At 34.3% G+C, this 72089-nt stretch overlaps 2 protein-coding genes across 2 annotated transcripts; both read left to right on the forward strand.

Annotated features, from left to right (window-relative positions):
- Positions 1-31260: 31260 nt before the first annotated feature.
- LOC131641946 (protein MAIN-LIKE 1-like) lies at positions 31261-31839 on the forward strand. Its single transcript, XM_058912239.1, has 2 exons — positions 31261-31757; positions 31836-31839. The coding sequence occupies exons 1-2, from the start codon at positions 31261-31263 to the stop codon at positions 31837-31839; spliced, it is 501 nt and encodes a 166-aa protein (XP_058768222.1).
- A 339-nt stretch (positions 31840-32178) lies between these two features.
- On the forward strand, positions 32179-33006 carry LOC131641947 (uncharacterized). Its single transcript, XM_058912240.1, has one exon. It carries the CDS (start codon positions 32179-32181, stop codon positions 33004-33006), a length of 828 nt encoding a protein of 275 aa, XP_058768223.1.
- The last annotated feature ends 39083 nt before the right edge of the window (positions 33007-72089 follow it).

A 72089-nucleotide genomic window follows, 5' to 3' on the forward strand; every position in this document is an offset into this window, starting at 1 on the left:
GTTCCGTACAGCATTGCATTTAATGTTTCACGCTTTTGTCAACTACCTCGAGCCTTGTTCACGCTGTGTCTACTGACGTTGCCTTTAATAGCTTCCAACGTTCCTTTTGTCAGTCGGCGTAGCCTGCCACCTGTACTTTCTTCTGATCTGATGTTTGTGAATAAGACGTTTGAATATCATCAGAGTCAAACAGCTTGGTGCATAGCATCTTCTTGTCTTCTGACCTTGAAGTGCTTCTGAGCGTGATACCATGAGAGCTTCAGTGCTTCTGCTTCTGATCTCAAGTTCTTCTGATGCTTCCATAGACCCATGTTCTGATTCTGCCTTGACCATCTTCTGATGTCTTGCCAGACCATGTTCTGATGTTGCATGCTGAACCTTCTGAGACAAAGCTTCTGAGCGCTGATTTGTGCATACTCTTTATATATTTCCTGAAAGGGAATTTGCAATGTATTAGAGTACCACATTATCTCACACAAAATTCATATCCTTGTTATCATCAAAACTAAGAATATTGATCGGAACAAATCTTGTTCTAACACAAGTATCCCACTAGTATTTTCTTTAAAGAATGATCCTTCTAAAAAAGTTCATCCATACTTTTAGTTTAGGGGTGTATATGGGTCAGTTTTGGTTGAATTTAGCCAAAACCATAATCCAACTCGTACATGGTACACTAGTTTGGATGAGATAAAATAACCACCCACTATATCATTGGGTTAGTTTGGATAAAACCACAAATTTGTGTGTTGGATTGGGTTGAATAGTGGGTTACCCAATATTCTGTCTTCCTTACATAATTATTAATGATGTGTCACATTTTTCTTAATAAATAGTTTCACATATTTTACCGCTATATTTTTAAATATCACATGTCTAAATGCACGATAAAATTCATCATGAACGTATTTGCAAAAACCAAAGTTACACTACACTAATACCTAGAATTACATAAAATACTTGTAACTACAAGAATTAGCGTCAAAATAATCAAAGTGTGACGTTCTAAATAAGTTAAAATCATTACTTACAAAATAAAAGATGTTCTAAAGATCAAAATTGAAGCAACCAAGATTAAAAACATCAAAGTCAACACTTATATAATTATAAAAAATAGAAGAAAAAAAATAGTACTCAATAACCCATGAGTTTTATGGGTTGGGTGTGGGTTTACCCATAACCCAATTATTTTGAATGAGTTTTCATTTTTAAAAACTGTTTTCATCCAATAACCAATCCAACCCAACCCACTTTTTTGGATGGGTTTATTGGGTTTACCCAACCCATGTACACCCCTACTTTTGGTCCCTCATGCAACTTAGCGACCATTTTTACAATTTAGTAACAATTTATTACTTAGCGGGTGAATTAGCAATAATTTTAGTGACGATCTTAGTATTAGGGACCAAAAGTGTGGATAAATTTTGTTATAAGAACTATTCTTTGAAGTAAATATTTTGAGGGACTAAACACAAAATTTGAGATATTTAGGAGGACCCCAAACATATTTAACCATAGAGAAAATAATATTATTTTCCAACTTCTAAATAATTCACACCATATATGACAAACCAAAACTAAACGGTGTTTTAGGTGAGAGTTGCCTCTAAAGGATAAAAAATTGAGAGTAAACCAAACAAGTCAAGTCACATTACAAAATCTCACCCAAGTTATTTTACTACTGAACATCACACTTTAGACATAAAAGCATTGGTTAAAAACAGATGACACAATAATCTCTTGATAGCATACAAAAACATAATAATTCAACCCTCGGTATCTTGGATAACCCAACGTCTTATGAGATTTTAGAGATTATGCACTTTATTCAAACATAAGTTGTCAGAAAAAGGAATTTTCCTTTTTCGAAAGCAGGCTCATTCCAACTTGGGAAATAGTCTTCATTTGATCTTTGAAAGGAAATATATTCTAAGAGATCTAGTTGGCAGATCCTAAAAGTCGAATTGACAAAGAGCTTGCACACGTGTCTGTGCATCTAGAACCATATATCCTCATGAATACTCATTATTATCCATCCAATAAAGAATGTATGTTCTTCTTCTAACAAGATGTCACATATAAAAATATCTCACTTTCAAGTGAACATTAAAACTCACATGTTACCAACCCATAACTCACATGTTACCAACCTATTGAGCTAATCTAGCAACATTCAAAAGTTATTGATTTGAAACTAAAAAAAAACAAAGTAGCATTGATGTACGGCTACCCCGCATACCTAAGCATCAAACTAGAGAAGTCAATAGCCTGTTACCAATCATCCTCTTCACCTCCTTCCAAAATCAGTCTAAGGTAAAGTTAGTATAATAAACTAATAGACAAAACCTATTTTCACCAGATTTGGTAAAACCAAAACAACTACCAGTCGAAGATTGGGTGAGTTAACTATAAAATCAAGCAAAAAAAAGACCATTCTCCAAAAAGTATATGGTCCTAAAATTTCCTTTCACCTCCACTTACATGATAAAGCTATCTTGACAAGTCTCAATACTCTAATCCATAGGTCTAACTCCTCTTTTGTTTTACAAATATTAGACTAACATACACAATAAATCTTATTGTTTTTTTTTATTTCCCTAATAAAATGTTTATGTAAGTGGATAATTAGCTTCCAAACCCTAATAAACATTTTTCAAAAAAGTCTTTAAAAGGGATGTTATTAATAATGAAATTAAAAAAAATAATCATTCCTTTTTTTTTATGTAAAACAATCATTCCTCATACATTTAAGTACTTATTACTCTAAAACCTAAGTCTATTGCATATGTGACTTTAAAATATAAACTTCGAATATAATATTGTTCCTTCTCTAATTTTATATCTCCTAATTTATCTTATATCTCATTCACTTATTTCAAAAATTAACAAGAAAAATAAATAAATGATACTAATTTGACATGAATTTTTTTATGGCAACATATCATTTATGAAAACATAAGTTGCCAATCCAATCCAAAACAATGGTGTATTATATAAGCAACAATTAGTTAAATTAAATAATTAGTTAAATAATTAAATGAGATTTTATTCCACTATTATGATTTGAAGCACCCGATTCCTTGTGATTAATTAAATTAGTTATCTCTTTCCTTCTCTTTCGTGATAACAAAATCACATTCCTTGACTCACTACAACCTTCAACACCACTTACAATTTTAAACCGAAAAACTCATTGAATGTCTCTTTCTCCACTTTCATACACCACCAAAACATTAAATTCTACACCCCTTTTCTACCATTATCGGGTATCTTCCTTTCAATCCAAATCTAAACCAAAAAAAAAGAAGTTTCCAGAAAAAGGAAATTTCCTTTGTCGGAACCAAGCTTTTTCCAATTTGGAAATGGTCTTCATTTGATTTTTGAAAGGAAATATACTCTAAAAGATCTAGTTGGAAGAACCTTAAAGTCGAGTTGGCAAAGAGCTTGCACATGTATTCATGTATCTAAAATTATCTATCCTCATGAATACTCATTAGTATCCGTCCAATTAAGAATGTATGTTCTTCTTTTAACAAGATTTCACATATAAAAGTATCACTTCCAAGTGAGCCCATTAAGATAATCTAGCAACATTCAAAAGTTGTTAATTTGAAATTAACAAAACCTAGAGTAACATTGATGTACAACTACATACCTAAGCATCAAACCAGAGGAGGTCAATAGTTTGTTACCAATCATGATAGATTTAATTAAATCGAATATATACAAATTATAGCATATTATTTAATCAATCTATAAACAAGAATAATAAGAACGGTGTACCTGATTAGATTGATGAGATTGCCAATGAGGGGAGAGAACATGGGAGGATTACTACCCTCATTGTCGTTTAGGGTTTTCATAATGTATTAATCGTCTAATGGGGCAACGCTTAAATAACTAAACGGATGAGGGCTGAGACCTCTCATTGGGCTTAACCGAATGGTCCAATCCATCATGGTCCATTCAGGCATAAAGCCAGAGTAAATAATTCATCAATAATTAATGTTTAATAATATTGACCATAACATAATTAATAATTAATTATTTCAATCCATATTTGATTAATTAAATAATTAATCTAACAATCTCCACTTGGATGACAATAATTAATTATTAAAAATATTGATTCTAATATTAGAATATCAATAATGATCAAAACACTAATCAATCCAAAGAGAAGTAAATTTCAACGCTCCAAAAATTGTATCTGATAGGGAATACAAATCATACAAGTTAAAATTTAGAGTAACATATTTAAGTTAAGAGTAATATGTTATAAAGAATGGCCCAAGCAAATGATATGCTAATAATAAACTCCCACTAACCCAAACAATATCATAAGACTTACTCATATGTATAAGTCTTTGGGTTGTGATTATACTAGTGAGTTTTTAAAAACGGCAACATAAAATCTATGTTTTAGTCTTAATAATGTTTATTTTCGTTTTTTCTAAATTGAAACATTACTTTTGACATTATTAAGACTAAAACATAGTCAAAATCGCACTTTTTTTTAAAAGTGGTATTTCAAAAATGATTTTTATGAAAATTTATTTGAAATAGCTTCAAAATTAAGTGATTTTTTTGAAATTTTGATATCCTAAAAAAAATTCAATAAAACGATGAAATACCTAAAATAACATTTTAAGAATAATTATTCAAACCAAATTTTCATTTGAAGCTTTTATGAAAAGTTTCTTTGTAAATTTTTTTTACACAAAATTATGTAATACTATAAAAATCATTTTTAAAAAAATGTTAAAACAAACGGGCTCAATTATCATCATTAGAATTTAACAAACTCAACCACATATTTTGCCCATAAACATAATATATCATTATAGATATAATTTTACATGAAACAATATGATGGTCATATAAAAGGTTTACCATCATTTGAGTGACATCAAATCCCTATAATTTTAAATATAGGATTATATACAATATCTTAATAATTCACTCAAAACTCAAATGCTACAAATATAACTACACACATTGGAGAAATATATTATGTTATACGCACCGGAAAAATACGAGACTTTAATTCAATTAATATTGAGGATATAACACAAGTAGTCGTAAATTTCCATCAATAACATAGGATTATACTATCCTCAACATAAGTTTCAATAAAATAATATTATATTAAATAAATAATATTTATTTCACATTTCTATACAATTGACATGTTAAATTCCCCCACTTGATAGAGGATAATAGTTGAATTATTAAATCAAAAATTTGAAAATATTTAAACAAATATTCAACTATTTTCTCTATCACACAATGATCATGTAAATTAACGTCACACCAATAGGATATGTCCATCATTTACATAATACATAGAGACTTGAAATCCATTTTAATAAAAAAATATTAAATAAATTATTTGATTTCATAAAGTATTACATGTCTTTAAAGAATAATTTCTCATTTATTATAATCTTCAATGATAATATCAACATAAATAAATAAGAAATACAATAACAATGTACAAATATTATGTTACAATTTGTTTTTAATATCAATAGAGTATTTGAATCATAATTTACAAAATTATAAATCACAAGTACATTGAACAAAAATAAATTATATTTGTAATAACATACCGATAGGATATAACTATTATCAATAAAGTATTCATTAAAATTAAAATAGATTTATTTTATTTTACTAAACAAAATTTGTACATTTGTATTCACAATAGGTGAGTTACAATCATATAAATTTTTTTAAAAATATATATATTTTATTCAAAATAGAAAATTTTGTATAATTGTATCTACGATAGGTAAGATTACAATTATTCAAATTAAGCGTTATTATCTATAATAAAAACTCTCAAACTAATAAGATTTCAAATATACTCAAAAGATTAAATTTTATTTATTTGAGTATATAACAAAAAGTCAATTTATAAAAATAAATATAGAGTTTTAATTTCAGAATATTCTAAAAAATAATAATTAATTTTATATAATCGCACCATTTTAATTTAAAAAAAGTGGATAGTAATATTGTAAAAAGATTTATCCATATGGGTAATTATATAATAAATTATAGGAGGTTCAAAAATTGTTATTCAAATTATGACTAACCTCAAAGAGTTTGACTTGCATCCTTTTGTAGAGTCTTTGAGTCTTTGATGACTTATAAAGTATTGCAATGTCATCTCAAAAAATGATTCGTGATCAAAGATTAAATTGTTATATCATACTCTCTCTGTTTCAAAATGAGTGTCGTTTAAGGTTTTTGCACACCGCCGATTAAGAAATACAATAATTTTATCATAAGACATAGCACTTTTACTAAATTAACCCTATTAATGTGTTGGAAATAGTGTACAGACTAATAATTAAAGGACACAATTGGAAAAATAATAATTATTGTTACATTAAAAAGTGAGAATGACATTCATTTTGAAACAAATTTTTCCCCTAAAATGACACTCATTTTGAAACGGATGAAGTACTATAAGACTCTAAATATAAATCGTCACATTTCAAGAAAAATACAATTTAACTTTTTTTTGCCAATTTATATAACTTGCTATAATTTAGAACGTGTAATATAGAAATGTTCTGCCACACCAACCAAAAATTTAAGTTTAGTTAATCGGCTAAAATTTGGATTTAGAAAATTTTGCACATATTTCACCTCTAAGTTCCATGCTCCCAAAAAGTAAGTGGTATTGATGTTCAGGCTTTTTTTTTCTCTCTTTCATATAGCAAAGAACAATTGTGGCTACCTTAGGTATATGAAAATTTTCTTAAAAATAACTCAAGATAATTTAACACAATATTTGATTAGAAAAATAAACCTAATTCATAGATGAGATTAATCATTATATGTTGGCGGCATGACGGCAAGAGATAAAGCATATGAAATCAAATTCATTGACAAAACATAGTACACAAGGATTTGTTTGATTGGCAAAATGGTTAGTAAAATTACAGATATAGACCACTTTTACTCGTTAGAGAGGTTAAAAGTAAATCACTGATTGCTAACTAGTGATACAACAATACAACACACCGTTGATACTAAATTTTGCATATTGAAACAAATCAATATATATATATATATATATATATATATATATATATATATATATATATATATATATATATATATATATATATATATATATGATTTTACTTTTAATATGTTGATACACATAATTAGATATCAAGAGATCGACATCACTATATTTTATTATTAGGAAAATTGACATTGAGAAATAAGTTATGAATGATTCTGTATTCAAAAAAGAATATAAGCAACGCCAAAAATTGTGCTAGTGAAATAATTTACCTTGATGCAGTGATTAACATCAAAAATTAAAATCAATTGCAGAATATTAATATTCATAGAATAGCTATAAAAAATTGATAGAATTTAATATAATATGGATTTATGAAAAACCTGTAGAATCAATGTGTACGTCAAGAAACAGAACACGATAATATTGGTTAAAAACATGAAGTATTTATATTACTTCCAGCTTAATAATGATTGTATATAATTTATATGAGAACATTAATAGTATAAAATAATTCAAATTCATTCCAAAGAGTAGAATATCATCCGAGAGTAGAGGATAGCAAACATAAACCCTTATTGATCTGTGTGATAAAATAAATATGACGGATTAACTCAAAGTTTGATCCAAATAAATTAGGGTTCATGTGATTAAAAACTGAAATCACAAATCAATTTCAAATTGTCATCTATTTGATTTGTGGCTAAAGGTTTATTCCATGAAACTAGATTCATAAATTTTAGAATAGCTATAATATGTATCTAATTAGGTTCTAATACCAATTGATAGATTCAACTAAATCGAATAGATACAAATTATATCATATTATTTAATCAATAATCAAGAATAATAAGAATAGTGTACCTGATAAGATTGATGAGATTGTTGTTGAGGGGAGAGAGTATGAGAGGATTACTACCCTCATTATCGTTTAGGGTTTTCATAATGTATTAATCGTCTAAAGGTGTTACAACCGGCATAATTCTTTGTGATTAATTAAATTAGTTATCTCTTTCCTTCTTTTTCGTGATAACAAAATCTCATTCCTTGACTCACTGCAACCTTCAACACCACTTACAATTTTAAACCGGAAAACTCGTTGAATGCCTCTTCTTCCACTCCCATCCACCATTAAAATCTTAAATTCTCCATCCCTTTTCTACCATCACCACGTATCTTCCTTTCAATCCAAATCCAAACCCAAAATAAAGAAGTTCCCAAAAAAAGGAAATTTCTTTTGTCGGAACCAAGCTTTTTCCAACTTGGAAATGGTCTTCATTTGATCTTTGAAACGAAATATACTCCAAGAGATCTAGTTGGCAGGACCTCAAAGTCGAATTGGCAAAGAGCTTGCACATGTATTCATGTATCTAAAATCATATATCCTCATTAATGCATGTTAGTATCCGTCCATCTAAGAATGTATATTCTTCTATTAACAAGATTTCACATATAAAAATATCACTTCCAAGTGAGCTTAAAACTCTCATGTCACCTGTAACACCCCGATATCCGCTGCACGCATCAACCGTGTCGGCCAACCGAGCATGTTACCCGGCTTAATCAATAATCCCCCCTAGGTCCGCTTATCGGCTGCCCAGGAAATATTGTTTTTGCCTCCCGCAGGAATCGAACCATGTACCTAGGGGTTAAGTACATATTCATAGCAATTCCTGCTACCACTTGAGCTAGTAGCTCAATTGGTAGCAGGAATTGCTATGAATATGTACTTAACCCCTAGGTACATGGTTCGATTCCTGCGGGAGGCAAAAACAATATTTCCTGGGCAGCCGATAAGCGGACCTAGGGGGGATTATTGATTAAGCCGGTAACATGCTCGGTTGGCCGACACGGTTGATGCGTGCAGCGGATATCGGGGTGTTACAAAAAAAGGCGCCTTTTAATGTAACACCTTTTAATGTAACACCCCGATATCCGCTGCACGCATCAACCGTGTCGGCCAACCGAGCATGTTACCGGCTTAATCAATAATCCCCCCTAGGTCCGCTTATCGGCTGCCCAGGAAATATTGTTTTTGCCTCCCGCAGGAATCGAACCATGTACCTAGGGGATAAGTACATATTCATAGCAATTCCTGCTACCACTTGAGCTAGTAGCTCAAGTGGTAGCAGGAATTGCTATGAATATGTACTTATCCCCTAGGTACATGGTTCGATTCCTGCGGGAGGCAAAAACAATATTTCCTGGGCAGCCGATAAGCGGACCTAGGGGGGATTATTGATTAAGCCGGGTAACATGCTCGGTTGGCCGACACGGTTGATGCGTGCAGCGGATATCGGGGTGTTACATTAAAAGGCGCCTTTTAATGTAACACCCTGGATTTCCGCTTACCCCGCAGGGCTTCCGGCCTACCAAGCATGTCACCAGCTTAATCAATAATCCCCCCTAGGTCCGCTTATCGGCTGCCCAGGAAATATTGTTTTTGCCTCCCGCAGGAATCGAACCATGTACCTAGGGGATAAGTACATATTCATAGCAATTCCTGCTACCACTTGAGCTACAGCTCAATTGGTAGCAGGAATTGCTATGAATATGTACTTATCCCCTAGGTACATGGTTCGATTCCTGCGGGAGGCAAAAACAATATTTCCTGGGCAGCCGATAAGCGGACCTAGGGGGGATTATTGATTAAGCTGGTGACATGCTTGGTAGGCCGGAAGCCCTGCGGGGTAAGCGGAAATCCAGGGTGTTACATAGGGCGTCCGATGATGCAGTTGTAGAGAGTCTTGCAGTCGATAACCAAGAATCTCGTCTTGACCTGCCTGGATGCTTCCCCTTCCCCGAAGGTGAAGATCAGTTCGACGTAACCCCACGGTTTGGTGGTAGCTCCGTTGAAGCCTTGGAGATTAGAACCCACATAAGGAGTGAGGTGTGAGTCGTCTAGCTGAAGTGTCCGGAAGAGGTGAGAATACATGATGTCGACTGAGCTGCCTTCGTCGACCAGGACTCGACGGACGTCGAAGTTAGCCATTCTGGCTCGGACGAGCAGGGGGATCGTGGCATTCGGAGCTCCACCGGGCAGCTCTTCCAAGTAGAATGTGATCGGATCTGATTTTCCTTTGAACTTCCGCAGAGTAGGGGCGAGATCCGAATTGGCGCTGATTAGCTCATCGAATTTTCTTTTTATTGAGCTGATGGTGAGAGAGCCAGGGTCACCCCGTTGGAGATGACCATTGCGGTCGGGAAGTGTTCCCAGGTGCTGCAGGCAGTCGTCACGCCGACCGAAGGGATGAAGTCTTCCGGTCGAGTTATGGACAACGCGACTTGAAGCGATCGGCTGTCTGGTGAATTGCCCTCGTCAGAGTTCCGAGGGGCTTCTCTTCGGGGAGGTTCTCCCTTCCTTGTGTACTTCGACAAGCGGCCCTCTTTAATCAGGGTCTCGATGGCATCTTTGAGATGTATGCATTCGTCGGTCAGATGCCCGTGACTCTTGTGGTACTTGCAGTATTTGGATTTGTCGGTCCCCGGTCTGGTGGGATTCGGCTTTGGGGGCCTGATGCTGGAGTTCTTGAACTCGGTGTTTTGGCAGTCGGCCAAGATTTTTTCGCGCGAGACGTTCAAGGAAGTGTATTCGTTGAACCGACCTGCCGGTCCTCGACGCTCTTTGGCGTCACGGGACCTATCGTCTCTCCTTTTATCATGTCCTCGACGCGAGCCTGAGTCGTCGAGGTTTGAGCTGCGAGCAGCATCGTTGCCCCTCGAAGCTTTGATCGCGGCCGCCTCGCCTTCCTCGAAATCGATGAATGCTTTTGCTTTGCGGAGGAGGGCGTTCATAGTGTGCACCTTCTCGACTTTAATGGCCTTCTTGAAGTCACTGCCGGGGAGAAGTCCTCGTTCTAAGAGGTATCTCTTCATGTAGTCGGCCGTCTGTACTTGGACGGCTTCCTTGTTGAACCTGTCGAGGTAATCCCGAAGGGGTTCGTTGGGTCCTTGTATCACGGCCTCGAGATTGGCTTCCGATTTTTGTTGCCGACGGGAGGCTGTGAAGTGGCTCAAGAAGAGTTCCTTAAGCTCGGTCCAGGAGTGGATGGAGTTGGGACGGAGGTTTCTGTACCAAGTCACTGCTCCTTTTCTGAGGGTGGTCGGGAAGATGCGGCATTTGATAGAGCCCTTGACGACGTGATAGTCCATGACAGCTTCGATGCTCCGAATATGGTCGTCGGGGTCAGTGGTTCCGTCGTATTGATCCAACACCGGTGGTTTCTCCATCCCCCGGGGGAGGCGGGCTCTCCGGATATTTTCGGACAGAGGGCTGCGGAAGTCCTCTTCGTCACTTGGTCCCGGGGAGGTTGAGTGTCTGCTCCTCCGGGGCTTTCTCTGGACATTGTCTGGGCTAGCGCGGTTGTCCTGGGGAGGGGGACGTTCGCGGGGTTTCAGCACAGCTTTGGAAGGGCCTCGGTGATCCCGTTCAAGGGAGAGGCTTCTTTCTTCAGCGGCTCCCGGTCTCTGATTTCTCCTGCTCTTTCGAGGTGGAGAGCGGGAGTATGATCTCCGGCGATGGTATCTCCTAGGTGGAGAGCGTGAAGAAGATGGGGAACACCGACGGTGTCTCCTCGGTGGTGAGCGTGAGGAGGAATGGGAACGCGACCGATAGCGCCTCCGCGGAGGGGAGCGGTGTCGTCGCTTCCTTTCCAGCTCGTGGATACGGTCGTCCTGGATTCGGAGGAGGCTGTTTGTCTTCTGTAGTTCTTTGAGCAGGAGGACAGTGGTGGGGTCGGTATCCTCGGGGATGGTTATTTGCTCTTCCTCTTCTTTGTGATGGACTCTTCGCCTGTCGGAGGTGTGGGTGAACGAGGAGGCAGCATGCCCGTCCCTGGCGTCGGTCTCATCCTCGTTTTAGGGATGTTCCGGCCCATTGTGGGTTCGGGCCTGCTCGTCTTCTCCGTTCTGAAGGTGTCCCTCGGGAGGAACTTGTTCGACGTTCTGAACCTGTTGGAGGCCCTGCAGCTGTTGGATACTCTGGATCTGCTGCCTCCTAGGTTGCGAGGTCTCAAGCCCGGGCCTTCTCTGCCCGGTGGGAGTATGCCGACTTCCTTCCTGCCTATGGCGATTCGCCCCCTCGCGGCTGGACTCCTCGATTAGCTATTGCAGGAGGAAGGGATCAGCGCTTGGGATGTTGTTATTGTCAGCCATGACGATCGTGAAAGGATTAGCTTTGATCTTTGTTTGTTAAAGATGAGGAAGCAAGTTTACCACAGACGGTGCCACTGATCGTACCTGATCAGAAGAATCGTCGCTGGCTGCTCGGACTGGATCTTCTAGGAAGGAGGAGGGGGGTGTACTGTAACACCCCGATATCCGCTGCACGCATCAACCGTGTCGGCCAACCGAGCATGTTACCGGCTTAATCAATAATCCCCCCTAGGTCCGCTTATCGGCTGCCCAGGAAATATTGTTTTTGCCTTCCGCAGGAATCGAACCATGTACCTAGGGGTTAAGTACATATTCATAGCAATTCCTGCTACCACTTGAGCTAGTAGCTCAATTGGTAGCAGGAATTGCTATGAATATGTACTTAACCCCTAGGTACATGGTTCGATTCCTGCGGAAGGCAAAAACAATATTTCCTGGGCAGCCGATAAGCGGACCTAGGGGGGATTATTGATTAAGCCGGTAACATGCTCGGTTGGCCGACACGGTTGATGCGTGCAGCGGATATCGGGGTGTTACATTAAAAAGGCGCCTTTTAATGTAACACCCTGGATTTCCGCTTACCCCGCAGGGCTTCCGGCCTACCAAGCATGTCACCAGCTTAATCAATAATCCCCCCTAGGTCCGCTTATCGGCTGCCCAGGAAATATTGTTTTTGCCTCCCGCAGGAATCGAACCATGTACCTAGGGGATAAGTACATATTCATAGCAATTCCTGCTACCAATTGAGCTACACTAATGTAACACACCATTTTCTTCCCGACATTTATATTAAAAATCAGAGTGCTAAAATTTTCAAACATATAACAGGATGTCACATTTCAACATAAAACAACAAAGCAACTTGTATTTCTTTTAATATGATACATAGCATTCGGCTGAACAACTCACAACATATTTATTCATAGGAACATAACAACCTTTTTAATATTAAAACCACAGAATTACAACTTCCAACTTATAGATCAGTTAGCAACTTTATTCAACTAAAACATCGTTCAATTTATAATTATTCAACAGTTAGTAATAACAGCAACTTAGAAACAACACATAAACATCCCCCGAGTGCTACGTATCAGAGCAAGACCAACTCGAACTAACAGTAACTAAAGACTTCATAAAGTTACTTCACTTCCACAGCTATTCTTGAGTACCTGCTTAATTACCCATAATAGGTAACATCATTACAGAAGGGGTGAGATATCCAACAATATAAGCAAGCGTATGATAAATAATATATTAAGATTAGATCATACAATATCACCACTTCATACTTATTCAAACAACAATTATAATAACAAATAGCAACAACGGTTATAAAAATTATTTACCAACAACAATTATGATAACAATATTCAGTAACAAGTATAACAACAATTAGTAACAACAATTAGCAACAACAACTATAACAATAGTTATAATAATTATTTCACAATTTAAATCATCATAACTTAATAACAACAACCACTTAAAACAACAACAACTTACAGCAACGACAACTTATATCAACAACAACAACGTAATAACAACAACAACGAAATAACAACAACAACTTCAAATGCGACTCAACTCTGAAAATGCATGTGGTACCATTTGGAGTAAAACTCCCAACTTAAACATATGCCAGGTTATCAAGGCATTTCAACAAGGCGTAAGCCTTCAACATGGTGCCATTAAGGCCAAGGCATAAGCCTTCAACTTTTCAACGTGGTGCCATCAAGGCCAACTTAAACAATGTAAATGTATGCATGAAACAACAACCACAACGTCACAACAACAACAACGCAACAACGAAAACAATTCAACACTGTACCAACATTAGAGGTACTCAACGTTGCTTCAACACTGACCATAGGCCTACAACTTAGTCAACATATCGACAACAACTTATATCAACAATTTGTATGAAGCAACAACTTATATCAATAACAACAACACAAAAGAAGTAACAACATGCAATTCAATCGTAAAAGTTCATACAACATACAATTCAATCACACAAGTTCATACAACATGCACACGATTAATAGCGTACACCCGGTTCGACAATTACACAACATTACACACGAAAATGTATATCGATTCAACAAAATTCATCTACTATGTTTGAAAATATTTTTATAAGATAGAACATAATTTTAGCTTTTCAACGGTCCAAACGGCACGTCAAATGGACACCCGAGTCAAAAGTTATGAATTTTCTAAGTTTCCGGAAAGCGCAAACACCGGTATCATACACCGAAACAACAAAACTTCATTACACACCAATTAATTTTTATTTCCAGAACATGTAACTATTTTTATTAGAAAATACACATTATTTGCTTTCTAGCGCTTCGAACGGGGACTCAAACGGACTTACGGATCAAAATATATGAATTTTTGAAGTTTTCTCCAAAACTAGATTTTTGCCCAGGAACAGCTACGGGTTTTATGCATTTTTCCATTAAAATCCAACCAGTTCAATTATTTTTCATAAAACAAACACATATTCATTCATACCTAACATATAGTAGTGAATTGGAATCATAAAACATGAATTTTAACACATTGATTTTGATCCCAAATCTCAAACCCCATCATACCAAATCCCTATAACTCAACCCAAAAACTCAATTTTCCTCCTTCGATTCAGTTGCAAATCAATTTCGACCAACACAGAGACATAGCACTATAGTAGTTATACTCAACCAACATTAATCCGTTTTTCTGCACTTAATTCCTCAATAATAATAATTATAAGCCCTAGGTTAATTTCCCTTAACAATTGATTGAACTTTTATAACCTTATTCACAGACATCAATCAATTTCAACATCAACAAAATTCAATCTCAAAGATACAAACAACCACACAAAACAGAGACAATCCATACAATCATAATCCCCACATATCATTCATCTTAATCTCGTTTATAGAGCTAGAACCTCACCCTTACCTTGGATTGGAGGTCGCTCTTTATTCCGGTTGCACTTCGTTGCCGCCATAGTTCCAATCTCGGTCTTTCTCTTTCTCTGCAGCTTTGCAATTTTCTACGATAAATCTCTTTTTCTTCTCTAGAGCTTCAAACCCTTATTATTTCTTTCTTATAATAAACCTAATCCTCTTATTCCATTTAATCCAATATATAATAATAATAATAATAATAATAATAATAATAATATTATTATTATTATTATAACTCTTAACCAAATAATAATAATAATAATATTCCACTATTGGGCTCAACTTCTCTACACCTCCTTATTATTACATACCACCATAAAATAAACCTAACCAACAACTCATATTCCAATATAATAATAATTATATTATTTCTACAACTCCAATATAATAATAATTATATTATTTCCACAACTCCAATATAATAATAATTACCACATAACAACTTAAACCGACATAATAATCAAATTTCTCCGATAAATCCCAACTTCGACCAATTTCCAATTATTAAATCCTTAATTAATTTAATTAAATAATTAATTAAATTTGGGGCGTTACATGTACCTGCAAGGTACTCCGATGCCAAAGTGAGTAGACGAGCAAAGGAGTGCAAGTATGAGCTAAAGGTTAGAAAGAAGTGAATACCTGACCCTCTAGTGAAAGAGGGTATTTATAGCCCCCAGCGCTGGGCCATGATCTCGCTACTGGGTTGGACCTCCAAGCCCAACTAGGAGACTGCCAGGTTTCCTGAGCGGAAATATCGGAGGTGCGTGAGTGCCCTCTGTCCTGGTTAACCGCTCCGAAGTTCCAGGGAGACGCGGTCTTTTAGGAGCCACGTTGGCTCCGTATTATTCGGAGGGTTGGATATGAAGGAGCCCTGCGAGGAGCAGGGTCCTCGGCGATGAAGGTGCTCGTGGGGGAGCGTATGTGCCGGGCGCAAGCCAGCTCGCGGGGAGCGTGATGCCGAGGGTTGACTGACTCGAGGTCCAGTCCGACCCAGAGCTCCTTGGTCCGTGAAGATGGTCTTGCCGAGCACATCTAAGATGGGTGCTTTTAGGCCCAGAGGTGAGCCACCGAGGAGCTTGGGCCTAGGAGGTCTATTAAACCGAAACTGAGTTGGGCCTGCCCTTGGCCCAGTCCAGAACATATATTTTTATTAATTTTGATGAGGATGCCCCCAACAAATTTATACAACTATTACAAGTGGATTGAGACACAAGCAACATAAGAAAAATAACAAAATTTAAAAATTCTCAGATCTATAACCGGTTACAAAAAACCTATAATTGGGTATCACTGATAAAACTAGAAAAATAACAATCTCACAATCACCATCATCATTAACTTCGTTATCTCGAAACATCTCACAATCTTGGAGTCTTGGAGGAAATCCTCTTTTCCTTGTTAATCTTCTCACATTTTCTTCAATTCGGGCTTCAACAAGAAGGTTTTTTTGCACTATCGAATTCTATAGGAACCGAATATTAACTGATGTAACCAGTTACAACTTCTACGTATCTAATTTTAGACTTTGAGTCTAGAATCTGATTAGATATTTTTACATAAGAAAGAAAAAGCTAACCCAATTCAACCCCTCCTTCTTGTGTTTTTCTCACCTTCAGCCTGCAATCTGATTCTCATACTTCCAATGTTCCAAGTTCATCATTCCATTCATTACTTATTCTCTATTTACCTGAAATTTGTAAACGACATTAGTCTCTTATTAAAGGTTACAGGCGAGACTGACTAGGGAGTCTCAGAATAATGTGCTTGAATGTTTTTCCAAATAATGTGTAAGTAGTGAGAATGTGAATTGTTTTAAACAATGACCAAAACTTTGTTATGAAAATAAAAGCAAGTGAAAATGTAACTGGAAAAAGTAAAGAGTTTGACTATGAAGAATATACAAACGTAAAGTAAACTTGACATTAAAGCTTTGCATAAATGAAAATTGGTGATCAAACGTACATTTTACTCTTGGAACTCATTTCTCTCTACACTTGGTACTCTAAGTTTTAGTGAATTTTGTAGTAAATTTGACACACCTAATTCTCTTATTGGAACTACTATTTATACTAAAATACAAATAACTTTTAGGGACATACTTTTCACCACAGAGTGCCACATTCTACCACACATGTCTCTTGCTTCGAAAGTTGCTTCCACACGTCCTTCTACTATAGATAGGCCACTAAGTGGTTATCCAGCCACATTTGTTCCCTCCAACTATTTATTTTGAATCAATACTTTTGATTTGGTTATAGGTCAATTTTTATTGTCAATCAATACTTTTGAAAATAATTAAATTCATTAATTATGATCAATATTTATTTATAGGTTTGAAAACTATTTATTTAAAACCTTTAAATAAAAATTGATCATAACTAATAAATTTAATTATTTATTTGAAAATTACACTTACTAATTAAAACTATTTATTCAACTTTTTAATATTATGGTTATCATTTATAATTAATGCACATTAAAAATACATAATAAGTGTACTCAAAAAATTGAATAATAGTATTATAGGATTTTATCAAATAATTATTACAATTTTAGAATTTTTGTAATATATTTATTATGATTTTTGATTTTTTAACGATAATAATAAATAATTATCCCAATTTTATTTATTTATTAGGTGGATAATAATGAATAACAATAATTATTTAAATTTATATTACAAGTCATAAAATTTATTTTAATATCCAAATTAGATTAATAAAACAATTATTTCAATATCTTTTTTAGTTTTTTTTTTTGCGATAACTACTATAAATTTAAAATGAAAATCTATTTAATGTTTTTAACATAAAAATAAGAAAATAATAACAGTTTGCTTTTTCAAGATAGTTATTTCGGAAAGAAAAATTTTTATTTTGAAAACTATTTATTTTTAAATGTTTCAATAAAAATTTATTATAATTAGTAAATTTAATTATTTATTTTGAACGTATAATTACTATTTAAAATTATTTATTCAAAATATTATGGTTATCATTTATAATTAATACACATTAAAAATATATATATATACTAATTATACTAAACAATGTGTATAATGTTAAATAAAATGATTTAAAACTAAAATTTTGACGGGAAGATGTTAACAATGTAAGAACTAAAATTTTAAGATACCATGGAGTGTAGATATTTATTTGAAACTGAAATTTGACGGGGAGGCTATCATATAGTGTAGGTTTGTAAAAATTTTAAATTTGATATAATAAGAATTATTTAAAATTGATATTTCACGGAAAGCTGTTATAAATTTTAGGTTTGGGAAAGTTGACTAATATCTAAAAAGTAATGTTATTTGAATTGGAAAAATGATTTCATTCAAATATGTAGTTTTACAATTAATTCATATGGATTCAACCGAGTTTTGTTAACTCATCTGGAGTTATGGATAGATGTAAACGTATATATGAGATACTAGCTGTAGACTGTTCATTTTAATGTTCATCAATGTTTAAAAGTTGATGCATATTATTAGCATATATTTGTAACTATATCAATGTTAACCAATTGAAAAAGGAATACAAACTTTATAAATATTAGTTTGGTAGACATGTGATGTGAATCCAAACGGAAGCTGTGCGATAGCACGATTTTCTTATTAGAGAAAGAAATAAGTAGACACATCATAAATAGGATTTTTTCCCCATATGCCACAACTGTGAAACACAATTCCCATATTGCCACACTTTGTGACCATGTCGCCAATCCATATGGAAACATGGTGGGCCCATTCTGATTTCAAGAGCATGTCGCCAATTCATATGGAGACATGGTGGGCCCCCTCTAATCAAGAGAGCATGTCGCCAATCCATATGGAGACACGCCCTTTTATATTTTTTTCTTTTTCGTTTTTGTGATTTATTTTTTTAAAACATATATTTATATTATATAAATCCAATAAATAATTTAAATGGTTTAAAATCAGTTTTAATAATTTTAAATAATAAAAAAATAAATTAATTTTTTTAAACTTAATTAATACTAAATAAATTTTAATACAACTTAATATGAATAATAAATAACATAATAGTAATTTTAAAACAAATATTATTAAACATAATTAATACTAATACAACAACATATCTAAAGCAGTCAACAATGCCTAACTAGTTAGAAGGGCCTGCAGCATTTGGCCGATGCGGACATGTTTTGCGCATATGTAATCCTTGACAGATTCCACATCATCTTTTTACTTTCTCAACAGTGTCCATTTCATTCCTAATGCGAGTGCTGTTCGGGAGACCTTTTTTGTTTCGTCGCAGTCTTTCATTATGTAAAACAACATCGCCTTGATATTGAGTCCATTTTGATCTTCTTTGGGAACACCGATAAAGCTTTGTTCGTATACCTTGAAGACATTTCAAACTCTAAATACAGGAGGGATAAACATCAAATAATTGAGTCGGACATGAGAACAAGCTACAATGGTATGCGAGCAGGGCACATGAAAAGTTTGAAATTGCCCACAGTTACATGTTTGATTTTGGAGGTCGACGTTAAAATAAGTAAGTGGCCAACACTCGTTATTATTAACTGTCTATTGGACGAAGAAATAGTTTCTCTCACGATCAAAACTCAGGACATTATAATTGTGATATTTTTCTACTTCTTTTGTCATCTCTTTCATGCAATTATATGTGAAATCCTTCTTTGATGACAACATTTTTGTCCAATCATGACCTCGCCTCCCAAACAATGTGCCCATCCTGTAGTATGTTGATCTTACTAGTGCTGTAATAGGTAAATTCCTTGTTTCCTTCATCACCGAGTTCAACGATTCAACAAGGTTGGTTGTCATGTGACCCCATCGTCTTCCACCGTCATAAGCTCGCGACCATTTTTCTCTTGGAAGATTCTCTATCCAGTTGAAAGCTTCCATGTCTGTTTGTCGGATTTCCGCCCGATAGTAAGCGTATGTAGACTCCGTTAGCGCATACCCTGTGTGTGTATTATTAAAAACTTTAGTATAACAAAAATATGAGTTTAAAAGTTGAAGAACATAACGCTAAAAAAATAGAGAATAAATTACCCATGTTTACAATTTTTTTGCGAAGGTTTTTGTCCTTGATCGCTCGCATAAAGTTTTGTGCGACGTGCCTGATGCAATACACATGCACCGAAGGAGGATTTTTCCAGCCATTGTCTGGGTTGTTGTATGCACTCTTTATAGACTCATGTCGATCAAATAACAAACATAGATCGGACTGAGGGGTCACGTCGAGCCTCAAATTTTTCAGGAAAAAACTCCAAGCCCCTCCTGTCTCACCTTCAACTAATGCATAGGTGATAAGTGCCAAAATGTAGTTATTTTGTGTATGTAAATAGTGGCACTTATCGATACTTTTTGTTAATACCGTTGGAATAATTCCCCGTTTTGTGTATATTTGTATCGTTTGTGTTTTATTACGTTTTCGTGTAAATATGTACCGTTTGATAGTTTTGTTGTCTTTTTGTAGGTATTTTTGCGTTTCCGGAGCCTCGAGGAATAAAGTGTCGAAGACAAGGTTGCGGACGCGTTTTGAAGTAATAACTGATGTTCAAGTGTAGCTCACGTCGCGCCTAAATAGGGCGTGTCGCGCGCTGTAGGAGCAAAAGAATAAATTTTGGCAGAAATGAGGGTGCGTCGCGCCAGATTAAGGCGCGTCGCGCGCTAGGGCGGTTTGGTAAATTTATAAAGGGCGCGTCGCGCCGAAGTAGGGTGCGCCGTGCCCACTGTGATTTTCAGGTTTTGTATAAATAGCTTAGAACATAATATTTTAGGTTTTTATCATCCATTTCCCCCTTGGAGTGGCTCTGATCCATTTTTGATAGTTTAGAGGCTTAGGAAACACCATTGGCTGCTACATCATGTGGTTTGCCATGGATTTGTCTCGATTGCCTTGACACGGTGAGAGTTTCCGATTCATTTTCTTTCTTCCCTGTGTTTCTTTCCAATGATGGGTTTTGTATGTATATTTCTACTCTTATTGTATGTACATTTGTCGATCTTAGAATCGTTTATATATTCGCTTTACAAATCATCATTGTTGTTGTTCTTGATCTTTTTGCTTAAATGCTCTGGATTTGTGTTGTTGCAGAAATGGACACCGTAGATCTTGATTAGGAATGATAACTGTTAGTTTCTAGATTTCAAAAATGGATTTAGGGCTAATAATCGTAATGGGTATCGAATTTAATGCCTCTGTGTTGTTTGTGTCGGTTGAGACATCGCTGATGTGAATAGTACGGTTGAGCTTTCGTCGGTGCTGCAGAAATAGATACTGATGTGGCGTATCGATTGATGCCTGGTGATTTTGATGCGCATTGTGAGTGTGTTGCGATAAGATCTTCTGATGTAAGTATTCGACGGGTAGAACGAAATGCAATTCCATAACTATTTCTCTTAGACTATTGAGATTGTTTATTCGATTTTATTTACTTTTCTCGCATTTACTTTTCCGCACCCAATCATGAAACTTAGAACGCGAGATATTTGAACGGAAGTTCTTCTCACCAATCTCTGTGGACTACGATACGATATAACCTATATCACCCGGTAATAAATAATACCTATTACTTTTTGCTTGCCGCTTTACCGCTCCAACAAAATAGCGCTGTTGCCGAGGATTGGTTGAGATTAATCGCATTGTGATGGTTTCTCGTTTTAAGTTTCGTAAATATGTGAATATCGTATATTTTGTGTATCGACTCATACTTGTATATTTTTGTATAGTTATACTTGTTTCGTTTTATTTGGTAAACTGACTAAACAAGTTGAACTCGGATTAGCTCTTAAATTACATATCTTCACTTTTCAACTTGTTTAGTAAATTTCACCATTCCGTTGTAAATTGTGTTTTTCTTATTGTTTGAGTATTTGCACATACGTGTTGTTTATCTTTTGTTGTAAATTATATTGTTTCGTAACTTTTGTTCAAGCGTGTGGTTAGGTCATTTCTTTAGGTTGCGTTTGAGGCGAAAGAATTGACGTACCATGGGGAAGTTACTTACTTTTCGCGAAACAATAAAGCCGTCGAGCTAACGACGTAAAACAAGCGCATTTTGGGAGGCACCCCAACGGTTTTATTTTTCTGTTTTAGTTTTCTGTAAATGAGTAGTGTAGGTGTTAAGTGGTGGCGCACTGAAAATTCTGTTTTTCTGAACTAGTTCTGTTTTTCTGGTGTAGCCCGCGTCACACGCAATATGGGCGCGTCGCGCGGCCTGGGAGCTGTAGAGCTTGGATTGGCAGAACTTTGCACGCGTCGCGCGGTCTTGAGGGCGTGTCGCGCGCTGTGTTGCTTTTGGCCAGTGAATTCTTTTTAATTGTTCGCTTGGCTCGCCTTTTTTCCATTTACCCTAAGGCTTTATAGTACAGTATTTTATAGTTTTATTTTTTTAATTCTTTTGTTTGTGTTTAGATTCAAATTTTTGGCCCGTTCGCTTGTGGTCGCATTTGGTAATTCTCCGATTTTGATTGTTTCAACATGCTGATTGTGTGGTAATGATTGATTGAATTTGTACATAGCAAGGTACTCGTTTACCGCTTTCTATAGCATAGCATGTTTATGAGACTTTTCATTTGTACAATTTTCATATTACTCATTCTTTTTGCATAACTTGCTCATGGCTTGAATCACAATTAGTTTTCCCTTTTTACCATAAATGTGAGGTGGCTTTCCATTGTATATATATATATATATATATATATATATATATATATATATATATATATATATATATGCGAGGGACCGACAATTCTTGTTTTAACTGGATATTATTATGTTTAATCTTTCGTTTGTATTGATTTTGTAAATGCATGAAAGTGATCAAGGCACTTGTTTGATTTTGAGCACAACTACCATAGCCAAATATCAATTCACCTTGTGAGTGTGTGACCATTAGTAACCCCTTTTGAGCCTTTTTTGTCAATATCCATATTGTTTTTGCTTAATGCTTGTCTATGAGCGTTTGGTTTTCATTTGTGTATAGATGTTTGATTCTTTATTTTCTTGACCTTCACCTATGATGTTTGGTTGGATTTTTACCTTGCCTTAGAAAGTAGGGAGTATGCACTTGATGTTGTGGTTGAATTCAAGTTGGAGAGAAGATGCTTGCTTTCTTATGTTGTGGTTGATATGAGGTTGTGGAAAGAAAAAGAAAAAGAAAAAAAAGGAATGTGAGAAAGAAAGAATAGAAAAAGAAAGAAAAAAAAAGAGAAAAAGTTTAAAAAAGAAAATAACAAAAAGAGTTGAATAAGATTTGTGTTAATAAGTATTGTGTTTGGTGTGAAACTTGTGATGACGAGAAAAGTTGGATTGAAATTCCTTTGTTTGAAACTTTGTGGAAGTAATTACTCCCTTAGGTTTAGGCAAGTTTTTGTTTTGATTAGCTTTATGACTTATCACTTGTTTGTTAATCGAGCCGCATTACAACCTTTAAAGCCTTGTGATTTGTGTCATTGCATTTTCGATACTGTTTGTGGATGAATGCATAATTTTGTCTTTTGTTTGCAAGTTTGTCGGGTGTGTGTCAAAGTCCTCACCTTTCGTTGTGTTTCATTTACCGATGAATTTTTGCTAGGCGTGACTCGTGATTGAGCTTGTTTTGTTTTAGAATGTTTTGTATGATTTTTGTACTTAGGATTCGTTTCGTTTTCATGTTGTCGTTGTAGGATTGTGGTAAGTATTTACTTTGTTCGTACGTTTTTGTTTGATCCGTACAATTGTTTCGTTTTTCCGAATCTTGTTGATTCTTGATTCTTTGGATTTTTACTTTTGCGATTTGAGTGTTTGCCCTTGTTTGAGGACAAACAGATTCTAGTTGGGGAGAGTTTGATAAGTGGCAAAATGTAGTTATTTTGTGTATGTAAATAGTGGCACTTATCGATACTTTTTGTTAATATCGTTTGAATAATTCCCTGTTTTGTGTATATTTGTATCGTTTGTTTTATTACGTTTTCGTGTAAATATGTACCGTTTGATAGTTTTGTTGTCTTTTTGTAGGTATTTTTGCGTTTTCGGAGCCTCGAGGAATAAAGTGTCGAAGACACAGCTGCGGACGCGTTTTTAAGTAATAACTGTTGTTCAGGTGTAGCTCGCGTTGCGCCGAAATATGGCGCGTCGCGCACTGTAGGAGCAATAGAATAAATTTTGGTAGAAATGAGGGTTCGTCGCGCCGGATTAGGGCGCGTCGCACGCTAGGGCGGTTTGATAAATTTATAAAGGGCGCGTCGCACCGAAGTAGGGCGCGCCGCGCCCACTGCAATTTTCAGGTTTTGTATAAATAGCTTAGAACATAATTTTTTAGGTTTTTATCATCCATTTCCCCCTTGGAGTGGCTCTGATCCATTTTTGATAGTTTAGAGGCTTATGAAACACCATTGGGTGCTACATCATGTGGATTGGCTATGGATTTGTCTCGATTGCCTTGACATGGTGAGAGTTTCCGGTTCATTTTCTTTCTTCCCTATGTTTCATTCAGATGGTGGGTTTTGTATGTACATTTTTTAATCTTGGGATCGTTTATAAATTCGCTTTACAAATCATCATTGTTGTTGTTCTTGATCTTTTTGCTTAAATGCTCTGGATTTGTGTTGTTGCAGAAATGGACACCGTAGATCTTGATTAGGAATTATAACTGTTAGTTTCTAGATTTCAGAAATGGATTTAGGGCTAATAATCGTAATGGGTATCGAATTTAATGCCTCCGTGTTGTTTGTGTCGGTTGAGACATTGCTGATGTGAATAGTACGACTGAGCTTTCGTCGGTGTTGCAAAAATGGACACTGATGTGGCGTCTCGATTGATGCCTGGTGATTTAGATGCGCATTATGAGTGTGTTGCGATAAGATCTTCTGATTTAAGTATTCGACGGGTAGAAGGAAATGCAATTCCATAACTATTTCTCTTGGACTATTGAGATTGTTTATTCGCTTTTATTTACTTTTCCCGCATTTACTTTTCCGCACCCAATCATGAAACTTAGAACGCGAGATAGTCGAACGACAGTTATTCTCACCAATCTCTGTGGACTACGATACGATATAACCTATATCACCCGGTAATAAATAATACCTATTACTTTACCGCTCCAACAATAGGCGATTGGGAAAATGTTACCGTTCCCATCTTGTGCAACAACCATTAGCAACGTTCCCCTATATTTTCCATACAGCCATGTGCCATCGACTTGTGTCGCTACCGCGAAAAATGGATCAGAGTCGCCACTAATATATTTATCCCATAAGGGAAAGGAATACCAGGAAACCTAACTCAAACAAGAACAAGGTCTTTCGACCAGAGAATAGGGCACGGGAGTCGGTTACGCAAGGGGAAGGTACTAGCACCCCTCACTCCCATCGTACTCGATGGTATCCACCTATGTTTGTTTCTATCTAAAGGGTGTATATCTATGTCTAAAACCTAAATGCGAATGAATGCAAAAGAAATACGGGAAAAAGAAGGAATTATTTACAAGTGTGCTCGCTTAGGCCCCGCGACCCAATGCCTACGTATCCCTTACCAAGAATCAGAGCTACCGTAGTTCGGCTCAATAGTTTCCATTTGTTTTGTGTTTTTTAGTTGAACAGAGGTTAAGGTCACAATCCACGGTGCTCGACCTTTGGAGACTTATACGCCTAATTCTGAACTGGACTTAACTTGTTCTTAGGTGCCTAACAAGGCAAAAGAAAAGCAAGGATTTGGTTTGTGTTTTTTATGTAACTACATGATGAACAAAACCCAATACAAGGTTTCGCACCACTTCATCACTTTGTTTTAATTCGAACCTTTATTAAGTATTTTAAATGTTTTTGGTTGGGTATTTTTTAAGGGGATTTATTTGCGATTTGAATCACATGAAAATGTATAATGATCGAGAAACAGATTAGGGAATGAATCCCACTCATTTCTCTCCCATTATGTAGTGATCGAGAAACATATTAGGGAATGAATCCCACTCATTTCTCTCCCACCAAGTGATTGAGAAACAGATTAGGGAATAAATCCCACTCAGTTCTCTCCCACTTTTAGTAAGGTGTGATTCGCATCTCTATTTATTAGTGTTTTAATGTTGAAAAGAAAAAATAAATGAATAAGGGAAACTAAGTCTAATATCCTAATATAAGTTATTCTAATTCCTATTTATCATCTAAGGGAATCATACTAAGATAAAAATCTATCACTATATCAATCAAATGAAAATTATACAAGGAAGTATTAGACTAAACAATTATGTACACATGGAAAGAAAAATTCAAGTAAAATAGAAGGAAAATGATTTAAAATTCTACTTCAGGTCTTGGGACCTTTAAACACCTCTAATAGTATATACAAAAAGAAACTAAGGCTATTGCATAAATGCAAGCCAAATTATGGACCAAATTCACATGATTAACCACTTTGAAACATACACTAATCGGGTAGAGAAAACCTAATGAAAATATAATCAAAACATGGAATCGAACTTTTAATTTTTAAACACAACATGATACATGAGTCTACTGATTCCATAAAGAAAATTGCAATTAAATCCTATTCCTAAGGCTTCTAAACAAATTAAATTGTAAAGCGTATCAAAACATGAGAAAATATGAATATATCTAAGAAAAATATTTATTAAAAATAGCAAAAAATATTCTAAAAATATACAAAAAATACTAAAAATATCTACACACCTAAATCTACCTAAAATGCATTTTTATTTATTTTTTATTTCAATTAAAACTGGCTTACTGAACAGCAATTAGAAAAGAAACAAAGTAAAAAAGAAAGAAATCTAACAATACTGGGGGTGTAGAAGTGATTCTGAAAATACACTAATTCTAAACGTTGCACGCTTTGGGCCCAGTTTCAGGGGTGTAGGAATCAATTCGCCAGGCCCAGTTCTCATTCAGTCTATTCTCCTTTTTTATTTCTCATTTTGTTTGATATCAGCATGCATGATTATGTATAATTGTAGCTTTTAGGCAAAACGTGACAAGGGATGGAAAATCAATTGGTCAATAAAATTTTAAATGGGATAAGGAAAAAACAACGCACCATCCAATCAGAGCCACACACCTATCATCCTAATGATTGAAATAAGACAAAAAAAGCCAAAATCTGGGAACATGAACCAATTGCAGCGTGCCACGCAAGTGCAAATGGAGAGAGATAAGTTGAACGCTCAGACGCCGGAGATAAGCTCTGGTCGTCTTCTCCGACGCTGCAACCACCGGACCCCCACGCAAATGCCCAGAAAAAGATGAAACTAACCTCATCTCACTCGGATTTCGCCACTAAACACGAATCTGACCTCACATCTCATCAATTCTTACTCTAAGTAGCAAACCAATAGTAGATGCAAAACCCTAACTTGAAGAAAACTCCACCGGAATCGATTCTAAGCCTAGAAACCCGCTTATAATTAAACACCGAGTTTGAATACATGATTTAAACACTTAAACAAGAAGCATTTCACCAATATTGAAATCAAATTTCAGAATCAAAGAGAATCCACATGAATACAACGTTTAATGCATGACCTGTTGCATATGATTTAAGATGCTAAGAAAGATTCAAGGGACTCACCTCCAGGTCTTGAACGAAACTTCAGACAACTCTACAAGCTTTGGATCTTGATGATGATGCTGGATACAACTCGGGAAGAATCTTATAGAGACTGAGAAATAAACTCAAGTCTAATGCTTAGCTTGAATCCTTGAAACTTGACGAAGATAAGGCTTGCTTTGAGAAAAATAGTGATGGTGGTAAATCTTATGTAAACCGATTCAAGATGATGATGTTAAGAGATAGAAGATGAAGGTGATGATGGAAGTTGAAGGTTGATGAAGGAGACGGCGTGGTGATGATGTTGAAGATGAATGGAGGTTGAGGATGGTGGTGGTGTGGTGTTGAAGTGGTTCAAAGTTTGTTACAAGGATGTAACTAACTTCTAGGAGAGAGAGAGAACAAGGAGAGAGTGATGCGTAGAGAGAAGACAGATGAGAGATGAGAGAAAAGAGAGAATCTGGAAAATGAAGGGTGGTGTGAGTTATTGCACATAGCTTGAGGTTTATATATGTATGGTGTATGGTTTATGGTGGAGTGTGGTGCAGCTGATTTTTTTTATCGAACTTAATGGACTTGTTTTCATATATTTGTAATCTCTCTCTTTTCTTTCATGTTGCAGCACGTGCATGGCTATTTGGAATGAAATGCTGGTACTGTCAGCATGTTGTAGGTTGTGTTGCTTTATATTGCAAGCCATTGATTTCTAGCATGACATCTTACCGATCTCGACCTTTACCAAGCTGACTTCAAGCCTATGTATCTCTAGCTATGAGTCCTCATTTGTTTCAAACTTAGGATCAATGCAAAGAGGGCGTAGCATAAAAGAAGTTTGGTGTCGTAAGCTTTGAGAGGAGACCCTTGTAACCCATTCAAAATTGGCTTGCAACATGGTGACATATCACTGCCAATTACCTGCGCGCATGACTCAATCTTCTCCATGCTACATGCAGCTTACCAATGGCTCACTTTGCATGCTCATATCTTCCACCACGGATCCTCAATTATTTCAAGTTTATATTCAAAATATAGAGGACATGGGGAAGAATAAGTAGACATTGGAATTGACTTCACATAGTGCTTTTATCTCTATAGAATTAGCTTTACATTTGGCACACCACCTGCTTGACAAATTGCTCACGTGTGACTCAGATTCTTGGCCTGGCCGGATGTACAATTTTGACTCTGCGAGGATATGACTTTGGAGCTTCATAAGTGATTCAATATTAATCCAAATGATCCAATTCTTGGCTTTTTGAATAGAGGACATGAAGGAAATGCTCTTGATGTTGAGTTTGGATCAAGGGAATGCTTACACTTCTCTAAAGATTGGCTTGAAAATGGCACACAAGGTGTTTGACAAAATGCTTGCGCTGGCCCAGGGATTTTCCCAGCATCTTGCCTTGCATTCAGTTTTGGTCTTCCAAGTTCAAAGCTTCATAACTCTTGATCTAAGCTTGCAATTAAAACGTGTTCAACTACAAAGTTGTAGTATGCCATGAATGGAACAACTCTTTTCTTGAGCTTGTTTTGAAATGAGGCCTCTAGACACGTGTATAGTATCCATGAAGTTGATTGGTCATCCAATTCAAAAACCCAAATATTTTTCTAAGTGTTTTTTCACTTTCTATTTTTGGTAACTTCACATTTCAACTACCATTCCCAAAATGGCAATTTTGAATATTTCTTGATTTTATTTATTTCTTTGATTTTCTTTGACCGATTTTCCACCAAAAGTCAATATTTGATAGTTGACCTTGTCTTTGACCAAAAGGTCAGCTTTTCCTGATTTTTCCGATTCTAGATGAATTCCCCGATTAATCAGTTTCTGATCTAATTCTCAATCAATTTTCAAACAACGAACTCTCGTAAATGTTTCTTCAAGGCAACCACATTTCACATTCAAAATCATCTCCTGATTAAATTTTGACCAAAAAGTCAACAAGGTTGACTTTGGTCAAAGCCCTAATTTGGAAGGCCTGATGAACTTGAGGATTGTATCTTTTAATCAAAGCTTTGGCTTGGAGGCCATGAAACCCTGATTTTAGGAGGACTTCAATGGGAATGATGACATACAATTAGACTTCAAATCTTCTCTTATTTTTTATCAGGAATTTCTTCTGCAGAAGCTCTTTTCTTATCAATTCTGAATAGTAACCATGATATGGATGAATGTAGTGGATGAATGGCCTAGATGAGGTATGCACATGAATGTAAGGTGAGGGCCAACTGAGGAAACCCCTGATACAAGGTTGAAACGCCCAAAAAAAGGCGATGGAAAATTCTTGCACCACTAACTTGTGTTCCATCATCTAAATATGCAGGCAGTGTTTCTAGTTCTATTACGGTTCCAGGAAGATGCTCTTGCATGACTAACAACCATTGCGGAAGGTCATTGTATGAAGCCTCCCAGTTTCCATAAATAGACTCGATTGCTTTGTTCTTTGAAAGCCATCCCTTTTTATAAGATATTGTGTAGTTGTAAACTGTATGAACATGAGCGATAATAGTTTTCACCTTGATTGAAGCGTCGTCGCTGACAAGAGCTCTGATGCTTTGAGCGATAATATTTGAGTCAAGCTTGTTGTGCTCTTGTGAAATAGCAAACGCCATGCAAGTGTGTAGTCCACCAATTCTACCAATAACCCATTTACCACACCCCTTTCGTAAGGATGCTCTACATGTGAAGTCGCATCCTTCCATCTTACATCTAATCAAGAAACGTTGCGTATCAGACTTATAAATCTCGTAATCAACACTATTTTTAATGTGATATTGACGGATTGCATACATACAACTTTCTTTGTTTTCAAACTCCATGCCTTCCTCTAAACCTCCACATTCATGACCCTCGTCTATGGAATCAAAGACCGATACAGGCACAATAGAATCGAAGGAAACATGATTTCTCATGTGATATGGTGGGTTGTATAAACCAAGTACTGGAGAAGGTTGTGACACAGGCATAATTTCGTCACCTGAATCGTCACTTGAACCACCAAACAAATCAAGTTGCCTGGCATCATCAGAGTCCCTATCATCACCAACCTCTTCTTACGCAAACAATCGTCATTTAAGTTTTTTAGTTTATCTTTAGTTCTTAAATATTATTCATAAATAATTATCATTTAAGTTTTTTAGTTTACGTTTAGTTCTTAAATATTTTAGTTTATGTTTAGTTCTTAAATATTATTCGTAAATAATCGTCATTTAAGTTTTTTAGTTTATGTTTAGTTCTTAAATATTATTCGTAAATAATTATCATTTAGTTTTTTAGTTTATGTTTATTTATTTAACATTACTATTTTTTTTATTACAGCTAGATGATGAATATATACATGGGTTTAGATGTAGAAGTCACCAGAAGTTGAAGCCATATTCTACAACCGTCCCATATCTAATTTCGCCAAATTTACACCATATAACGAAAATACCCTCAACCCAAATTGACAACCGATTAATTTTAGCGTTAATAGAAAGATGGAGGCCAGAAACTCACACTTTTCATCTTCCGACTGGTGAATGCACCATCACGTTGGAGGATGTTAACATGTTACCGGGCCTTCCTGTTGATGGTACGCAATTAAATGGTCCTTCCGAGGTAGATGAAGATGTATGGCCTACAATCGTAGGGGAAGTGCCACTTGAAAATGCTTTACATGGTTCCGCTGTAAAATTGACATGGCTTAAAGCCATTTATCAAGCAGAAGCAAATATACCAACAGAAGCTTCAACAGAAGAGTATAAAATGAGATATGCTCGAATTTATATAATGATTCTCATTGGGCAACTTTTGTTTCCCGACAAAAGCGGCAGCCACGTCCACCCAAAATGGTCACAATTCCTCTTTGATTTTAATCAGTGTGGCACATATAGTTGGGGTTCTGCTGTTTTGTGTAACTTGTACAGGGAGATGTGCAAAGCTTGTGAATTTAAAGTAAAAGAAATATCAGGATGTCTTTTACTTCTTCAAGCTTGGGCATTTACATGCATGCCTATTATTTCTCGTGTATCTGCGTTCCCTCCAACATATCCTTATGCTTCGAGGTAAATTATAATTTAATTTCATTATTTAATTTTTTAAATTTCTTTTGAATAATTTTTATATTTTTTTGTTTCCTTTAGATAGTGCGTTAAAGGCATGAACTTCAAGAACAACCCCCGGAACTATCTCCAAGGATACCGGTTCCAAATTGATCACATGCGGCCAGATCAGGTTTCTATTCATCAGCTCTTTTGGGAATATATTTTGTTTTAACTCTATTTCGTTACACCAAAAAATTTATTCAATTAATTATACTTGCCAATTTATTTGGAGGCCGTATCTAGGATTTGCGCCCCCACTACATGAAGATAGTTCGATTTGGAGTGCAAGAACGTATTAATTTGTTTCCATCTTGTTGAAATGCATCAAAGTGATCGAGTGAAACTTCAGTTTGGCTATCTACAACATATACCCGATACACCAATGTGCCTCAAAGAACATCACAAGATGAAAACAAACAAGTCCCGCTTAACTCCAAGGACTGAACTATACCGCGGCGAGCAACAGTGTTGGATAGATAGGGAATCCTATACGTTTGAAGGAACACAATTACAAGAGGAGACAAAACCATCAGTAGAGTACATGCATTGGTATAGGTCGCTTCCATTCATGTATGCATCGTACAAACACTTTCTCACTGACATGCGTTCAATTCCAAATTCAACAAACCATCCAAGTGGGTCTCAACAACAACCTCAACCCCAACTATTTCAACAACAACATCAACCCCAACTCTTTCAACAACAACCTCAACACCAAACCTTCCAACAACAACATCAACCCCAACCTTTCCAACAACAACATCAACCCTTCCGACAATACCATCTTAACCCCAATTATTCCCAACAACGTACTCTAGCCCTTACATTGACGCACAATACTATTCCTACACCCAATACACCCTATCTCACTCTCAAACAAATTATAACTACCAAACCCAACACCAACAGACCTATATTCGTCCACCCATGCAATTCACACCTATCCCGCATCCAAACTTTTATTCCCCTTACATCCAACAAAACCCTTCAACCTCATACACTCAACCACCCACCACTTCTTACATCCCAACACCATGACCCTCCGCACACACAATCCACCTCAAACTTAAACTTGGATCTTAATGTCAGTGATTATGAGTTAATAAATCAAATTTGGTCTCCTCCTCCACCTCCAACACAAGAAACACAAGACGACCCTGCTCCAACTGAAGAAGAAGAAGAACAATATGGTCGTGGTCATCGTGTGTGACGAGCACCTCCCTGTGGTACCCATGGTTATTTGGATCGTCACTGGTTTTTTTATTTGTATGAAATGAAATATATGAAATGTCGTATTAATATTATTAGTATTAATTATGTTTAATAATATTTGTTTATAAATTATTATTTTATATTAAAATTTATTTAGTATTAATTAAGTTTTAAATCATTTAATTTATTTATTGGATTTATATGATATAAATATATATAACAAAAATAGTTTAAATCACAAAAACGAAAAAAAATAGAAAAGGGCATGTCTCCATATGAATTGGCGACATACTCTCTTGATTAGAGGGGATCCACCATGTCTCCATATGGATGGGCGACATGCTCTTGAAATCAGAATGGCCCCACTATATCTCCATAAAGATTGGCGGCATGGTCCAAAGTGTGACATTCTGAGAATTTAATTTCAGAACGTGGCATATAGGAAATTGTGTTTCACACATATGGGGAAAAAATTCCATAAATAGTGAGAGGTAAAATTGTGTAGATCGTATCTAAATATGTATACAAACACTCCATGCTAGTGGTGCTAGATTTGCGTGATTCCAATATGAATGGATTATTATAAGATTGATAATGACATTGACCATGCAATTTGACTTCGTGTCACTCTACGACATAGTTGACCATATGTACTTTTCAAATCAAGAAAATTAGGGTTTTTGTTTTCAAATGTCCTGCACATTGAACAAGAATCTGTCCTTGATATATATCACTTTTACTTGGTATTTCAATACATCATATTGAATGTTTAATTACTTATCTGACCATACTCGTTTTCATGTTTAGTTTTTGTGCCCAATTAACAAGTTTGATTGTTTCAACCTTCACTTTTCAAACCATACGAATTAATACTTAGTCAAATTAAAAGAATTTCAAATTTTAGAACTTGATGCAGAGGAAAGCTAGCAACATACTTTCTCTATATATATGTCTTCTTGTTCCAAAACATATCATTCCCACCCTCAAATCGCAGCACCTATTAGCAAAACCTTGTTTACCCTAATTAAATATATCAATAGAGGCAAAAGCAGAAGGATCATTTTTTATACTTATCATCTCACCCAAATTAGTTACGTTAATACAAATTAAAGTGATCATATATTTATATACATGGCTTTCTCTTATAATTCTGGGAGGATGCTTTTTACTATTATCATGATCATTTTTTTCATTCTGGTCGTTTCTTGTCAACTTGGAGTCGATTGTAGACCTTTGCGAGATGATCACATTTCAAAAGAATTTGATGGGCTTTTGTTGCAGTTTCTTCGTGGTCCATCCAAGCCATCAAGTCCGGATCCAATTCAATCCTAAGCAAGAAAAGTGTATATACGAAAAGTTGTTCATAATATACTACCTATCAACCTTACTAATAATCTTACTTTCTGTAAATGTTTCAATTTTAACAGCTTACCCATGCAACTATTTGTTGTATTTCATAATAAAGATTCTTTTATTCACATTTTCCCTTATGATTAATATGTAACGAAATTTCAACCAAATTCTTTGATATAAATATCATTTTCTCTTACAAATTGTTTTATATATATAGCCATCTCATTAGGATATATAGTACGAGTATGTGGGTTTTGTGTAGTAGAATAAAACGACTTGGATCAATAAAATGTCATTGGTTAGTTTCCACACAATATCTAATAGTTTTTGTCTTTAAAATAAACGTCAAAATTTAGGTACAATTCTTTAGGTGTGGTTCTTACTATTTTCCAATGTAAATATGACAAATACACATAAATATGATTTAGTGAGTGAAAATAAGAGAAATTTGCATATGTGTAAGAGGAAATTATACACTTGTCACATTTTCATTAGAAAATAGTAAGAACCACACCTAAAGAATTGTATCTAAGTTTTGTCCTAAAATAAATATCAACTTTAGAATTTTCTTAGGCTTTGTTTGCGAGTTTAGAGGGGAAGGGAGGGGAGGGGGGGGATGATTTGATTTTATTCATAACTTCAAAAATCTCATAAAATGAAGGAACTAAAAAATTGTATTGAACGGGAGTTTTGAAGGGCTTAAAAAATGATAATGACTCTATTATCATTCTAAACAAAATCAATTTTTCATAAAACGTCAAATATTTTTTTATATTTTTTAAAAATTTTCGTTTTTCGGAAGCCTTTCCCTCTCCTCCCCTCCAAACTCGCAAATATAATGTTAAAATTTCTTTTTACTCTTTATTTATTTTGGAGTTTAGGCTTGTTCAAATAAAGAAGGCAATCACGATTAATGTTTTCAAATATTTATAGATTCCTTTCAAATAACACACCCTAACTTTAAAAAATAGGGGGAGTTAAAATGAGGCATCAGAGTTAGTAGATATTTAATACTGTGAGTTGAGTTGAGGTTTAAATAAAATTAAACTAGAATCTGACCCGTGCAACGGTTGTATACGGTTGTATGTTTTGTATTTTTTTATTTTTTTATAACATTATATAAAATAATAATAAAATAGACCATAATAGTGAACAACTAGAAAACATATTAATATATAAATTAATCATTCTAATTGTAACTTTTATGAGTTTAGCAAAAACTCTTTGCTATACTTATCTTAAGTTCTATTTAGTGAGTAATTTTCTTTTATTTTGGATTTGTGTCTAGCCCCTCATCTTGTAATCTTGCTTGGATCTTCCGATCCTTATTAATATATTTCTTGATTAAAAAAAATATTAATATATAAATTATGTAAAGTTTTAATTCAGAATTAAAATCTGTTAATTATATGAAATGTTATTTTATTTATAAAGAATTAACATCACACCATATATTATCGAATATGCCTAATGTTTTTTTTTTTCTTTATAAAAAAACTAAGTGTATACTTTCTTGCTACTCAAAACATTTTATATATTAAGAAATTTGTAGTTTAAATTTTAACCTAAAATATTTGAGAGAATTAATTAGTTGATGTCATTTAATTTCCATTAATTTTAATTGTGCATATTTCATTAAATAATTTAATTTTTAATTCAAAATTACTTAATTTCTAAAACTTATAAAAGAATGTTATGATTGAAATAATTATCAGATCACTTTCCAATTCTTATACAGATTTAAGGAATTGGGTAGTGTTGAAAGTATTTTCGGTAAATATTTTCTAATATATCGTATCCACAGAGACTGAGTCAATAGTACTGCCGTTCTACAGTCAAATTATAATGAGTAGTAAAAAGCATTGGTTTTGATTGTTTATTCTAAAAGTGCGTATAAGAAAGTACTAAGTAATTGACTGAAAGCTTAAAGAATGAATAACAATGGTGATGAATATGTTGAGTTCTAGGATTCATCAACCTATTCGTATGTAATTGATCAATTAATCCACAAGTGAACCCTTATATAAGTTATCATCTTCATTCATCCTCAAAACTGACCTCATGTCTAAGATCAATTTAGAACCACCTCTACCGGTATGATATTCGATCTCTCAGAATAACAATAAGGTTAAAGGGAATTAAACACAATGATTTACGAAAACTTATTCACGATCTCATCTCTGAAGATTAAAAACAAGTTAATATAAAAACATAGGGAAAAAGTATAAACCCTATCTCTCGATTGATGGTTCAACGATGATATAAAATAAAAGCAAGGTTCTTTATTGATAATAAAACTTAAACAATTGTTCACAAGAATTAATCAAAGTTATTGCATCTTCATAGGTTAACTACTACCTTAAACTCAACACAATGGGGTTTAGCTCTCCATAGACATGAAGAACACACAAAACTTCATAGAGGGATTCATCGTGATCAAGGGAATGTCTTCAATTGATGTTGAATTCTCCGTCGGATGTTGTTTTCAGCTCTGGAATATGAATGCTCTCTGAATTTCGCTCACCAAAGATCATGTACTTATGAGGATTAGAGCTTCTATTTATAACATTATTTCTTTTTACGAAGCTTCCGCGGCGCGGCATGGGTTGGCGAGGCGCGAAATGGGAACAAAAGGTTTGGCGCGTCTCGCCCAGTTTTGCTGCGGCTCGGCCTCTGCTTCATCCCACTTCTTTGTGATTTTGCTTCTCCAGAGTCCTTACGCCTTCGCGTTTCCTCGTCCCTACTTTCCAACCTTAGTACCTGCACAAATAACACCCAAAGTGATTCAATTTGCTCTACAATTAGCATCGAACTTCTAGAGTTTAATTGGGTAAACCTCTCCTTTTGCGCAGGTCCCAGGAACCGTTTGGTGTTGGTTTCCCGAGCATGGGCACCACGAGAACCGGAACTTGTGGTCTTTGTGCGACCTCTCTTGGCCGGTTGCATCTGCATAGATAGACATAAATAACCACACAAACAACATTATACATCATAAGATGTATCAAAATTGAAATAGCCTTGCAAAAATTCACACAGTCGCGGCTCGCTGCCTCGTGGCCGCGGCGCGACTGTGAGCGAAAATTTGAAAAATATATGTTGATGGCAGTGGTACCAAATACACATAACTTCAATGATTGTTTTACCACAACAATCATCCATTACAGAGTCTTCTAGCCTAGGGTTTTTCAGAATGACCACTCAAAATGCTTAAATCTTCTCACCCATTCTTAGGGTTTTACCTTTCCTCTTTCATGAAATTGAAAGGAAGAAAGAGTAGAGACATACCTTGTTGGTGGTGGGGACGAAATGCTGACGACAATAGTGACAAACTTGTGAATTTTTGGCTCGAGCCTCGTTGGGGCAGAGTCACTTCTCGGTGTGGGGCAAACAAATGAAGTGGGGTTTGAAGAAAAACCCTATTTCTGTCTTTTAAAAAATTGAGAGTCGCAAAGCCGCGCCTCGGTCCTTAGTGACTGCGGAGCGCTAAACCTACTGACTTGTTTTCACGGTGCGCGGTCACTCTGGCGAGGCGCGCTGGTTTAAAAAAATTTGTTTCTTCTTTTGGTTGCCTTCCATTTGCCACAGTGAACTGATGATATATAAATGAAAAAATACTGAAATTAAAGTAAAAGAAATATTACCATGTTGGGTTGCCTCCCAACAAGCGCTTTCTTTAACGTCGTTTGAGATCGACAATCAGCTTCATTAAGTACTCAGAAGTGCAAGAGTACACACTTCCCTATCAAATTCTCCCCCAAGGTAGACTTTCAGTCTTTCTCCATTGACAATCCAACTCTCTTTTGTTTTGTTATCCTCAATGACAATAGCGCCATATGGTTTGACTTCTTTGACCATGAATGGTCCTGACCACTTGGATTTCAGTTTACCTGGGAATAGTCTTAGCCTGGAATTGAACAGAAGCACAAGATCTCCTACCTTAAACTCTTTCTTTTTGAGTTTCTTGTCATGGTATCTTTTCATATTTTCCTTGTACATTTTGTTGGACTCATATGCTAAGTACCTGAACTCTTCTAGCTCGTGGAGTTGCTCTTTCCTTTTTTTAAAGGCTAAGTTGTCATCTCTATTAAAGAAACGTAGAGCCCACAAAGCTTTGTGCTCTTTCTCTGCGGGTAAGTGACATGCCTTCCCATAGACCATCTGAAAAGGTGATGCACCAGTGGGGGCTTTGTATGCGGTCCGGTATGCCCTAAGAGCATCATCAATCCTTGCGGACCAATCTTTCCTGGATACTGAGACTGTCTTCTCTAGGATATTCTTTATTGCTCTGTTAGAGATTTCTGCCTGCCCGTTGGTCTGAGGGTGATAAGGTGAGGCAATCTTATGATTGACGCCGCACTTCTCCAACACTTTAGCAACCTGTTCATTAACAAAATGGGATCCACCATCGCTGATGATTACTCGAGGCATGCCAAATCGGGTAAATATGTTACGGTTTAAAAATTTCAATACCGTTTTGGCATCCGCCTTAGGAGTAGCGATAACTTCAACCCACTTGGAAACATAATCCACAGCAACTAAAATGTATTCATTAGTAAATGAGGTAAGAAAAGGTCCCATGAAATCTATCCCCCAACAATCAAAAACTTCAACTTCGATCATGGTTTGAAGTGGCATCTCATCTCTTTAACTTATCCCTCCAACTCTTTGGCATTTGTCGCAATTTATCGCATGGTGGTGGAGTCTTTGACCTTGATTATTGTTCATATAATTGACTTCTTCTTTGACAACCGATGGGAAAAATCCAGTTTGATGATCACCTTTGCATAATTCACAACATGCTACCTGATAAGTATTAGAAACTCCATTTAGCTCCTTGAGTTGTTGTGGCAACTTGGACATTTGTTGCGTCAAAAGCTCCACTTGTGAAGTTAGCAATTTGTTTTGTGCCAACAAAGCATCACTATTAGTTAGCTCTAACATTCCAGGCTTCTTATCTCTGACAGTTCGATCATGATTGCCCTGACGGTCATTTAGAGCCATTCGCTCAATTATTTGAGTCGCTTCAACAGGTGTTTTGGACATTAGTGAGCCACCAGCTGTGGCATCCAAAAGTGTCTTGTTTGTGGGTGTGAGACCGTTGCGGAACATGTGAATTTGATCAACTTCTGCAAAACCGTGTCCCTTGCATTTTCTCAGCATAGCTTTATATCTTTCCCAAGCTTCATTCAGTGATTCATTACTACCTTGAGAGAATATGGCAATTGCTGTTTTTGCATCAAAGAATCAGTTTTGAGAGTAAAACCGTTCCAAGATTTTTTCTTCCAAGGTATTCCAATCAGTCATTACTGCTTCGGGTTGATCTAGATACCAATCTTTAGCCTTCGATAGCAAGGAATGTGGGAACAACCTTTTGAACAATGTCTCTTCATCCGCTTGAGCTACACCTGTAGTACCTGCTAACTCATAGATTCGAGTAAGATGTGTGTATGGGTCTTCATGGTCCAATATGGCGAAAGGACTTGCACAAATGAGCTGTAGAATACCGGTCTTCAATTCAGATGTCCGCCCGTTGGCGGCAGTCCTTGCGAATTGTGGATTAAGGCGAGGACTATTTGCGCATGGAGCTGTGGCGGCCATGTTTACAACAGTGTGTTGTATGATGACTTCTTGCTCTTCTTCAAATAGTTCGTGAAAATAAAGTCCGTTAGACGACTCGTCAATGGTTTCTAATGCTTGTGACGAAGTCGCAGTTGCGTTGTCTCTTGCCTTTGCTATGTTTGCTCTTCTTCGTGTTTTGCTATTCAATCTCCTAGCGGTCCTTTCGATCTCAGGATCAAAAAGATGTTGATTGCTGGAAACCTTGCTGCGCTTACACTAATTCTGCAAAAACTAACAAACACGTGAAACAATCAGAGTAATAAAAGTAAACTCAAAATAAAAGCTATTGCAATGCGTGCAATATTGACACAGTCCCCGACAACGGCGCCAATTTGTTGAAAGTATTTTGGGTAAATATTTTCTAATATATCGTATCCACAGATACCGAGTCAATAGTACTTCCGTTCTATAGTCAAATTATAATGAGTAGTAAAAAGCATTGGTTTTGATTGTTTATTCTAAAAGTGCGTATAAGAAAGTACTAAGTAATTGACTGAAAGCTTAAAGAATGAATAACAATGGTGATGAATATGTTGAGTTCTAGGGTTCATCAACCTATTCGTATGCAATTGATCAATTAATCCACAAGTGAACCCTTATATAAGTTATCATCTTCATTCATCCTCAAAACTGACCTCATGTCTAAGATCAATTTAGAACCACCTCTACCGGTACGATATTCGATCTCTCAGAATAACAATAAGGATAAAGGGAATTAAACACAATGATTTACGAAAACTTATTCACGATCTCATCTCTGAAGATTGAAAACAAGTTAATATAAAAACCTAGGGAAAAAGTATAAACCCTATCTCTCGATTGATGGTTCAACGATGATATAAAATAAAAGCAAGGTTCTTTATTGATAATAAAACTTAAACAATTGTCCACAGGAATTAATCAAAGTTATTGCATCTTCATAGGTTAACTACTACCTTAAACTCAACACAATGGGGTTTAGCTCTCCATAGACATGAAGAATACACAAAACTTCATAGAGGGATTCATTGTGATCAAGGGAATGTCTTCAATTGATGTTGAATTCTCCGTCGGATGTTGTTTTCAGCTCTGTAATATGATTGCTCTCTGAATTTCGCTCACCAAATATCCTTTACTTATGAGGAGTAGGGCTTCTATTTATAACATTATTTCTTTTTACGAAGCTTCCGCGGCGCGGCACGGGTTTGCAAGGCGCGAAATGGGAACAGAAGGTTTGGCGCGTCTCGCCCAGTTTTGCTGCGGCTCAGCCTCTGCTTCATCCCACTTCTTTGTGATTTTGCTTCTCCAGAGTCCTTACGCCTTCGCGTTTCCTCGTCCCTACTTTCCAACCTTAGTACCTGCACAAATAACACCCAAAGTGATTCAATTTGCTCCACAATTAGCATCGAACTTCTAGAGTTCAATTCTAACCATAAAATCATTAAAAATCATAAGATATGTTCAACTTCAGATCAAAAAGTAGTTATTTTAACACATGAAAATACTGTTAATTCACTCCTAACAGGTAGATAAATTATAATGTAATTTGAAAAGACTTTGTTTCATGATTAAAATTTAAGTGACACGTATGAATATTTGCTAACATGGCAAAATTGGTATGATGTGGCAAAATTTTAATGATGTGTCAAATGTTTTGGGATTCAATACATGCTTTTTAAAAATCTTAAATGTTGTTAGCAAAGCGTGTATGTAATTATTGTTGTTCAAATTTAATATTTCTCACAATAATAATAATAATAATAACAATAACTAACATTTCTAATTACATCCATACTTTATTAACTAACATCAAACATTCACTATTAGGAAAAAGACATTTAACCTTGATTGGATATAAAGTATAACATAAGTTTCACAGGCAAGATAACGAAGGATGTCATAAAATGTGTGCCATTTTACATCTCGTTTTTAACTCCTCTGAGGGAAAAAGATTGCACTTGTAGTGGATCTGCCCCCAACAACTACTAATTTGTTTTATTTAAAGGTGCTACTTTTACCTCTAGATTAGAATAATCGAGGAAAAAAATTTATATATATGTATATATATATATATATATGTATGTATGTATGTATGTATGTATGTATGTATGTATGTATGTATGTGTTGGAGCGGTAAAGCGGCAAGCAACAAAAGTTTTGGAAATATTTATCCGGGAATTTATCGTGTCCACAAAGATTAGTGCTACTGAATCGCCGTTCGACGGATTCTTAGTTATGAGTTTGGGTTAAAATGGGTTTAGACGGTAAATGCGGAAATTTAACTTATGAACACAAAAGAATTCATTCTTGATAGAGAATAGCTTATATGGTTTGAATCTAAACTACTCCTCACAAACTTAGATTTATCACTCCGCCGTACTCAATCTACAATACTCATCAGAATCACCACATATCCCTCACATCAATGTCCATTTCTGCAACACCGACGGAAATTCAACTATATTGCTCTTTCGACGATGTCTCAACCGATCGAACAACACAGAGACATTAAACTCAGATATTATGTGGATTTAAACCCCAATCCTATGTCTAGAATCAAAAGCTAACAGATATCCTCATTTTGAGCCTTAACCACCGAATGAATTGATTTCGTCGCTCAAAATCGCGCGTTTGAAGCCGTGTCTTCGACACTTTATTGCTCATGCTCCAAATATGCAAGAATACCTACGAAAAGAGTAGAAAAATATCAAAAAGTATAAAAGTGTATGAAAATATATCTATTCACTAAGTATACGTATTTATGCACAAAACGGGGAATTATTCAACGGTATTAACAAAAAGTATCGATAAGTGCCACTATTTACAAACACAAAATAACTACATTTTGGCACTTAACAACTCTCCCCAACTTGAATTTGTTTGTCCTCAAACAAGGCCAAACACTTAAAGAATCAAAAGTAAAAATCCAAAGAATCAAGAATCAACAAGATTTGGAAAAACGAAACAATTGTACGGTTCAAACAAAAATGCATAAACAAAGTAAACACTTACCACAATCCTACAACGAACATGAAAATGAAACGAATCCTAAGTACAAAAATCATACAAAATATTCTAAAACAAAACAAGCTCAATCACGAATCACGCCTAGCAAAAACTCATCGGTAGATGAAAAATACCGAAAGGTGAGGACTTTGAACACTCATCCAACAATCTTGCAAACAAAAGACAAAATTATGCGTTCATCTAAAAATAGTATTGAAAATGCAACGTCACGAATCACAAGGGCTTTCAAGGTTGTAATGTGGCTCGGTTAACAAACAAGTGATAAGTCCTAAAGCTAATCAAAACAAAAACTTGCCTAAACCTAAAGGAGTAATTACTTCCACAAAGTTTCAAACAATACAATTCCAATCCAACTTTCTTCTTCATCACAAGTTTCACACCAAACACAAAACTTATTAACACACTCTTATTCATACTCTTTTTGTTATTTTCTTTTTCAAACTTTTTCTCTTTTTTTTCTTTCTTTTTCTTTTCTTTCTTTTTCACATTTTTTCTTTTATTTTCACAACCTCATAATCAATCAACCAAAAAGTAAGTAAACATTCTCTCCTCAACTTGAATTCAACCATATTATCAAAGTGTGAATACTCCCTACTTTCTAAGGCAAGGTAAAAATTCAAACCAAAAATCATGGTTGAGGGTTCAAGAAAACAAAGAATCAACATCCATAAAAAAATGAGAACCACACACTCATAGACAAGCATTTAGCAAAAACAACATGGACATTGACAAAAAGGCTCAAAAGGGATACTAATGATCACACACTCACAAGGTGAATTGAATATTTGGCTATGGTAGTTGTGCTCAAAATCAAACAAGTGCCTTGATCACTTTCGTGCATTCACAAAATCAATACAAATGAAAGATTAAACATAATAATATCCAATTAAAACAAGAATTGTCGGTCTCTTGCATATATACACAATGGAAAGCCACCTCACATTTATGGTAAAAAGGGAAAACTAATTGTGATTCAAGTCATGAGCAAGTTATGCAAAAAGAATGAGTAATATGAAATTTGTACAAATGAAAAGTCTCATAAACATGCTATCCTATAGAAAGCGATAAACGAGTACCTTGCGACGTACAAATTTGAACAATCATTACCGCACAACCAGCATGTTGAATCTATAACAATCGAAGAATTACCAAATGCGACTCCAAGTAATCGGCCCAAAATTTGAGTTTAAACAACAACAAAAGAATTAAAAAATAAAATATAAAATACTATACTATAAAGCCTTGGTGTAAGTGGAAAAAAGGCTGGCCAAGTGAACCATTAAAAAGAATTCACATGCCAAAAGTTACAGGGCGCACGACGCACCCTCAAGACCGCACGACGCGCCCTCTTTGCGCGCGACGCACGCTACACCAGAAAAGCCAAAACCAGTCTAGAAGACTGCACAACTGGTGTAGCCTCCACTTAACACCTACACATCTCATTTTACACAACTAACAGAATTTACAAAAGTCAAAACCGTTGGGGTGCCTCCAAACAAGCGCTTTTTTTACGTCGTAAGCTCGACGCCTTTATTGTGCTCGGGTAGTAGCTTTCTCCACGGCACGCCAACGCTTTCGCCCCAATGCGAACCTAAAGAAAGTATCCTAACCACACACGAACAAACATTACGAAACAAGAAAATATACAACAATACGTAAACAACACGTATTAACAAACACATAACGATAAGTAAAAACACAATTTTTAGAAAAGTTTGGTGAAATTAACTAAACAAGTTGAAAAGTGAAGATTTGAAATTAAAGAACTATCCGAGTTCAACTTGTTTAATAAGTCCACCAAACAAAATTAGAACATGTACCTATACAATCCACTATACAAAAGTATACAAGTATAAGGAAATTCACAAATATACGATATTCAGAAAACTCAAAAACAAAGAAACTATCGCAATGCAAATTCAATAAAAACACCAGTCCCCGGCAACGGCGCCATTTTGTTGGAGCGGTAAAGCGGCAAGCAACAAAAGTTTTGGAAATATTTATCCGGGAATTTATCGTGTCCACAGAGATTAGTGCTACTGAATCGCCGTTCGACGGATTCTTAGTTATGAGTTTGGGTTAAAATGGGTTTAGACGGTAAATGCGGAAATTTAACTTATGAACACAAAAGAATTCATTCTTGATAGAGAATAGCTTATCTGGTTTGAATCTAAACTACTCCTCACAAACTTAGATTTATCACTCCGCCGTACTCAATCTACAGTACTCATCAGAATCACCACATATCCCTCACATCAATGTCCATTTCTGCAACACCGACGGAAATTCAACTATATTGCTCTTTCGACGATGTCTCAACCGATCGAACAACACAGAGACATTAAACTCAGATATTATATGGATGTTAACCCCAATCCTATGTCTAGAATCAAAAGCTAACAGATATCCCCCTAATCAAGATTTGTGATGTCTATTTCTACAACAACACAAATCCAAAACATTTAAGCAAAAAGATCAAGGAAACACCGATTAAGATTTATAAAGCAAACTTTATACAACTAGTAGAAAGAGTAACAAACATCCATGGGTTTATAGTATTTACATACAAACTCACCAAAAGATTAATACAAAGAGAAGAGAAGAAAACCAAATCTTTCGCGGTGTCAATCACGAGCAAAGAAGCTTCGACTCCGGATCATCCGATTGCAAGCTCCAATGGTGTTTCCAAGCTAAATCTACCAAAAAATGACCTATGGTGAGTTGGGGTCCGAAAATACCCAAAACATAACCTAAAAAAAAATCTGATTTTCGCCTATTTATTCAATTTTGAGTTCTATCCAGCGCGCGTCGCGCGTAGGAGCGCGCATGCGCCCAACGTTTTGAATTGAAAAAACAGCTTTTAGTAAAAATGGCGTAACTTGAGAACCGTAACTCCGATTTGCGCCCGGTTCAAAGCGTTAGAAAGCTTATTCAATTTTCTATCTAACAATGAATAAATGGCAGTCCAATTGATGATTTTTATCATCCTCATTTTGAACCTTAAGCACCGAATGAATTGATTCTATCGCTCAAAATCGCGTGTTTGAAGCCGTGTCTTCGACACTTTATTGCTCATGCTCCAAATACGCAAGAATACCTACAAAAAGAGTAGAAAACTATCAAAAAGTATAAAAGTGTATGAAAATATATATATTCACTAAGTATACGTATTTATGCACAAAACGGGGAATTATTCAACGGTATTAACAAAAAGTATCGATAAGTGCCACTATTTACAAACACAAAATAACTACATTTTGGCACTTAACAGTATTCATGCATACATGTATGTATGTATGTATGTATGTATGTATGTATGTATGTATGTATGTATGTATGTATGTATGTATGTATGTATGTATGTATGTATGTATGTATGTATGTATGTATGTATGTATGTATGTATGTATGTATGTATGTATGTATGTATGTATGTATGTATGTATGTATGTATGTATGTATGTATGTATGTATGTATATTCGTTGTTTTATTAATATACAAAGTTTCTTGTTTTACATTGTTTAGGTTTCAATCTTCAACTTAAAATATATAACAAATTTCGAATCAGATTCATCATTATTAATGTTAGTGAAGATTAAATGCTGGATCCTTGTTTCATTGAATCTTGGGGATGATTAAATGATGGATATTGCATGCATTTTTCTCTGATATAAAAAAATGGTTACATAAATAAAAACTATTAAGTTATATGATAGGAGATTATGTAAGAAAATCAATCTTGAACAAAATATTTTTTTGCGCTGTCAATTCGTCATAGAGAAAAATTTCAAGTTTCTTTAAGTTTCAATGTTTTTAAGACAAATGCTTTCATTATTAATGTTTGATATTCAGAATGTTTATAATAATATATAATGTGGTGTTAGCCTTTTGAATGGATGTCTTTTAGGTTTCACGCGGATCAATAATATTTGTCGTAGATTAATGTGGTAGAAGTGCCTTGAACATTGATATTCACTAAATTGACGATAAATATTTGTTTAAGGACGATAAAGAAATTCAATAAACACACTTATTTTTACCATCGATTATTAAAAAAAAACCAAGGTTACAATTTTTTCTTTTCAAATAAATAATACAAAAAAATTGGTAATTTAACCTTCGGTTTCTAATTAAAAACACTGAGGTAATAGATTACTTCTATTGCCGAATAAATGGTGAATGAAAAAAATTGAAGTAACATGTATTATTTTCTTTTTTCAATTTTTTTATCATTCACCAATTTCTTTGGGTGATGTAATAATCATACTAAAGACTTTATTCTAAAAAATAATATTGTAATATAATTAAGAATAAATTCACTACAAAAAAGAAGCTGTGCAGCGACGTGGCCCCCACGTCGTAACATGCAATATCACGTGGCAACTGAAAAGTAGCGACGTGGGGCTCTATGTCACAGGAGCCAAAGTGGCAACCATGTAGCGACGTGGAAACCACGTCAGAAAGTAGCGACGTGCCTACCACGTCGCAACAGAGTTACATGGGGAACATGTATCTGCACACACAGCAGGTGTGGCAGGTGGGACAGGTACGTTTGTTGACCAGTGTAGCGACGTGGTCTCCACGTCACTACATTAAATGCTTTTTTTTTAAATTTAATAAGCAGGAGCTATTTCATTTTATATAATTAATTAATTTATTTATATAATAAAATTAATATATAATAAAATATATATAATAAATTTTATATAATAAATTCTATAAAATAAAATTTATATAATAAAATTTATATAATAAAATTTTATAAAATAAATTCATATACTTAATTTATATAATTAATTCAATTAAATAAAACTAAACATTTAAAACTAATATTTTAATGAATTAAAATGTATAATAAGTTACATAAAAATAAATTAAAAACAAATAAAATACAAAATGTTTTTAAGAAGCATCATCATCCGGAAAATAATTATCCGGATTAAAATCATCAGCCACTCCGTCATCCTCCGGCTGATCTTGAGGAGGAACATTACTGTAATTCCCACCTCCTTGCATAAACCGTCTCATCTGCTCCTCCATCTCAGCTTGTTTCTTCATAATGCCCTCTATCTGCCGCGCATGCTGCTCCTCCATATCAGCCTGCCTCTTCCGCATCATCTCCAACTGGGCCTCACTTTCGCGTCTCGCCATTTGCCTTATTAATTCAGTTTGTTCCTGTGTCAGATTTGGTTGACGCGATCCACCCTCTCCATCCTGAACTCTTTGGAACAGATTACGGTCACCAGATCTATAGCTGGACGCCAAATTTCCAGCCCCAAAAAAGCAACCATTAGGCCCTTTATCTTTAATAACATCACACCGAATGTAGTGATCAACATCCGCGTTAAGCGGCTCCCCCTCTGCTGGCATGAATTGAGGATTATTTTCCAGAAAAATGGCAAGTCGTCTATCATATTCTTCCTGCACACATATATACATATTATAAATTAAAATATATTAAAACGTTGCCACGTGATTTTCACGCCACAACTTATGATTTGCCACATGATTTTCACGTGGCAATTTATCAATTGCCACATGAAATTCACATCACAAACTTTGTACCAATATAAAAAAAATAAACAACGTAAATTTCACTTACAAGATACATCCTCGTGCGCTCGTCGACAACACCTCCCGATCTCCTTGTCCGGGTCCTCGAAATCAGCTCAGGCATCAATGGTCTTCTCCCCAACTGCTTAGCCTATATAATATAATTAAAAATAATTAGTAAATTATATTATGAATAAAGATGTAACTTAAAAATTTTAAAACTTTTACCAATCGTCGGGCATGCTCGGCGGTGCTAATACTTCCAACTGTGTTGACACAACCGCCCTTTTCAGATGCCCTCATCTTCTTAAAAGTTTCTGATTTAGCCCGGAATTCTGGAGTCCTCCAATATATTACAAGCTCCTGAAAAACCTCCTCGCCTATCCAGCTAGGACGGATGCCGTGAAGCTCATAATTCTCCCTTACTCGCCGCAGCATATTAGACATTCTTTTAGAGCATCTGGTATTGAAAACTTTCTGAATGGTTTTTTCACTCAATGGATCCCACACGCATTTCTCCTGCAATAATGTTTTGTATGACATCAAAATAAAATGTTAAGTAATTATAATGAGAATTTCATTTAAATAACCATAACTAAAAAAATAAATTAAATGCACAACTTAAATAAATAACAATACCTTAAACATTCTAAACCATTCATCTTTATTATCGACGTCCCCATAGCTCTTAAAAGCTGATTTATACATCTGCTGAACTATATAGTTAACAATCCTTGCAGCAGTCCGACTCGGAGTAAAACTGAAAGAAAAAATGAAAATGTTAGATATAAATTTATACAAAAAATGAAAATATATACATACTATAAAAGTTTTTAAATAGGAAACTTACTTGCTTCCTTCGGGATCATCGGGATCATCCCTCCCACGAAGATCAGCTCCGTCTATCTCATCAACTGCCTCATCAACCTCATGGGCTGGTACATGTGTGGGATGTGGGGTGCGTGAGCCTCCAACCTGTGTGGGGCGTGGACTAGGAGATCGTCCAGCCTGTGTCGGACGTGGACGGGGAGATCGTCCAGCCTGTGTGGGGCGTGGACTAGGAGATCGTCCAGCCTGTGTCGGAGGTGTACTGCTGGATCCTCCCGTATGCTGAAAGGAGGAAGTCATCTGCATGGGATATGAGAAACCAGATCCTCCAGTATGCTGGAAGGATGAAGGCATGCCAGTATGGGCGAATGGAAAGCTGGGCGGGGGCACACCAGTATGTGTGAATGGAAAGCTAGGTCCTCCCGCCTGCTGGAAGGACGAGGGCACACCAGGATGCTGGAAGGATGGCGGTACCGCTGAGTACTGGAAGGATGGCGGTACCCCAGACGGGAATGTGTGGGAGGAGAGTAATGGGGTAAAAGCCTGAGTACTGGCTAAAGACATAGGATCAACACTCTGAGGGCGGGAAGACACGGCCATGTGAGGCGCCTCACATACTACTATCCTCGGACGTTGGGACTTCTTACCACTATCTTTACTCTTAGGTGGCATTTTACCTATTTTATTATTCATCAACACATAAATATTCATCAACACATAAATATTCATTAACACATAAATAGATATTCATTAACACATAAATATATAGTTAATAGATATCCACTAACACATAAATAGATATTCATTAACACATAAATAAATATTCATTAACACATAAATAAATATTCATTAACATATAAATATACATTCAATGTTTAGTTATTCTTCATCTTCGCTATCCACATCATTCTCTTCATCATTCTCTTCATCATTCTCTTCATCATTATCTTCGTCGTTCTCTTCGTCGTTCTCTTCGTCATTCTCTTCATTGTTGTCATCGGATTCAAACTCTTCATCATTCTCTTCATCCACATTATTTTCAACCAACAATATAGATGCATCAACTTGATGTCCCTCAACAATTGTATCAGACAAACTTGTAATGTCTTCAGCTGCAACCACTTTATTAATTTGATCAACATCATCAACTTGATAGGCAACATCTTCTACTTGATCGCCATTTTCAATATGACCTTGCGGTTTTGTTTTTATTACAACACATCATCCTCTTTTACGTGTCACAAATGAAGGATAAGGTACATAATAAACTTGCCTAACAATATTTGACATTATGAAAGGATCATACTCTTTGTATTTCCGGTTCATTTGAATCTCAACAGTACCGTATGACCTGTCTATTTTTGTGCCTCTACTTGGATCATACCATTCACAATAAAACAAGACAACTTTATTTTCTGAATCCATGTAATGGTATACCAACTCGTAGATATGTTTAATAACTCCATAAAAGTCATCTTCACCACCATCTGTAACTCCTTTTACAAATACACCACTGTTTATGGTTTTTTTCCCTTCGGTCCATGCCTCAGTGTGAAACTTATATTCGTTCACGAAGTATGTGTGCCATTCATTTGCGCTTTGGATAGGGCCTTCTGCCAAGTTTCTCAAATGGAGTATTTCTGGAGTTGGTGGAAACACGGTAGACAATCTTTGCTTGAACCATAAGGGAAATTGAGCATGAATGACGCCGGATGTTGACTGTACACCGGTACTATGAAAATAGGCATTGTTAAATTCCCTACAAAATATACACCATAAGTTAAATAAGTTTGGTATACAGACATTGTCAACAAAGGTAAAAAAACTATTGGGTAAACTTACTCAAGGTATTGTTTAACTTCGACGCAGTTGATCAAGACATGGAAATGTGCGGATTGCATTTCTTTCTGGGTCAACCAATGCACACTCTTCTTTCCAGAAGGTCGACCTGGAAGACCGAATACTGATAAGGTGAATTGACTCCTCTGGTTGACATTTACCGGATTCCGTATGGTTCTAGGAGTTAACATCAAGTGATTGAAATAATGACTGCAAAAATGTGATGTTTCTCGATGCAGGTAATGCGCACATATAGAACCTTCAACTCTTGCTTTATTCTTCACTGATCGCTTTGAATCACCCATGAACCTTTCAAACGGATACATCCACCTATATTGAACTGGTCTACCAAGAAAGGCTTCATATGCAAGATGCACAGGTAAATGTTCCATTGAGTCGAAGAAACCAGGCGGAAATACTTGTTCCAACTTACAAAGAATGATTGCAATGTTTTGGTCCAACTTCATGATGTCTTCCACTTTTAAAGCTGACGCACAAATATCTCTAAAAAACTGACTAATTTCAGTCAGTGGATCAAGAACATGTTTGGGTAGCGAGCCAAATGCAATTGGTAACAATTGTTCCATGAAAATGTGACAATCGTGACTTTTCATTCCATGCAACTTCCCAGTGTTAGGGTCAGCACACCTTGATAAATTTGATGAATACCCATCGGGCATTCTCAAATCTTTTAGCCATCGACAAACAACTTTAGCTTCTTGGGAAGTCAAAGTGAAACAAGCCTTGGGTTTTAATAACTTTCCATTCGGTAGAGGCTTCAACTCCAACTCTCTTCTGTTACACCATTTTTCCATGTCTTGTCTGGCCTTTTCATTATCTTTTGTTTTGCCTTTCATATCCATCACTGTGTTAAATACATTATCAAAAAAATTCTTCTCAATATGCATAACATCTAGATTATGGCGCAACAAGTTATCCTTCCAATACGGGAGGTCCCAAAATATACTTCTTTTTGTCCAATTGTGCGTGACTCCGTATCCTTCAATTCGGCATTCTTTGCCAGTATCTGTAAATTTTGGTAGCTCACTAACTTGTTCCCATATAGCCCATGGTGACAATCGAGGCGGAGGCGAATCTTTCACTCGTACATCTTTTTTAAAGTTTGTCATGTTTCTTCTATAGGAGTGATTTCGTGGTAGGAATCTTCGGTGACAGTCAAACCACGAGCTTTTCCCACCTTTATCCAACGTGAACCCTTTGTTGTTTCCCATGCAATGCGGACAACCCATTTTGCCATGCGTACCCCAACCAGACAACATGTCATATGTTGGAAAGTCGTTGATGGTCCACATCAATGAAGCTCGCATTATAAAGTTTTCTTTACGTGATATATCATACGTCCATTCTCCAATCCACAATCTCTTCAAATCATCAATTAAAGGTTGTAAATACACATCAATTCCTGCTTTTGGACTCGAAGGTCCTGGAATGACGCACGTCAAAAACATGTATGGTTTTGTCATGCACATCTCAGGAGGGAGGTTGTAAGGGGTTACAATAACTGGCCAACAAGAATATGCGGTTCCCGACCCTTGGACATATGGAGTAAATCCATCAGAGCATAAACCAAGCCTGACATTTCTAGGTTCTGCGGCAAAATCAGGATGCATTCGATCAAAATGCTTCCATGCCTCGCCATCAGATGGATGTCGCATAGTGCCTGGACTTGTGTTATTTGTGTGATGCCATGTCATTTGACTTGCACTGTGCATTGAAGCAAACATTCTTTTTAACCTTGGTATTATCGGAAGATAAAACATGGATTTTACTGCTACACGGTCTTGATTAGTGTTAACGGCTCTACTGGGAACTTTATATCTTGGACTCTTACAAAACTTACATTCCTCCAACAACCCATCTTGAGTACCAAACTCATTGTCGTAGAACAACATACAGCCATTAATGCAACAATCAATCTTTCTTACTCTTAAGCCCAACTTCGACACCAACTTCTTTGCTTCATAAAATGTTGTAGGCAAGTCGTCTTTCATTGCAGTTGAGTCCAACATCATCTTTACGAAGAATTCCAAACACTGATCAGGAACATTCCAATTTGCCTTGGCGGCCAACAATCTCACACAAATGGATAACTTTGACTCAGACGATCCATCAAACAACGGCGTATTCATCTCATTCAACAACTGATAAAATTTCTGCGCTTCCTCATTCGGCAACTCTTCCCCACCAAAATCTTCAGGCTCATCATAGGTCACGTTCACACCAAAAGCATCCTCAACCATGTCACCAATCAGATTAAAGTTTTCCTCATATTCCACAGGCGGCCGACTACTTGAAGCATGAGAGTTGCTAGTCTCTGGTACGTTACTAGGCAGTTCTTCACCGTTAAACGTCCAAACCCAATAATTTGCAATGAAACCCCTTCTATGCAAATGAGCTGTTATTTCCTGTGGGTCACTAATTATTGGTCTACATTCACATTTAAGACAGGGACACCTAACTCCTCCTTCGCTTCGACATAATTCCTGAGCAAACGCCCAACTGATAAACCCTTCAACTCCTACTATAAAATTGGGTTTAAGTCCATTCTTCCTGGAAATGTTCTATCGTACATCCAACTACGATAATACCGATAATATTCCATACTGCACATTTATACAATCATTGTCATTTTGAGTTAGTATTATCGATAATACCGATAATATTATTCTTAAACGTATACTAGTTAATATTTACTATTCTTAAAAATATTATTTAATAACAATACTACTAATATTTTTAACTACACACGTTATATTGAACATCTTTAACCATACAGTAATTACTTTTTTTAACTACACATTTTAAACTACATATATTGGAAATATTATTTAATAAAAATAAACATATTATGTTTTTTTTACACACATAATAATAAAAATAAAAAATAAGAAATAAGAAATAAGAAATATTACTATTATATTTGGAAATATACAAACACATACATATTATGTTTTTATAACATATATACAAATTCAGTTTTAAATCTATTATATATGAACAAAATAAAAAATAAAAATAAAAAATGTTTTTATTAAATATATGATATACATAACATATATAAAAATTCTTTTTAAAATATATAAATATAATACATATTCTATTTTTTTTTAAATTTACTATAATCTATACAAAAAAACAAAAATCTATCAAAAATCTATACAAACACATACATATTATCTTAATAAATCTATTAAAAAATTAAAAATTAAAAATGATATATAACTATTATATTAGTTTTGAATATATAAAATTTGTTTAAGTTATAATAATCTATTTTTTAAAGTGAGAACTTTATAATATATATCTATATTATATTCTTAAAAATGAAAACTTTATAATATATATAACTATTATATTCTTTTTAAAATTATATTAATATTTATAATAATCTATTTTATATATTATAAAATATTAAACAAAAAATTCGTTTTAATAATAATAATAATATATAATAATTTTAATAATAGTTTTAATATATCAATTTTTTTCTAATAGTTTTAAAAATATTAATAAAAAATATATTTAATTTTCGTTTTTATTTTATTCACTATATTCTATTTTATTTTTTAAGATATAACAATTTTAATATATCAATTTTTTTCTAATAGTTTTACAATATATAAAAACACATTATAAATCTATACAAACACATACATATCTTAATAAATTTACTAAAAAATCTATACAAACACATACATATTATCTTAATAAATCTACTAAAAAAAATCACATTATAAATCTATACCAAAAATCATTATAAATCACATTAAAAATCTATTTTATTTACTTACCTCTTCTTCAATCTACTCCTCCTTCTTCAATCTACTCTCCTCCTTCTTCAAATCTACTAAATCTATACCAAAAAAAAAATCAAAAATTAATAACAGAATCAAGAATAAAATTATAAGATAATACTGATGCAACCTCTTAATTACCTTTGATATCAAAAAAATATTTGGATTGATGCAATTGGATTTTGGGAGAGTAAATTTCTGTTCTGGTTTTGGTTTTGGGGGAGAATGTTGCTGAAACGAAAATGGAATTGAAACGAAGGTGTGGTGAAGTGAAGTGAATTGGTTGCATTAATACACAATGTTGCGACGTGAATAAAACCTCGCTATTTGCCACGTGCTAAACACGTCGCAACAAGCAAACGGTAATATTTAATTAATCAACGGTCACTTACGCTGCCACTCTGTCAAATCATGTTTCCCCCCATTTTGAATTATAAATGTAGCGACGTGACAATAACGTCACCACCAAATTTTTCAAAATTTTGAATATTCCCCCATTTGAACGTTATGGGGTGTGATGAATTAATTTATGTAATTAATGTAGCGACGTGCAACCCACGTCGCAACTGTTTTTCACACAACCCCATGTCTGACTCCCAACCACTTTAATACTGTAAAGTAAATTAATATTAAAATATAGGTGGCGACGTTGTATTCACGTCGCAACAAGCATTTATTAGCCACGTGTTCTCCACGTCGCTAAATATGTCGCTGGAGATGAGTTTTTTTGTAGTGATTTCTCAATGTTGTCAACCGGAAAAACCAATATATATATATATATATATATATATATATATATATATATATATATATATATATATATATATATATATATATATATATTAATTTCTTGAAAATAAATAACACAACACGTGTAGGAATTTTAACTCGGTTTTTTGTTAGGTGAGATGAAATAATTGCCTAAAATATAATATTTGTAGTAGTGATTTTTAACAAGCATCAATATAAGAAAATAATTTTAGAAATTATAAGAGAAGATAGTTTAAGGAACCAGCCTTAAGATATTTCTCTATTCAGCAATTCATAAGAGAAAATGGTGTAGTACTTCATGGAATGACTTAATCATTACAATAAATAACGCTTTTTTTATCAAACTTTCACTTCACCTAGAATAAAACCGAGGTATTATACCAAGGTGCACAATATTTTTTTTTTTTATAAAAATATAAAAACAACATATTCTCTCAGTTTTTAATAAAATCGAGTGAAAAATATATCAGGACACACTTCGAATCCCAGCTATTGTAGTTTATGTTTTTATTTATATATAAATGAATACTAAATGAATTATCCCTCAGGTTTCCTTTAAAACTAGATGGATAACATAATCATATTTTTTTATAAAAGTACTCGTAAAACATTTTGTACCCCAAATTCTAACTTATATGCTGCCGTCCCAAACTAGTACGCATCATTCTTTTTGATGAATTGTAAGACAGAAAAATATTTAATGTTTTTCTATCTTGAACAAAACATTTTTCTGCCCTTACAATCTATCTCATATAATGGTGTTGATGTTGTTGTTGTATTTCTGGAATAACCCTCTGTTAAAGAAGGGAAAGCAACCTTTGAAAAGTAATATGTTGATAGATTGTAAGTACGGAAAATAATTCTTGTTTCAATGTAAACAAAAAATGGGAGCATAACCTTTGTAAAGTTAAACAAAGAATGAAGCTTCACTTTTGAAAAAATTCTCATTGTTGGAACAAATAGCTTATCAGGAGATTGATATCGGCGAAGATATTCTGTAATAAGAGCAAACATTTGTGGTAAGAAATTTATTTTAATATTGTGTGTAAACAATGTAATTTCAAATAATAAAAAATTATTCACCTCATTGTTTGGCATAAAATCGACGAGTTTAATATTCAGATTTTACAATAAAAACTCTCATTAACAAATTTTATTCTAATACTAACTTTATGCAGCCCTCTAAAAGAGAGAAAATATTTACCACCGTCAATTTCATGAGTTGCTACTTTGAAAACAGATCTCTTGAATGGATTGCAAGTGCAGAAAATAAAAATTATCAAAAATTGGATAAGTTATGGGTTTTTTTAGGGAACAAAAGAATATGCAACAAATTTGAATATCACCGAAGACTTTTTGTAAACAGTGTATTTTCGTATTCTATGTAAACAATGTAATAAAAAAAAAACTATACACCTTTTACCTCAGTTTTTTCAGAAATTGAACGAATACTTTTTTTTGTAATAATTGAGAATATTGGTTACCATGTTTAAACAAATACGTGTTGTCCATTTCATGAAAATCAATGCTCAAGTCACTTTCGTTAGTGATCCGCGTGAAAACCTGGGAGACGTCCATTATAAAATTTGAATATTAAAATTTCTAACCTAAATGAAACATGAATTGCTTCAAATTTCAAGCAATTCATGTTTCATTTAGGTTAGAAATTTTAATATTCAACTTTTATAATGGACGCTTGAAAAAGTACTCTATGACAGATTGCAAGTACATAAAATTATTTAGGTTCAAGGTTTGTTTTCTTAAATACTTATTTGAGATGAAAATCATTTATTTACCTAACCATTTTTTGATTTATATCAGAAACAACTGCAAGAAAAAGCCATAGAGAATATTCGGCACCTTACATTTTGATCTACCACAAATGTCAATGATTCGAAGATCCAGCATTTTATTTTCACTAAAAACTTAATTCTAACTTTAACATTCTATGTAAACAATGTAATATTCTAGATAAACAATGTAGTTTGTAAACAAATTAATTTATTAATATTTTGTCTAAATAATGTAACAAGTTAACAAAAATCTATGTTACCCCTCAATTTTATTGATAAACTGAGAGGTATGATGCGTTAGTTCTGAAAATAATAAAAATACAGATGTTGGGGATCAAACTCATGTGCACTTAACTTTACCCCTCGATTATTTAAAATTTGAGGGGTAAAGTGGTAAATTTTCACGAATCCCTTCGTTACTTCGCTTCTTTAGCCGAGGTTAATTGCATTTTGCCTCTGAGGTTAAATGTCGAAGTAGTGAATTATCCGTATGTTTTTATTATCAATGCATTTTGCAATCTACATCCAAGATAAATCGTTGTGGTATTTACGTTCTAATTTTTTGGGATGAATTTCATAGTGAGTTTAATTTCTCTAAAACTTTTGTCCACTATTTTCCACAAACATTTGTATAACCCCTACGAATCATAGTTTTATTTTCATAATTTTCTCAGGAACTATGAGGGTTCCAATACTCTTCTTGTTTTCTTTTTTGTTTATAATTAATTGATTCTCATTTTGCATAAATATTTCATCTATATTTGATTCAGATCCTAATTTCGATCCTATTTTTTAAAGAATTATAATTTAATATTACTTCTTAGTTCTCTTCCTTAGCTTCTATTTTTTTCTATCTTTTCTACTTGTTTATTTTCTTCTTCTATTGTTTGTAGGTGTTCCATTAACTGTCTTATTTTTTTAATATCCTTAGATATTCTTAATGTTTTCATGTATTTTGTTTTTGTCCCCTCTATGAAGATGATGAATTTATTAACATAGATATCGTTATAGGTTCTAGTTTTACTATTTTATTTAATTGGGTTAATTCTTTTGACCTAACTAATATTTCTTTTAAATTTTTTATTCTTATGTTTATATTATTTTCTTCATGATTTAATAGAGTTTCTAATGGATATAAGTTTCTAATATCTATATTTTGGGTCATATAGGTATTCAAATCTGAATGAATTTATAGTATTTTGGATCATACATGTATCTAGATCCGTATGAATTTACAATAAAAAAATAAATTGTGACAAAGATGATTTTTACTGACAGAACTTTGACTTTCATTCTTATTTCTTGGTCGCAAATCTTTGTATCAGACATTTTTAAGCACTGCCTAAAATATCACTTAAGGCAACATTTTTTCTTTATTTTCGATTGCCTACTATACTATTTAAGCTAGCGGTTCTCTTGAATAATAAGTATAACTAATGTATAACTTAAGATAAGACTTTTTCAATTTAAATGTTGTCTAAAATAAAAGCACTATCTTATATTATTTTCAAAAGAAAATTTGAACATAAAACAACCATTACAATAAATAGTACATTTTATGAAGGAATATTTTATCTCACCCATCAAAAATACAAAGTGTAAATTATAGATACGGAATATTTCTAATTCCAGTAACTACATTGTATCACCTTTTAATTTTTTTTAAATTTTTTTTATGACCTATTATTTCGGTTTTGCTGAAAATCGAGAAATAAAGTATTTAGAGGACATATCTTAGAATCCCAGCAACTACACTTTAACACCTTTTAATTTCTTTAAAAAAAATTTAACATGACTCTACCCCTCATGACCAATATCACCTTAAAATTTTTTTTTTATAATTTTTTTATAACCTACTACCTTGGATTTTCTAAAAATCGAGGGATAAAGTAGCGTGTTTTACTTTTTTAATTTTATTTTATATATGACTAGTTTGATGAAAAAATTAAGTAACGAATATTTGTTGTCCATTTATAAAATAACAATGGTCAAGACATTGTCAACTCATCAATCCACATGAAACAGCAGTGATCCGCGTGAAACTTTTACTACCCCATTAAAATGTGAATGTCTCAACTAACCATTTTGGATGTAAAATGTTAAAATTTAAACATATTGAAAACAATTCTTTATTAAAAACAAGAGCGGGTAAATATTTTAAGATTAATTTTTTAATGTAATTTTTTCTAATAATTTTTTATTAAAATTGTTTAACGCGGGTAAAAAGGATGTTGCCAAAACTATCTTTTGGCATAGTGTCACCCTTGCTACTATGGTCCGACCAATAATTGTTGAATGTTTGTGTTTCCTGCATAAATTAATGTGATTAATTATTAATGGATGTTTGTGAATGACATGCTATTAGTGTGGTGTCACCTTTATTTATGTGATTAATATACTAAGATTGCGCATGATATTGGCCCTTTTAACTTTGTGTCAAGTTTAGAGTTAGTTGACAACATAAATCAAGCGTACATATTATATTATCCGACAATACTCGTTTTCGCATTTTGTTTCGTTGTCAAGAAGTTTGATTAGTTCAATTTTCAAACTTCATGTTCAATCGATTTACTAAGTCAGCTAACCGAATTTCCAAAACTAGTACTTAGGCAGGAAAAGCTAACTACTATTCTTTCCCTCTATATATATACACGTTAGTGTGTTACATTACATAACATATCATTCCCACCATCAAACCACAACAACTAGAAAATAAAACTTGTTCTTATTAAAGATATCATTACATCATATATAGGCAAAAGCAGAAAGTTCATTTCAACCTATTTCGTCCAAAGTTATTACATTAATACAAATTAAAGAGATCATAGGCATGGCTTTTTGTTATAGTAACATGAGGATCCTTTATAATGTTCTAGTAATCCTTTTCTTCATTCTTGTCATTTCTTCTCAACTTGGATATGGCAGCAGGCCTTTGCAAGATCAAAGATTAATGTTGAGAGAATTTGATGGACTGTTGCTGCAATTCCTTCGTGGCCCTTCAAAGCCATCAAAACCAGATCCAATTCATCCATGATCACTCAAACATAGGGCTGCACATATAATCTCTAATCGGCTGCATATATAGGAGGATTTATTTACATTCTTTTTCTAAATGTTTTGTTTTTCATAGCTCACTCATATAGCTATCTGTATATTTTTTCTGATCAAAAGATTCTTTCATTCACATTTTGTTTGTATGTTTAATATTTAAAGAAATATTAACTAAATAATTTGATATAAAAACTCTCTCTTGCATAGTTAATTGATAGAAATAGATTATAAAAAAAAATACATGATTGTGTTTATCATGAAATGAAATTGTCAAAAACATTAATGAAAATTAAGGTTATAAATATAATATTAATATTAATAATGTTTATATTAATACATAAATATAAATAAATAAATATAAATAATTAATGCAATCATAAATTAAACTATAAATTAATAGTTTATATTAAGTGACAATGGTCAACCAACTTTCAATAATAATAATAATCATAATAATTGATCATATCGAGATCAGAACAATTTTCAGCTGCAACACTTAAACTTCTGCGGTTGATGAGAGAAAAAAAAGAGGGAGTACCTGCAAGATACTCTATGCCAAGGTAAGGCTTAGGGTGAAAAAGTGCAAGTACGAAGTTAGAGAGAATGATTAGAATACTTGACCCTCTTGTGGAAAAAGATATATATAATGCCCCCAGCGTTGAGTCAATGTCTCTATTGTGGGCTGGATTCTCCAACCCACAATAGAAGACATGTAGGATCTTACGTGGATAGGAAAGACGAGCGCGTGATCTTCGTCCCGGGTCAATTTTCCCGCGATCTTCAGATGTTGGAAGATCGATTCTTTCAGAGAGCAGTTGGCCATGTGTCCTTAGAGGGGCACGTGGATAAGAAGCTCCCCAATGACTATGGCGGTTTGGGCCACTTTGTTGGGCCACAAGGTTAAATAAAATAGTATATTAATATTTTAAAAAATTCATTTTCATTTTAAAAAATTGATTTATTTATTAAATATAATTTTTTAATAATTGAAATAATAATTCATATTTTTATTAATTATAAATAATTTGTTTTAATAACTGAAATGTTACTCTTTATGGCGTCAAAATCACGTGGCAAATTAGTGGCGCGGAAATCACGTGGCAAAAGTGACTTACTAGCATAATTTTGTGATGAGAAAATCATGTGGCAAATTAGTGAAGTGAAATTTACGTCACAATCTAGTCAACGCATGTTGTGTCCCAACTAATAACAATAAAACTTTGAGTCATGAAACTCACCCGGCAAAAAGTTGCGACGTGAAAATCATGTGGCAAAGTTGTGACGAGATATTCACGTGGTAACAAAGCTGCCACCAACGCTTCTGACCCATGGATAATCACGTCACTAATTACTGTTTTTGACGTGATTTTTCACTGTGACGTGAAAATCACACGGCTAATTGCAGTTTTTTAGTGGTTATAATATGATGAATGAACTGCTTAATGAAAGATCAATGATAGTAGAAAATGGTCAAAATTAATTTGACTATTTATGGAAGTCAAAAGTGTCAAGAAATATACATTTGTTTGGTTGGAGTATATTGAATGTTTAATTACTTATCTGGACTAATTACAATTCCGAAAGATATAGCAAATGTTCCATGCTAAATTCGTAAAAAGAATAATTGGGTTGAGTAATTTCTCCACAAAAAGACCACCTCCACGCTAATATTTTAATATTCCACACCGAATTGTCTATATTCCAACCCTCATTCCAAAAGCATGCCCCATTCAATAACAACCAAATTTTACAAGTAGTAGCAAGCCAAATAACTCTTAATTTGCTCACTTTCACCTTTTGAACTTTACAAAACGAGTGTCAATCCATAAAACTCGAAAAACACTCTTCCTCCTCCACCCCCGATTTTCCTATCCAAAAAACTATATCCCTCCATATTTTCTTAATCACAAAACAACTAAAAAAGGAGTGCTCCCGGTTTTCCAAATCTAAACCACAAAAAGCAAAATTTAAACTATCTAAAGGAAAAGAGATACCTATATACACCAAAAAGATCTTTAGTTGGAAGCCTATTAGAGATAAGTCTCCGATTTCTAAAGTAGCCCATTCGCTTCATCACCTCTACAAGAAGGAAAAAAGTACGAGAACTAGTATAAAGCGCGTAACAAGAAGCTACTGAAAAGCCTTCATCCTAGTTAAAAGCCCACTCCACCAAATCTTTACCTTCCCCCAAAAGCCTCCAATCTATCCCATAAAACTCCTAATTCAGCCAAAAAGTCCGGATTAGCCATCATCGTCTCAGATATACCTAAACCTCCTCATCTCCACTCTCCATCAATCCAACCTATCATGCCAGCCACCGAAACCCCCTTCAAACCCGAAGCTAAATATATTTATGGATACTGCTCGATCAATTTAAGAAAGTGATCTACCTAAAATTATTTGGATGATACTGATATAATAATACTTCATGTGATTGGGTTCTTCTAGTTTACCTAAGCAAGTTTTGTTAAAAATTTGACATATCCCTTATTTTTGAAATTTAAAAGGACTTTTGATGATAAAAATTACTCTGATTTTATGAGAAGGCAATCACGATTAATGTTTTCAACATCTTTTTAAAAATAAAATAACCCTTCACTTTAAAAAATAAGGAAGTTAAATTTGTTAGAACTTAGAATAACTCTTTTGGTGAAAATGGGATGTTTCAACGTGAAGAGTTAAAATGAGAAAGAGGAGAAATTAGATAGATAATTGAGAGTGAGCATGTATATTTTTATTAATTTTGATGAGGATGCCTCCAACAAATTTATACAACTATTACAAGTGGATTGAGACACAAGCAACATAAGAAAAATAACATAATTTAAAAATTCTCGGATCTATAACCGGTTACAAAAAACCTATAATTGGTTATCACTGCTAAAACTAGAAAAATAACAATCTCACAATCACCATCGTCATTAACTTTGTTATCTCGAAACATCTCACAATCTTGGAGTCTTGGAGGAAATCCTCTTTTTCTTATTAATCTTCTCACATTTTCTTCAATCCGGGCTTCAACAAGAAGGTTTTTTTGCACTATCGAATTCTACAGGAACCGAATATTCACTGATGTAACCAGTTACAACTTTTACGTATCTGATTTTAGACTTTGAGTTCAGAATCTGATTAGACATTTTTACATAAGAAAGAAAAAGCTAACCCAATTCAACCTCTCCTTCTCGTGTTTTTCTCACCTTCAGCTTGCAATCTAATTCTCATACTTCCAATGTTCCAAGTTCATCTTTCCATTCATTACTTATTCTCTGTTTACCTGAAATTTGTAAACGACGTTAGTCTCTTAGTAAAGGTTACAGGCGATACTGACTAGGGAGTCTCAGAACAATGTGCTTGAATGTTTTTCCAAATAATGTGTAAGTAGTGAGAATGTGAATTGTTTTAAACAATGACCAAAACTTGGTTATGAAAATAAAAGCAAGTTAAGTGAAAATGTAACTAGAAAATGTAAAGAGTTCGACTATGAAGAACATACAAACATAAAGTAAACTTGACATTAAAGCTTTGCATAAATAAAAATTGGTGATCAAACGTACATTTTACTCTTGGAACTCATTTCTCTCTACATTTGGTACTCTGAGTTTTAGTGAATTTTGTAGTAAATTTGACACACCTAATTCTCTTATTTGAACTACTATTTATACTAAAATACAAATAACTTCTAGGGACATACTTTTCTCCACTGAGCGCCACATTCTACAACACATGTCTCTTGCTTCGAAAGCTGCTTCCACACGTCCTTCTACTACGGATAGGCCACTAATTGGTTATTCAACCACGTTTGTTCCCTCCAACTATTTATTTTGAATCAATACTTCTGATTTGGCTATAAGTCAATTTTTATAGTCAATCAATACTTTTGAAAATAATTAAATTCATTATTTATGATCAATATTTATTTATAGGTTTGAAAACTATTTATTTAAAACCTTTAAATAAAAATTGACCATAACTAATAAATTTAATTATTTAGTTGAAAATTACACTTACTATTTAAAACTATTTATTCAACTTTTTAATATTATGGTTATCATTTATAATTAATGCACATTAAAAATACATAATAAGTGTACTAAACAATTTGAATAATAGTATCATAGGATTTTATCAAATAATTATTACAATTTTAGAATTTTTGTAATATATTTATCATGATTTTTGATTTTTTTAATGATAAGAATAAATAATTATCACAATTTAATTTATTTAATAGGTGGATAGTAATGAACAACAATAATTATTTAAATTTATATTACAAGTCATAAAATTTATTTTAATATCCAAATTTGATTAATAAAACAATTATTTCAATATCTTTTTTAGTTTTTTTTTTTGTGATAACTACTATAAATTTAAAATGAAAATCTATTTAATGATTTTAACATAAAAATAAGAAAATAATAACAATTTGCTTTTTCAAGATTGTTATTTCGAAAAGAAAAAAATTTATTTTGAAAACTATTAATTTAAAATGTTTCAATAAAAATTGATTATAATTAGTAAATTTAATTATTTATTTTGAACTTATAATTTCTATTTAAAATTATTTATTCAACTTCTTAATATTATGATTATCATTTATAATTAATACACATTAAAAATATATATACTAAGTAATAAGTATACTAAACAATGTGTATAATGTTAAATAAAATGATTTAAAACTGAAATTTTGACGGGAAGCTGTCAACAATGTTAGAACTGAAATTTTAAGATACCATGGAGTGTAGATATTTATTTAGAACTGAAATTTGACGGGGAGGCTATCATATATGGTAGGTTTGTAAAAATTATAAATTTGATATAATAAGAATGATTTAAAACTAATATTTGGCGGGAAGCTGTTACAATTTTTAGGTTTGGAAAAATTGACTATTATCTAAAAAATAATGTTATTTGAATTGGAGAAATGATTTTATTCAAATATGTAGTTTTACAATTAAGTCATATGGATTCAACCGAGTTTTGTTAACTCATTTGTAGTTATGGATAGATGTAAACGTATCTATAAGATACTAGCTGTAGACTGTTCATTTTAATGTTCATCAATGTTTAAAAGTGTATGCATATTATTAGCATATATTTGTAACTATATCAATGTTAACCAATTGAAAAAGGAATACAAAATTTATAAATATTAGTTTGGTAGACATGTGATGTGAATCCAGACGGAAGCCGTGCGATAGCATGATTTTCTTATTAGAGAAAGAAATAAGTAGACACATCATAAATAGGAATTTTTTTCCCCATATGCCACAGCTGTGAAACACAATTCCCGATATGCCACATTCTGAAAATAAATTCTCAGATTGCCATACTTTGTGACCATGTCGCCAATCCATATGGAGACATGGTGGGCCCATTCTAATTTCAAGAGCATGTCGTCAATCCATATGGAGACATGGTGGGCCCCCTCTAATCAAGAGAGCATGTCGCCAATCCATATGGAGACATGCCCTTTTATATTTTTTTTTTTTGTTTTTGTGATTTATTTTTTTTAAACATATATTTATATTATATAAATCCAATAAATAATTTAAATGGTTTAAAATCAGTTTTAATAATTTTAAATAATAAAAAAATAAATTAATTTTTTAAACTTAATTAATACTAAATAAATTTTAATACAACTTAATATAAATATTAAATAACATAATAGTAATTTTAAAACAAATATTATTAAACATAATTAATACTAATACAACAACATATCTAAAGCAGTCAACAATGCCTAACTAGTTAGAAGGGCCTGCAGCATTTGGCCGATGCGGACATTTTTTGCGCATATGTAATCCTTTACAGATTCCACATCATCTTTTTACTTTCTCAATAGTGTGCATTTCAGTCCTAATGCGAGTGCTGTTCGGGAGACCTTTTTTGTTTCGTCGCATTCTTTCATTACGTAAAAGAATATCGCCTTGATATTGAGTCCATTGATCTTCTTTGGGAACACCGATGAAGCTTTGTTCGTATACCTTGAAGACATTTCGAACTCTAAATACAGGAGGGATAAACCTAAGATAATTGAGTCGGACATGAGAACAAGCTGCAATGGCATGCGAGCAGGGCACATGAAAAGTTTGAAATTGCCCACAGTTACATGTTTGTTTTTGGAGGTCGACGTTAAAATAAGTAAGTGGCCGACACTCGTTATTATTAACTGTCTCTTGGACGACGAAATAGTTTCTCTCACGATCAAAACTCAGGACATTATAACTGTGAGATTTTTCTACTTCTTTTGTCATCTCTTTCATGCAATTATCTATGAAATGCTTCTTTGATGACAATATTTTTGTCCAATCATGACCTCGCCTCCCAAACAATGTGCTCATCCTGTAGTATGTTGATCTTACTAGTGCTGTAATAGGTAAATTCCTTGTTTCCTTCATCACCGAGTTCAACGATTCAACAAGGTTGGTTGTCATGTGACCCCATCGTCTTCCACCGTCATAAGCTCGCGACCATTTTTCTCTTGGAAGATTCTCTATCCAATTGAAAGCATCCATGTTTGTTTGTCGGATTTCCTCCCGATAGTAAGCGTATGTAGACTCCGTTAGCGCATACCCTGTGTGTGCATTATTAAAAACTTTAGTATAACAAAAATATGAGTTTAAAAGTTGAAGAACATAACGCTAAAAAATAGAGAATAAATTACCCATGTTTACAACTTTTTTGCGAAGGTTTTTGTCCTTGATCGCTCGCATAAAGTTCTGTGTGGTGTGCCTGATGCAATACACATGCACTGAAGGAGGATTTTTCTAGCCATTGTATGGGTTTTTATATGCACTCTTTATAGACTCATGTCGATCAGATAACAAACATAGATCGGACTGAGGGGTCACGTCGAGCCTCAAATTTTTCAGGAAAAAACTCCAAACCCCTCTGGTCTCACCTTCAACCAATGCATAGGCGATTGGGAAAATGTTACCATTCCCATCTTGTGCAACAACCATTAGCAACGTTTCCCTATATTTTCATACAGCCATGTGCCATCGACTTGCACAATTGGTTTACAATAGGCGAAACCCCTGATACAAGGTTGAAATGCCCAAAAAAGGCGATGGAAAATTCTTGCACCACTAACTTGTGTTCCATCATCTAAATATGCAGACAGTGTTTCTAGTTCTATTACGGTTCCAGGAAGATGCTCTTGAATGACTAACAACCATTGCGGAAGGTAATTGTATGAAGCCTCCCAGTTTCCATAAATAGACCCAATTGCTTTGTTCTTTGAAAGCCTTCCCTTTTTATACGATATTGTGTAGTTGTAAACTGTACGAACATGAGCGATAATAGTTTTCACCTTGATTGAAGCGTCGTCATAGACAAGAGCTCGGATGCTTTAAGCGATAAGATTTGAGTCAAGCTTGTTGTGATCTTGTGAAATAGCAAACGCCATGTAAGTGTGTAGTCCACCAATTCTATCAATAACCCATTTACCACACCCCTTTCGTAAGGATGCTCTACATGTGAAGCCGCATCCTTCAATCTTACATCTAATCAAGAAACGTTGCGTATCAGACTTATAAATCTCGTAATCAACACTATTTTTAATGTGATATTGACAGATTGCATACATACAACTTTCTTTGTTTTCAAACTTCATGCCTTCCTCTAAACCTCCACATTCATGACCCTCGTCTATGGAATCAAATACCGATACAGGCACAGTAGAATCGAAGGAAACATGATTTCTCATGTGATATGGTGGGTTGTATAAACCAAGTACTGGAGAAGGTTGTGACACAGGCATAATTTCGTCACTTGAATCGTCACTTGAACCACCAAACAAATCAAGTTTCCTGGCATCATCAGAGTCCCTATCATCACCAACCTTTTCTTCTGGAAACAATCATCATTTAAGTTTTTTTAGTTTATCTTTAGTTCTTAAATATTATTCATAAATAATTATCATTTAAGTTTTTTAGTTTACGTTTAGTTCTTAAATATTTTAGTTTATGTTTAGTTATTAAATATTATTCGTAAATAATCGTCATTTAAGTTTTTTAGTTTATGTTTAGTTCTTAAATATTATTCGTAAATAGTTATCATTTAAGTTTTTTAGTTTATGTTTATTTATGTAACATTACTATTTTTTATTACAGCTAGATGATGAATATATACATGGGTTTAGATGTAGAAGTCACTAAAAGTTGGAGTCATATTCTGCAATCGTCCCGTATCTAATTTCGCCAGGTTTATACCACGTAACGAAAATATCCTCAACCCAAATTGACAACCGATTAATTTTAGCGTTATTAGAAAGATTGAGGCCTGAAACTCACACTTTTCATCTTCCGACTGGTGAATGCACCATCACGTTGGAGGATGTTAACATGTTACTGGGCCTTCCTGTTGATGGTACGCAATTAAATGGTCCTTCCGAGGTAGATGATGATGTATGGCCTGCAATCGTAGGGGAAGTGCCACCAGAAAATGCTTTACATGGTTCTGGTGTCAGATTGACATGGCTTAAAGCTATTTATCAAGCAGAAGCAAATATACCAACAGAAGCTTCAACAGAAGAGTATAAAATGAGATACGCTCGAATTTATATAATGATTCTCATTGGGCAACTTCTGTTTCCCGACAAAAGCGGCAGCCACGTCCACCCAAAATGGTCACAATTCCTCTTTGATTTTAATCAGTGTGGCACATATAGTTGGGGTTCTGCTATTTTGTGTAACTTGTACAGGGAGATGTGCAAAGCTTGTGAGTTTAAAGTAAAAGAAATATCAGGATGTCTTTTACTTCTTCAAGCTTGGGCATTTACACGCATGCCTATTATTTCTCCTATATTTGCGTTCCCTCCAACATATCCTCATGCTTCGAGGTAAATTAAAATTTAAGTTCATTATTTAATTTTTTAAATTTCTTTTGAATAATTTTTATATTTTTTTGTTTCCTTTAGATGGTGCGTTAAAGGCATGGACTTCAAGAACAACCCCCAGAACTATCTCCAAGGATACCGGTTCCAAATTGATCACATGCGGCCAGATCAGGTTTCTATTCATCAGTTCTTTTAGGAAGATATTTTGTTTTAAATCTATTTCGTTACACTAACAAATTTATTCAATTAATTATACTTGCCAATTTTTTTGGAGACTGTATCTAGGATTTGCGCCCCCACTACATGAAGATAGTTCGATTTGGAGTGCAAGAACGTATTAATTTGTTTCCATCTTGTTGAAATGCATCAAAGTGATCGACTGAAACTTCAGTTTGACTATCTACAACATATACCCGATACACCAATGTGCCTCAAAGAACATCACAAGATGAAAACAAACAAGTCCCGCTTAACTCCATGGACTGAACTATACCGCGGCGAGCAACAGTGTTGGATAGATAGGAAATCCTATACGTTGGAGGGAACACAATTACAAGAGGAGACAAAACCATCAGCAGAGTACATGCATTGGTATAGGTCGCTTCCATTCATATATGCATCGTACAAACACTTTCTCACTGACCCGCGTTCAATTCCAAATTCAACAAACCATCCAAGTGGGTCTCAACAACAACCTCAACCCCAACTATTTCAACAACAACCTCAACACCAAACCTTCCAACAACAACATCAACCCCAACCCTTCTATCATACCCCAATTTTTGACCTAAGATACCACCTCATATCATTGCATATGCATCATTTGCATCTCTAACAAATTGCATAGCTTGTGTTTGTTATTTGTGCTCAGCAGGGTTTAATCAAGAGATCACTCATCAGTGCAAGAAACAATCAATTAGGGTTTTGTTCTCCCTTCATCTCAAATGAATCATCTTCATCAATAATCAACATTTGGTCCTCAGAGATTCATTTCAGCAAGCTCAACAGCTTTGAATCGACTGAATTAGGGTTTTGACTGAAGATAGCATACTCCTGACTTTTGCTCAGGATGTGACCCAATGACTTGGGACATGACCTCAAGACCCCAAGTACATCATTTTGACCTAATCCATTGGCTCATAACATCTCCTACACAAAGATTGATCAGACAAATCCTCAGATCAGAGTTTTGAACTATCAGGGACCAAAATCAGGGATCACATTTGGGAAACCCTAAAAACCCCCAGGAAGTCAATCAAAGGTTTCAATCATCCTCAAATAATCCCTATGACAATATCCCATGGAAATTGCATCTCAATTCAAGGTCCACAGTCATCAATTTCATCAGGTCGACAATTAGGGTTTTGACCTAATTCACTGAATAACTGACTTTTTAATCAGGACATGGTGCCACAACTCAAACCATGGCTCAATATCCTCTAATGCTTCAATATGATCCATTCATACCACTCATTTGGTGAGGATAGCCTGTTTCATTTGAAATCTCCAGAAACGCGATTCGTCTAAAAAGTCAACTGTACAAGATCACCATTGACTTTTGGGGAATTTTGGTCAACCATGACTTTTGAAGTTTTAAATCATCAATATATGATATGAGAAGTCATTTGATCAAGAAAAATCAAGAAAATCAATCAAGAATCAAAAAGTCAAAAGTTTGACTTTCATACTTAGAAAAATTTCTAAGTGTTTTTCAATGGTTTTTTCCAAACTTTGAAAGGGAATAACTCAAAATTTCACCTACAAACTGAAAAAAACTTCCAACATGAAAGTTGTAGATTTTGATCCAATGAACAACTTTGTCACATATAATTTTTTTCCATAAGATCAACCATTTAAGAGATATGGTGCTTCAAAGTTGGTACTTTTTGAAAATTTCACTTAAAACTTCATTTTTCTCAAAGTTCATGGATCTTTTTCACCCATCTCCTTAAAGGTCTTGAAGAAACTTTCAACTAGGGTTTTGAAGTGTGTAATATGAGCTTTCCAAAATGTCCAAGAGCATGAAAAAATATGGAGTGTAGCTATGGTTTTGAATTTTGACATTAGTGACCATTTCACTTGAAATTTCAAGCCATTTTTGCAAAGTTATGAACCAAATTGCCAAATGGTCCAAGTAATGATACATAGAGGCAATAATTGGAAGATATTTTCTGATTTGAGACAGATGGGAAAGAGATAAGAAGCATAGCCAATTTTAACCATGGTTTAGTAACTTTAACCATGTGCATTTAATGGTAAGATTCCTTTCTATCCTTTAAGTGCCAAATCACCAAAGAAGAAGCAAGTTGCAAAGCTCTGAGTTCAAAATGTTTGGCCTATAAATAGAGGTCATTACCTCATTCAAATAAACACCAAAGTCTCACAAATTATAGGCTTTCTCTTTCTTTCTTGAATTACAAGTTTCATAAAGTTTCAAAGAGGAGGAAATGCAAGTTCCATCCCTTGCAAGTTCTGACCAAAGTGATGCTTCCCACAAACCATAAACATCATATATGATGTGTTTGAACCATCCATACACCCCAAAAACACCTAAAACTCAAAATCACTACCTCACTTTCCAAATATGCATAACATGAGACTTAT

This window comes from Vicia villosa, unplaced genomic scaffold (genome assembly GCF_029867415.1).
Source record: "Vicia villosa cultivar HV-30 ecotype Madison, WI unplaced genomic scaffold, Vvil1.0 ctg.004306F_1_1, whole genome shotgun sequence".
Lineage (NCBI taxonomy): Eukaryota > Viridiplantae > Streptophyta > Magnoliopsida > Fabales > Fabaceae > Vicia > Vicia villosa.

Excerpts from the sequence above, each read along its gene's own strand:
- LOC131641947 (XM_058912240.1), top strand. The coding sequence starts at position 32,179 with ATGTGCCTCAAAGAACATCACAAGATGAAAACAAACAAGTCCCGCTTA.
- LOC131641946 (XM_058912239.1), top strand. The coding sequence starts at position 31,261 with ATGTTACCGGGCCTTCCTGTTGATGGTACGCAATTAAATGGTCCTTCC.